The 70,765-nt window shown below is 44.6% G+C and overlaps 8 protein-coding genes across 8 annotated transcripts; all 8 read left to right on the top strand.

The window, feature by feature from the left end:
- The first annotated feature begins 213 nt into the window (after positions 1-213).
- On the top strand, positions 214-4,847 carry LOC114687123 (protocadherin gamma-B5-like). The gene is given in 3 exon segments (XM_028861823.2): positions 214-2,672; positions 2,675-3,271; positions 3,274-4,847. Coding segments are annotated over 3 exon segments (2,493 nt in total). The 5' UTR covers positions 214-1,828; the 3' UTR covers positions 4,326-4,847.
- A 2,228-nt stretch (positions 4,848-7,075) lies between these two features.
- Positions 7,076-11,520, top strand: LOC114687125 (protocadherin gamma-A9-like). The gene is given in 2 exon segments (XM_028861825.2): positions 7,076-10,033; positions 10,036-11,520. Coding segments are annotated over 2 exon segments (2,421 nt in total). The 5' UTR covers positions 7,076-8,031; the 3' UTR covers positions 10,455-11,520.
- A 48-nt stretch (positions 11,521-11,568) lies between these two features.
- On the top strand, positions 11,569-15,785 carry LOC114687133 (protocadherin gamma-B6-like). Its single transcript, XM_028861832.2, is given in 3 exon segments — positions 11,569-13,314; positions 13,317-14,099; positions 14,102-15,785. Coding segments are annotated over 3 exon segments (2,547 nt in total). The 5' UTR covers positions 11,569-13,154; the 3' UTR covers positions 15,706-15,785.
- A 1,844-nt stretch (positions 15,786-17,629) lies between these two features.
- Positions 17,630-22,009, top strand: LOC114687129 (protocadherin gamma-A10). The gene is given in 3 exon segments (XM_028861829.2): positions 17,630-19,870; positions 19,873-19,920; positions 19,923-22,009. Coding segments are annotated over 3 exon segments (2,466 nt in total). The 5' UTR covers positions 17,630-18,180; the 3' UTR covers positions 20,651-22,009.
- Positions 22,010-22,402: 393 nt separating this feature from the next.
- Positions 22,403-25,852, top strand: LOC114687131 (protocadherin gamma-B7). Its single transcript, XM_028861830.2, has one exon. The coding sequence runs from the start codon at positions 22,786-22,788 to the stop codon at positions 25,309-25,311; it is 2,526 nt and encodes an 841-aa protein (XP_028717663.1). The 5' UTR covers positions 22,403-22,785; the 3' UTR covers positions 25,312-25,852.
- A 272-nt stretch (positions 25,853-26,124) lies between these two features.
- On the top strand, positions 26,125-29,457 carry LOC114687126 (protocadherin gamma-A11-like). Its single transcript, XM_028861826.1, is given in 2 exon segments — positions 26,125-28,683; positions 28,686-29,457. Coding segments are annotated over 2 exon segments (2,469 nt in total). The 5' UTR covers positions 26,125-26,894; the 3' UTR covers positions 29,366-29,457.
- Positions 29,458-30,118: 661 nt separating this feature from the next.
- Positions 30,119-34,341, top strand: LOC114687127 (protocadherin gamma-B1-like). The gene has a single exon (XM_028861827.2). It carries the CDS (start codon positions 31,846-31,848, stop codon positions 34,270-34,272), a length of 2,427 nt encoding a protein of 808 aa, XP_028717660.1. The 5' UTR covers positions 30,119-31,845; the 3' UTR covers positions 34,273-34,341.
- A 1,642-nt stretch (positions 34,342-35,983) lies between these two features.
- On the top strand, positions 35,984-40,782 carry Pcdhga12 (protocadherin gamma subfamily A, 12). Its single transcript, XM_028861831.2, has one exon. The coding sequence runs from the start codon at positions 36,458-36,460 to the stop codon at positions 38,924-38,926; it is 2,469 nt and encodes an 822-aa protein (XP_028717664.1). The 5' UTR covers positions 35,984-36,457; the 3' UTR covers positions 38,927-40,782.
- The last annotated feature ends 29,983 nt before the right edge of the window (positions 40,783-70,765 follow it).

The raw sequence follows: 70,765 nt of genomic DNA on the forward strand, positions 1-70,765 counted from the left end.
CCCAGCAACCACATGGTGGCTCACAACCATCTGTAATGAGATCTGGTGCCCTCTTCTGGCCTGCAGGTATACATGCAGGCAGAACGCTGTATGCATAATAAATAAATAAATCTTTAAAAAAAAAAAAATAAAACTTTTTTAAAAAAATAAGGAAGGAAGGAGGGAGGGAGGGAGGGAGGAAGGAAGAAAAGAGAAAGAAAGAGAGAGAAAGAGAGGAAGAAAGAGAGGAAGGAAGGAAGGAAGAGAAACAGAAAGAAAGAAAAAGAAGCTTTTGTAAAATACTGAGGAATCCATTTCAGTAGACTTTCGTGAGCATTCATATCCATCTGAAATGGTAAGAGTTCAAGAATGACAAACAAATTCTAAGTAAGTTAACCAATTCCAGGGGGAAAAAAAATGACAGAATTATACACATTATCTGTATTCCTTCTTGTAGCATTTGAATAAAGCCAACTCCTAGTTTATCACCAGTCAAAAGTGGAAGACAAGGTAAGACTTTTGTGATTGTGGAGAAGGATATTTCCCAAGGTCTGGGCAGTGTTCCACCCCATGTTGCACATACACTGGAGTAGAAATTAACGTCCTCCTTTCTGTAACATCTGGGTGCACAATCATTTGAGAAGACAACTGTATCATTGGCACTTTGTCATTTTGTTAGGGGTTTGTTTGACTCTTGCCTAGTATGTGTGGGGCACTGGTTTGATTTCCATCACTTCCAAAACTAATTAATTGAGTATAAAGTTCAATCAAATGTCATTATATTCAGTAACTTTATGTAATGGGCTCACTATGAGCTCGATTTCTCCAGTTTCCAAACTCACTACATTATAATAGTGTAGTGCATGGGTAAAGAAATAATGTGTATTTGTACTGCAAATAGCTAAGCATTTCCCCAGTAATTTTTTTTACAATGAATTAATGTAATATAAAGAGTAAGACAGAAACTACACAATTTGGAAATAAGAAAAGCAGGGACTAGCAGGCTGTACTATGTTTGGGCTACATCACTGAGACAGTCTTCTCAAATGAGTATCTCCTAAAGAAGGACTAAAGAAAATGTTGTCATTACCAGGAAGAAAGGACATCTGAGGAACGGGACAGATCTGCCCAACCACAAAAAAATAATTTGCAACAATACTGATGTTTCCAAACATTATGAAACAGTATTGATTACTTAGAAATATGGAAGAATTATAGAAATAAATAAAAAAGGAATAAAAGCAGTTTCAATATAACATAGCCAAAAAAGAAATAAATTTGTGAAATTAATAGTCAATAGGCTCAGATGGTAAGACTAATGCCATATTAGTTATTAAATTCTCACTCAAAAGGATAACACTTTACTTTAGGTAAAAGCACAGTGAATGCACAAAGAATGGACCAATATATGTAGATTTGCATAAAAACAGTGTGGCATTTCCAACAATCTTGAAAGAATAAAAAGATATATGAAAGAGGTTTAAAATCTGTTGTTCAATATGTGAATATTAAAATATGACTTATTTAGTTAGGCACAATTGTTCTATTATTAGTTGGGGGTGAATCTCCAAATAGCAGAGGCTGCAGTTTCCTACTGTGGACTCTGGGCGCCGCTGTTGGCCAGATTGGAGAGCTTGGAGCTCCATGTCTTGCGCAGCCGCAGAGCGCTTTCCGAGTCGCCCTTTCTCCGCCTTATCCTTTACACCGCTTCTTCCAAGCAAAAGAAGAATCGTTTCGTGGACCAGAACTGACATCAAAGTCCATTTGGAGCCCGGAATATCCGCAGCACGGAGCTTCCTTGTAACCCGGCGTCTCCAGACTGGTGAGCAAGCAAAGGGAAACCAGAAGGATGCGGGAGGGCGCTGCCGAGAGGCGCCGGGTGCAGAGGCAGCCAATGCTCCTTCCCTTCCTGCTGTCTTTGTTCTGCCCCGCGCTCTCTGAGCAGATCCGCTACAAGATCCCCGAGGAAATGCCCACCGGCTCTGTAGTGGGGAACCTCGCCAAGGACCTGGGCTTCAGTGTCCAGGAGCTACCGACGCGAAAGCTGCGTATCAGTTCTGAGAAGCCTTACTTTAGTGTGAGCGCAACCAGCGGGGAGATGCTAGTGAGCAGCAGGCTGGACAGGGAGCAGATTTGCGGGAAGAAGCCTGTGTGCGTTCTGGAATTTGAGGCCGTTGCTGAACATCCATTGAACTTTTATGACGTGAGCGTGGAGCTTGAGGACATTAATGACCACATGCCAAAATTCACGCACACTTCCTCAGAGCTGCAAATAAGTGAGTCTGCACAACCAGGCACCCGATACCTACTAGAAGTAGCAGAAGATGCAGATATTGCTTTAAACTCGCTACAGAATTATAAACTCTCTCTTAGCCCTAGTTTCTCACTAGTGAATAAAGAAAAACAAGATGGTCGTAAATACCCGGAATTGGTGTTGGAGAAAACTTTAGACCGCGAGCAACAGAATTACTACCGATTAGTCCTGACTGCCTTAGACGGCGGGAATCCTCCCCTAAGTGGCACCACTGAACTTCGGATTCAAGTCACTGATGCCAACGATAATCCTCCGGTGTTCAACCAGGAAGTGTACAGAGTCCGCCTTCCGGAAAACGTGCCTCCAGGCACAACTGTGCTTCAGGTGACAGCTACGGACAAGGATGAGGGCGTGAATTCGGAGATTTCTTATTCCTTCTACAGGATGGGCAAGTGTTTAGTCTCAATTCAAAGAGTGGAGAAATTACAACACAGAGGACACTGGATTTTGAAGAAATCAGAGAATATTCTATAATAGTGGAAGCGCGGGATGGTGGAGGCCTGGTTGCACAATGTACAGTTGAAATTAATATACAAGATGAAAATGATAACATCCCAGAAGTAACAGTCCGCTCTCTACTCGAAACGATTCTAGAAAACGCAGCGCCAGGGACACTAATTGCTTTGATCAAAATACACGACGGAGATTCTGGGGAAAACGGGGAGGTTAATTGTCGACTAGATGGTGAAGTGCCCTTTAAAATAATCCCTTCTTCTAAAAACTCATATAAACTAGTAACAGATAAAACCTTAGACCGAGAGCTGACCCCAGAATACAACGTCACCATCACCGCCACTGACAGAGGCAAGCCACCCCTCTCCTCCAGCATAAAAGTCACCTTACACATTGGTGACGTCAATGACAACCCTCCGCTTTTCCACCAGGCCTCCTACTTGGTGTTTGTTGCCGAGAACAACCCACCTGGAGCCTCCATCGCTCAAGTCAGCGCCTCGGACCCCGATTTGGGGTCCAATGGTCACATTCCTACTCCATCATAGACAGCGACCTGGAGCCTAAATCGCTGTGGTCCTACGTGACCGTGAACGCGCAGAGCGGAGTGGTGTTCGCTCAGCGCGCCTTCGACCACGAGCAGCTGCGCTCCTTCCAGCTGACTCTGCAGGCGCGCGACCAGGGCTCGCCCGCGCTCAGCGCCAACGTGAGCATGCGCGTGCTGGTGGGCGACCGCAACGACAACGCGCCGCGCGTGCTGTACCCCGCGCTCGAGCCCGACGGTTCCGCGCTCTTCGACATGGTACCGCGCGCTGCCGAACCCGGATACCTGGTCACTAAGGTGGTGGCGGTGGACGCAGACTCGGGACACAACGCCTGGCTGTCATACCACGTGCTGCAGGCCAGCGATCCCGGGCTCTTCAGCCTGGGGCTGCGCACTGGCGAGGTGCGCACAGCGCGTGCCTTGGGCGACAAGGACGCCGCGCGGCAGCGCCTGTTGGTTGGTGTTCGCGATGGTGGACAGCCACCGCTCTCGGCCACTGCCACGCTGCTGCTAGTGTTCGCTGACAGCCTGCAGGAGGCCCTGCCAGACCTCAGTGACCACCCACTACCCCCTGACCCTCAAGCGGAGCTGCAGTTCTACTTGGTGGTGGCCTTGGCCTTGATTTCTGTGCTTTTCCTCCTGGCTGTGATTCTAGCCATTGCGCTTCGACTGCGACACTCCTCCAGCCCCTCTGTCTGGGGCTGCTTTCAGCCTGGACTTTGTTCTGAGTCTGGACCTGTGGTTCCCCCCAACTACAGCGACGGTACTTTGCCGTATTCCTATAATCTGTACGGTGCACATGGCGGAAAGACAGAGTATAATTTCCTAAAATGTAGTGAGCCATTGAGTTCAGGACAAGGCCTTCTTTGCCCGGAGTCATCTGGGGCCTTGTTTCCACTTTGTGAGTCCGGTGAGCCGACTTCCCACCCGGAACCTCTAACACCGGTGAGTTCCATTCAAACCTTTGCTTCCCCCTTCTTGAACTACACAACTGTCTATATTTACATAGCAAAACAGCACATTTTCCTGGTCTTGTGAATCCTCTTCAAAAAATTTAAAATGGCTCTATTTCCTTTCATCAGTGAAGTGAGGTGAATTATGCAATAAAATAAGTTCCAGAAAGAAATTCAAAAGGTTACAGATTTACAGTGTAGTGAAATATCCACATAGTACTGAGAGGGTGTGCTGTTGGCTTCACAACAAAATAAGTGGACACTTTGTTCAAAGTGATTGAAGTTTACCTGTTGGTTTTCACTTTTTTGAGACCGAGTCTTGCTAGGTAACTTTTAGGATGGCCCTGATTCATGACTCACAGTGTATCCAGGCCTGCCTGGAAGTTACTATACTGTGTGGCAGAGGCCAGCCTAGAACAGGAGATTCTCTTGCCTCAGTCTCCTGGAGGCTGGATTACAAGTCTGAGCCACCATTCTTTCTAATTTTATTATAAATAGACAAGCATTAAATTTAGAGTATATAATAATTTGCCAGGTGATGGCGGCACACGCCTTTAATCCCTGCATTCAGGAGGCAGAGACAGGTGGATCTGTTTGAGGCCAGCCTGGTCTACAAAGGGAGTCCTAGACAGCCAGGGCTCTGTTACAGAGAAACTCTGTCTCAAAAAACAAAAAAAACAACAAAAAAAAATACTTCATCTTTAAGCATGAAACTACTCATTGGTATCTCCCTTCACTGATTTCACTAATGGTTCACTTTCTTTGCGGTTATTCCTGTGGTTAGCTTCCTAGACTCACCTAACAGTCATGGCTTTATGAGTCCCCTACAAAGACACAAAAACTACTGTGTGTGTTTGTGGAATGAAAGGGAGTTGCTGAATTCTTCGGACTCATCTCACTGCGTTCTATGTGTTTGGGGGAACTGTGGCATCCTACAGAAAAGGAAAGATTGGGGCTGGGATGCAGTGGTAGAGCACTACTTACGGGATGCTCTAGGCCCTCAGTTTGATGCCCACAATAGAAGGGGAAGATGAGAGAAAGAAAAGAATTGAAGACGCTAACACTCCCATTTCTTTTGTTCTGGTTCTCTCATATATATATATAATTTTCATTTTATGTGCATGAGTGTTTTATCTACATGTACATTTGGACATCATTTGTATGCCTGGTACCCTTAGAGGCCAGAACATGGAAAGTATTGGATCCCTGAAACTGGAGTTCAGATTGATGTGAGCCACCATGTGGGTGCTGGGAATTGAACCTGGGTCCTCTGGGAGAGCAGCCAGTGCTCTTAACTGCTGAGCCATCTCTCTAGTCCCTTCCTCTGATTCTTTTTGTTTTGTTTTAGTTTGGTTTGGGGTTTTTGTTTTTTTGACACAGGGTTTCTCTGTGTAGTCTTGGCTGTTCTGGAACTCACTCTGTAGACCCGGCTGGCCTCTGCCCCCTGAGTGATGGGATTAAAGGTGTGCACCACCACCACCTGGCTGCCTTCCTCTGATTCTTGACATATAATCTTTGAGAAGGGAAGGGCAAGGGAAAAACACTGGATTCATCTTATAATTTGAAGCCACAAAGATTTTCCCACCATCCTTGTAGTGAGTTCTGAGTTATTGCTTCTTAAAACCAAAAGCTACTATTAGGTATGAATACAAAACTGCCATTTTTTCATACTTACTATGTCTTTGCTTGGTGTCCTCTGGCAGTCATAATTTCATAAATGACATCCTTAAAAACATAGCTCTTCTTCACATAACACCACTTACCATTTACTTCTTAGTAGTAAATATTCATTCTGTATTTTGTGTTCTTTTTCCTAAATTATTACTTAAGTTTAAATGGCCTTTAGAATAAGAAATGTATGACCACTTTAAAATTGAATAACTGGGCTGGAGAGATGGCTCAGAGGTTAAGAGCACTGACTGCTCTTTCAGAGGTCCTGAGTTCAATCCCCAGTAACCACATGGTGGCTCACAACCATCTGTAATGAGGTCTGGTGCCCTCTTCTTGCAGTCATACATGCTGTATACATAATAAATAAATCTTTTAAAAAATAAAATAAAATAAAATTGAATAACCTAGGCAACTTCTTTTCTACTGGGCCACTTCTCAGCCCTTGAAACTGTATGAGGATTGGGGATATAGCTCAGCTCAGTGGTAGAACACTTACCTAGCATGCTGAGGTTCTAGGTTCCATCCCCAGCAACACACACACACACACACACACACACACGATGAAGAATTGAAATTGAAACTTGCTTTTTTCCAAATGTTAATTTTTATTTTCCCAATACCTGTACATGCATCATGTATTCACATCAAAAGCTAAATCCTTTGTGAACTAGTGGAAAAGTTTAAATAGTTACATGAATGTGAAATTTAAAACCTCAATCCTGTCTGGCCCTAGTGACAGCACATCTTTTGTCCCAACACTTGGGAGGCAGAAACAGGCAGATTTCTGTGAGTTTGAGGCCAGCCTGGTCTACAGAGTGAGTTTCAGGACAACCAAGGGCTACACAGTGAGACCTAGTCTTTAAAAGCACACACACACACACACACACACACACACACACACACAAACATTTGTCTTGTTAAGATTTTAACATTAATATGTAAGGTAAGAAAAATGTATAAATATTGTCCAAGTAAATTATTCATATAACACGAAAGTTTTTTTAACTATTAATTTTATCATTAAAATGAATAAATATATGTCTTCAAAATGGATAATCCATCTGTACACTTATTCAGTGTAATTATGAGCCATGCTTGGTGGTGCATGCCTTCAATGCCAGCACACTGGAAGCAGAAACAGGAGGATCTCTGTGAATGTGAGGCCAATCTAGTCTATATATCGGTTCCAGGACAGCCAGGGCTACATAATGAGGTCCTGCCAGAAAAAAAATGGAGCCAATATAATTATGAAATGAACATGTGTATCATACAAGTATGAAGGAAATATGAATGTTGTATAACTTTCATATCAAAATTACCTCTAAAAGTTGTAAAGACATATGCAAAACAAAACACCATAAAAATAAAATTGTAACAATTTATAGAGTGTGTACAAACCAAAATTTTAAATGATTTAGGTTAATGTTAAACCAAAATGTTTGGGAAATTAATGCAGAAATATCATCCCACTTCATTTACAACTCAGACATCCACAATGGTCATTGTTTTTGAAGTATAAATGCAAGAAAATACTTAGAAAGTTTTAAATCACAATAAGAAGCGAATACTATTTTCTTTATCAATCATCGATAATCAAATATTTCATGGGGGCACACGAGTAGAGAACCAAGTACTCCGGAGGCTGGGGCAGGATTGCTTGATCCAGATCAGCCTAACGACTCCATTTCTGTAAGACACTTTCTCGAAAGAACAAAAGGAGGGAAGGAGGGAAGAAGGGGTGGAGAAAGAAAGAAACAAAGAAGAAAAACGAAGAAAGAAAGACGGGGAAGAGAAGAGGGCTTGAGAAAGGAGCAGAGAGAAGGAAGGAATGTAATGTTTCAGATGGTGTAGTAACGATTCAGGACTCTGAGCGCCGCTGTTCACCAACTGAAAGAAATACTCCGCGCTCCATCCGGATTTTCACGTCAGCGACTACACAAAGCCCTGCGTACCCTACAAACTGGCTCCCGGACTATAGCAACAATCAACCTTTTAACTTGGAGCGCTCTGACTTTCTCCTGAGGAATGAGTATCATCGGACAGTTGTAGGAAGAAAAGAAGGCCTAGGGAGTAAGTGGGCACAAAGGGAATTCTGAGAAAATTCCGTAGCAAAAGCAACAATGGCTGCCGGGACCAGACGCCCGCCCTGCGGAAGACTCGCCCTCCTGTGCGCGCTGCTGGGGATGCTGTGGGAGGCCAGCGCCAGGCAGATCCGCTATTCAGTGCCGGAAGAGACAGAAAAGGGCTATGTAGTGGGAAATATCTCTAAGGACCTGGGACTAGAGCCCCGTGAGCTCGCGGAGCCCGGAGTCCGCATCATCTCCAAAGGTAAGACCCAGCTTTTCTCTCTGAACCCGCGAAGCGGCAGCTTAGTCACCGCAGGCAGGATAGACCGGGAGGAGCTCTGCGCCCAGAGCGCGCCCTGTCTCCTAAGCTTTAAAGTCCTGGTTGAAGACAGAGTGAAACTTTATGGGGTGGAAGTAGAGGTGCTTGATATCAACGACAATGCGCCGAAATTTGAGGCCGAAAATTTGGTAGTAAAAATCAGCGAAATCGCTGCCCCTGGAGCACGGTATCCACTCCCAGAAGCTGTTGATCCAGATGTGGCCATGAACTCCCTCCAGAGTTACCAGCTCAGCCCCAACCAACACTTCTCTCTCCACCTGCAAACCGGAGATGATGGAACTATAAACCCAGAGCTGGTGCTGGAGCGCACCCTGGACCGAGAGGAAGAGCCCATTCACCACCTGGTCCTCACGGCCTCCGATGGCGGCGACCCTCGCCGCTCCAGCACAGCGCTCATCCAGGTCACAGTGTTGGATACAAACGACAATGCCCCTGTTTTCGACCAACCAGTTTACCGCGTGAAAGTCCTTGAGAACGTGGCCCCGGGCACCCTGCTGCTCACAGTGAGAGCTAGCGACCCGGATGAGGGTGCCAATGGAAAGGTGACGTATAAGTTCCGGAAAATTAATGACAAACAGTCCTTGTTATTCCATCTTCATGAAAACACCGGAGAAATGACAGTAGCGAAAACTCTGGACTATGAAGAATGTTCACTGTATGAAATGGAGATTCAGGCCGAAGATGGTGGGGGACTGAAAGGGCGGACCAAAGTAGTAATTATGGTAGAAGATGTAAACGACAATCGGCCGGAAGTGACCATTACATCTCTTTTTAGCCCGGTGAGGGAAGATGCGCCTCCAGGGACGGTAATCGTTCTTTTCAATGCACATGACCAAGACTCAGGGAAGAATGGTCAAGTTGTCTGTTCCATCCCGAAGAACCCTTCTTTTAAATTAGAAAACTCAGTAGATGATTACTATAGGTTGTCGACAGCCCAGACTCTTGATCGAGAAAAAGCTTCCGAGTACAACCTCACAGTGACCGCAACAGACAGAGGAAGCCCATCCATGTCCACAGAGATTCACATCACCCTGTATGTAGCTGACATCAATGACAATCCACCTGCCTTCTCTCAAACCTCCTACTCAGTCTACCTCCCTGAAAACAACCCCCGAGGCACCTCCATCTTCTCGGTTACCGCCCACGACCCGGATGACAATGAGAACGCTAAGATTACTTATGCTTTGGTGGAAAACACCATCCAGGGAGCACCACTCTCCTCCTACGTCTCCATTAACTCTGACACCGGTGTGCTCTATGCTCTGCAATCCTTTGACTATGAGCAGTTTCGAAATCTGCAAATGCAGGTGACGGCAAGTGACAGCGGCCGTCCACCACTCAGCAGCAATGTGTCCCTGACCGTGTTTCTATTGGATCAGAATGACAATGCTCCCAAGATCCTGTACCCCTCCCTCCCAACTGATGGCTCCACCGGGGTGGAGCTGGCTCCCCGCTCAGCAGAGGCCGGATATCTAGTGACCAAGGTAGTGGCGGTGGACAAAGACTCTGGACAGAATGCTTGGCTGTCCTACCGTCTGATCAAGGCCAGTGAGCCCGGACTTTTCACAGTGGGGCTCCGCTCAGGCGAAGTACGCACGGCTCGGACCCTGCTAGACAGAGATGCTCTCAAGCAAAGCCTCGTGGTAGCTGTTCAGGACCATGGTCAGCCCCCTCTTTCTGCAACCGTCACTCTGACAGTGGCTGTGGCAGACAGCATCCCGACATCCTGGCTGACTTGGGTGGTATCAACACTCCTGCGGACCCTGATTCTGATATCACGCTCTACCTGGTAGTAGCAGTGGCTGTGGTCTCCTGTGTCTTCCTAGTCTTTGTACTGGTGCTGCTGGCCCTTAGGCTAAGGCGCTGGCACGCTTCGCATCTGCTGCAGGCTACACCGGGTGGATTGACTGGGGTGCCACCATCACATATTGTGGGTGTGCAAGGGGTTCAAGCTTTCCTACAGACCTATTCTCAAGAGTTTTCCCTCACACCTGACTCTGGGAAGAGTCACCTGATCTTCCCGCAGCCCAACTATGCAGACACGCTCATCAGCCAGGAGAGCTGTGGGAGAAGTGAGCCCTTGTGCGGTTCAGTTGAGTCCAAGTTCCTATCGATGACACTCCTTTGGTTCCTGTGAGTTTGGGTTTTCCCTTTACTGTTTATGATAATTACCTCTCTGCTTTCATGTTGCCTACGTTGATAGTTAAGTATTTGTAACCACTCAAGTTTTCACTGAGTCTAGGCTTTCAGTTTATTGGTCAGACATCGCTGATATGATTTCACTTTCTTATCACGAAACTCTTGTCGATGGAGGCAGTTCTGATTATCCTGCATGGATGGGCTGTTTGGATAGAGCTGCTTGGTTGGTCACAGTGGCTCTCTACTATCTCTTCAGCTGGAGTTCTCTTCCTGACATTAACTGATCATTATTCCTAATGCCCCTCATTGCAGTTCCTGCTCCTAACACGGTTTCTAGTGCGACACTTTTGTAAGGGTGAACTAATAAGTGCCCCTTTCTCAGAGAAACAGCCAAAAACCCACAGTCTCTGCCCCCCCCTTTCTATTTCTACGACAGGAAAACACCTCGATGAACTGTTTCTATTTGTGCTTAAAGATCTTTTTTGAGGGTGAGTCAAGCTTCAGCTATCATTTCAAAACCCCAGCAAAGCCCTTTTTGCCTTTTCTTCTTTTAATGATGAAAATTATAGCATCCTTTATAGTAATAGCATCAAAGGCTTAGGTTTCCAAATGCTATAGCATCAAGTTATGAAAAACAGCTTGACACTCTTCTTTCAAGTGTATGCTTGTCTAAGAGAAGTTGCTAATATGGGGGATTAAAAATTTGTCAAATATAGGGGATTAAATTTTGGTTCCGGCTCGATCTCCAATCTCAGGGAGTAGCTAGGATGTGAGTGAGAAACTGGTCTCATGACATGCTGCAGGAGATTCTGAAAAGATTTTCCTGGATTTTAGCTATTAGGAAAAATAATGTATTACTTGGTTTTTAAACATAAGGCCAGCGTTCAAGTAACAGATGGCATGCAGGAGAACACTTGAACGTAACTCTGGAGCATTGCTCAGTGGTTGAGGAGTTGCCTATCCTGTGTGAGACACTCAGTTTAACCTGTGTATGCAAAGAAAGGGAAAGAAACAAAACTTTCAAATGTCTATTCTAAGCCTGGTGCATGCCTTTAATCCCAGCATTTGGGAGGCAGAGGCAGGCGGATTTCTGTGAGTTTAAGGCTAGCCTGGTCTACAGAGTGAGTTCCAGGACAGCCAGGTCTTCGTAGAGGCACTGTCTAAGTTCTTTTTCTTTTGTAAACTTGTGTTGCATAGATAGGTTGCTGACTGCTGGTGTTTCTATGGACATACAAGGATTTGTACATAATAAGGAGTTTAATTTATCTAGACACTGATATTATGATGTATAATGGATATCTAATATGATACATAGACACTTTAATTTCATCAAGCATTTTTTTTAATACTACAGGTGTGGTTCAGGGCTAGAGTTGTGCACAGCTCTGGGTTCAATCTGCATCACCTTAAAAACAAAATAAAAGAAACCACTCTCTTCTGTATGCTAATAGAAGGAAATAAGAGTTCTTTGAGAATCTTATTTTCTACTCATGCAGTATGGGAATATTTCAAATTTCTCTTCTGAGGAGTCATATTTATATTTAAATCCATGAGTATAAAATGCATGTTAATTTGGGGAAAACATAACATAGATACTCATGATGCATGTATCTATGACATGGTAAGTAGATAACAGTCTACACAAAACATCACTTATCTTTTCAGTGTTTATTAGCATGTATTAATCGTGATGTTCATACATGTGTGTGATGTGTTTCAATCACACTCACTCTCCCATTGTCACCCCTTACTTCCTCTTCCCTTTCCTCTTCACAACTAGGCCCGCTCCAATGTTCACGCCTTCTGTGTGTTTTTTATCGGGGTGGTTTTGTCTTGGTTTGGTTTCGTTGGCTTTATGATTCAGGGTCCGTTATTTCTCCCAGGCTAATCTTGAACTCTTCACCTTGTAGTTGGAGACACATGGTTTCACACCCACCTGTCCCTTAGCTAAAAAACCACAACACAGGTAACTGGATTGATGACTGAGAAGACTGTGGGAAATAGTCAATTCCAATGCTCTTAAACTATGTATGCAGATAACAGGTTGTAGAACATAAGTAGGCTGGAAAATGAAATAACTGGTAATTAATTTTGTCTCCTTTTAAAAAGGAAGTGTTAAAGTACACTACATATCTTCCAAGTTTATTCTGAATATCCAGAAAGTTCAATACACACTACACAAAATTGGGCCTTATGTTCATCACTGTTGAAGTTGGTTAGTCTGATCTGTACATGAAGATTCACAACATAATACATAACATTCTGTAGTGTGGTATACGTTTCAAATTATATATAATTGTCTTTAAAGAGGTTAAACATGTAAGTATCCACTGTAATCCCGTAGTAAGATTAAATTTCGCGGCTATTTCATAGCTGCATATTCAGAGCAATATATGCATTTTGGAAAAGGATTTCTAAACAAAATACATTGCAATTCCACTCGAAGCCTCTGGGCGCCGCTGTCGGCCAGTGCAGAGCAGGCTCCAACGCCCGGCATCCCTCAGTCTCTAGGCTGGAATTTCCTGAGCAGAAACGAATACACTCCAAAGGGAACTCTCGCTTACAGAGACTAAAAGACACAGATTCCCAGCCCCAAACTGGGGTCCAGCTGTAGGGGGCCAGATGCACCACCACCTCGGAAGACCGCGCTCTATCCTACTGTGAAGATCCGAAGACCTAGAGAGAACCCGAGCCAGCAATGGGAGGGAGCTGCGCGCAGAGGCAGCGCCCCGGCCGCCCGCAGGTACTGTTTACCCTGCTGCTGCTGCCTTTGTTCTGTCCCGCGCTGGGCCAGCCGGTCCGCTACTCCATCCCGGAGGAGCTGGACCGCGGCTCTGTGGTGGGGAACCTCGCCAAGGATTGGGGCTCAGTGTCCTGGAAGTCTCTGCAAGGAAGCTGCGGGTTAGCGCTGAGAAGCTGCACTTCAGTGTGGACGCGGAGAGCGGAGATTTACTGGTAAAGGACCGCATAGACCGCGAGCAGATATGCAAAGAGAGAAGAAAGTGTGAGTTGCAGTTGGAAGCTGTGGTGGAAAACCCTTTAAATATTTTTCATGTCGTTGTGGAGATTGAGGACATTAATGATCACGCTCCTCAATTCGAGAAGAAAGAGACGCGTTTAGAAATTCTAGAATCTGTGTCGGTTGGTACACGAATACACCTTCAGCCTGCCACTGACCCTGACATAAATTTGAACTCAATTAAAGACTACCAGATAAGCTCCAACCCTTATTTCTCATTAATGGTTAGAGTTAATCCTGATGGCGGCAAAACCCCGGAGCTATCTCTAGAGAAACTCCTAGACAGGGAAGAACAGAGGTCTCATCGCTTGATACTGACTGCCTTGGATGGAGGGGACCCGCCTCGCAGTGCTACCACTCAAATAGAAATATCTGTAAAGGACATCAATGACAATCCTCCAGTGTTCAGCAAAGAAGAATATAGGATCAGTGTTAGTGAAAATCTGCCCCCAGGGTCCTCCGTGTTGCAAGTGACAGCCACTGATGAGGATGAGGGCATCAATGCTGAGATAAGTTACCACATTCAGAGCACTGCCCAGAGCACAAGACACGTGTTCTCTCTAGATGAGAAAACAGGCGTGATTAAGAACAACCAGCCCTTGGATTTCGAAGAGGTAGAAAGATACACCTGGAAGTGGAAGCGAAGGATGGAGGTGGTCTCTCTACACAGTGTAAAATCATCATAGAAGTCCTAGACGAAAACGACAACAGCCCAGAAATAATCATCACCTCTCTTTCTGAAGGCATCTTGGAGAATTCTCCTCCGGGAGTGGTGGTGGCCCTCTTCAAAACGCGAGATCGGGATGTCGGAGGAAACGGAGAAGTGACGTGTGAGATAGGCAAAGACCTGCCTTTCAAGATCCATGCTTCTTCTAGCAACTACTACAAGTTGGTAACAGATGGAGCCATAGACCGAGAGCAGAACCCACAGTACAATGTCACCATCACGGCCACGGACAGGGGCAAGCCACCCCTTTCTTCCAGTACAACCATCACTCTGCACATCACCGACGTAAATGATAACGCCCCGGCTTTCCAGAAGTCTTCTTACATAGTCCACGTGGCGGAGAACAATCCACCTGGAGCCTCCATCGCTCAAGTCAGCGCCTCTGATCCCGATTTGGGATCCAATGGTCACGTCTCCTACTCCATCATAGACAGCGACCTGGAACCTAAATCGCTGTGGTCCTACGTGACCGTGAACGCGCAGAGCGGAGTGGTGTTCGCTCAGCGCGCCTTCGACCACGAGCAGCTGCGCTCCTTCCAGCTGACTCTGCAGGCGCGCGACCAGGGCTCGCCCGCGCTCAGCGCCAACGTGAGCATGCGCGTGCTGGTGGGCGACCGCAACGACAACGCGCCGCGCGTGCTGTACCCCGCGCTGGAACCCGACGGTTCCGCGCTCTTCGACATGGTACCGCGCGCTGCCGAACCCGGATACCTGGTCACTAAGGTGGTGGCTGTGGACGCAGACTCGGGACACAACGCCTGGCTGTCGTACCACGTGCTGCAGGCCAGCGATCCCGGGCTCTTCAGCGTGGGGCTGCGCACTGGCGAGGTGCGCACAGCGCGTGCCTTGGGTGACAAGGACGCCGCGCGGCAGCGTCTGTTGGTTGGTGTTCGCGATGGTGGACAGCCGCCCCTCTCGGCCACTGCCACGCTGCTGCTAGTGTTCGCTGACAGCCTGCAGGAGGCCCTGCCAGACCTCAGTGACCACCCACTACCCCCTGACCCTCAAGCGGAGCTGCAGTTCTACTTGGTGGTGGCCTTGGCCTTGATTTCTGTGCTTTTCCTCCTGGCTGTGATTCTGGCCATAGCGCTTCGACTGCGACACTCCTCCAGCCCCTCTGTCTGGGGCTGCTTTCAATCTGGTGTTTGCTCCAAGACTAGGCCAGGGGTTTCTCTCAACTATAGCGAGGGGACTCTGCCTTATTCCTACAATCTGTGCGTTGGGCATACGGGAAAGGCGGAGTTAAATTTCCTGAAATGCAGCGCACCTTTGCCTTCTGCTGAAGAAGTAGTTTGCGGTAGTTCTCCTGGGGCTTTAATTCCGCTTCACGTTGGGGATGATTTGACTACACATCCCGAGACTCTGACACCGGTAAGTTTCGTTTTATTCTTAAATAATCCTAGTTTCTCTTGTTTCATCCATAGTAACTTCGTTTTGGTATCCAGGTCCGTATTTGAAAAATCGGTAGCTAACTGCCACCGCGTCTTCTCAATGGTGAAATGATGACTTTTTGTTCATAAGTTGATCTATCCTTCAGTGAAAAAAAAAAAAAGTTGCCGGGCGGTGGTGGCGCACGCCTTTAATCCCAGCACTCGGGAAGCAGAGGCAGGTGGATCTCTGTGAGTTCGAGGCCAGCCTGGTCTACAAAGCGAGTTCCAGGAAAGGCGCAAAGCTACACAGAGAAACCCTGTCTCGAAAAACAAAAAGTTAACAAATTGGAGCTGTCTGTAAGGTTCCGGTTGGCAAACAAAAGCAGCAAAAGTCTTGGGGCTGGAGAGATGGCTCAAGGGTGAAGAGCTCTGTTGTTCTTGCAAGGAACAGGCATTCGGTTCCCAGCACCCACAGTGGCTCTCAACCATCCACCACTGTAGTTCCAGGGCAGAGGGAATCTGACACCATCTTCTGACTTCCTTGCGCTCCAGGCATGCACGTGGTGGGCGTTCATATGCGAGGGCCAAACACTCATATACATATAATAACCAAATAAATGAGTAGCCTATCCAAACTCACTACTTAAATGAATTTATGCATCTAATTTGTATGTTTTAATGTTTAAAGCGTGTGAACTATCTTAACGGTGCTCCTTTCCAGGAAAATATTCATTGTAAATCATTTCTGCTGCATTTGGATTTCTCCATTTATTTTTCACTTTTTTTTTTTTTACTCCACCCTTGAGGGGTGATTGGGATATCGGCTAACAGATCTTACAACTTCTGTTCAGTGGCAGATGCTTCTCTTGGGAGGACACTTGAAGTTTTGTTCACATTCTCAAGGTTTTGTGATCCCCAAAAGTTAGTATAACTGCCCGAGGGGGATTTTCTTCTCTACTTCAGTTCTTCCAGCTCTATTATTCTCCTCCTTTTACTTAGAACTGCTTTTGCACGTTTTCTCAATCTTTTCCTCTACATCGAAAGGAATGATTTCCGAGAACACTGTGAGATGCTTTTGCCTCTTTGCTTTCAATCTGTTTGTGATTTAAGATCTTTGAAAGTAAAAAGATAAAATTTACGGTTGGGTCTGGCCATTACCTACCTAGAATTCCAATGCTCAAGGGGTAAGACCTGCCTCTCAGAACTATAACAAAATGTCTGAAGAATGCCACACTGACTGAAACACTTTTAAACACCCTGTTTCCTCTGTAAAAGAAGTGAACCTGTGACTCCTTCTGGGTGTGGGTGGGCAGGCAAAACTCCAAATTTGTAGTCCACCTTCTTCACACTGCCAGGTAAGCTGCCTACGTGAAGACATTCTTAATATTGGTATTAATGCTCTGATACAATAAGATACTTGGTATAAGGCTGGAGAGATGGCTCAGTGGTTAAGAGCACTGGCTGCTCCCCCAGAGGTCCTGAGTTCAATTCCCAGCACCCACACAGTGGCTCACAACCATCTGTAATGAGATCTGGTGCCCTCTTCTGACATAAAGGTGTACATGCAGATAGAGAACTGATACATAAAATAAATAAATCTTTTGAAAAAAAGATACTTGGCATAAAAACTTATTCACAACTCTACCTCAGGGTTAGGGGTTTGGCTCAAGTGTAGAGTATTTGCCTCACATCCTTTGATTCCCTATACTGGAGAAAAATCACACACTGCATCTTTGGTTTTGTTTCTGGGGCCTGAAATGCTTGTAACATCTTTGTCTTCCCATTACAACACACTTTGGTAGGCAATCATACAATTTGGTTGCCTTTTTACTTTCTAATTATTTGATTAATTCATTTCTAAATAGCCTAATTAAATTTTCAATAACAATCCTATGTAAGAAAAAGTACATTTTTAAAAATCATTAAGTAATAATAAACTATCTTGTCAGCCTCTTACAGGATTATAAACTAAACAACATAATCAAATTAAAGAAAATAAAATCTTTCAAAGTGAATTTTATCAAAATAAGTCTTCATGTGAATGAATATAAAAGTTGTGAGACTTTTTTCAACACAAAAATAAACATAATTTATGTTTTAAGTAAGTATGTTCCTGTTGGAAATAAGTTGTAAATATTATCAATTTAACTTATACACTCCCCCAGTAACCTACGAGTTGAGAAGGGCTCGGATATAGTTCAGTGATGGAGAACTTGTCTAGCATGTATGAAGCCCTGATTTCAGTCTCACACCCTTTAAAAAGAATGAACAGAGAAATCAAAGATCAATATAAAATAAACAACTCAACAGATGCATTTGCTTAGATTCTGTAGTGGGTGCAGTAACTTCTTCAGACTCTGAGCGCCGCTATTCACCTACGAAGAGCAAAACGCCGCCAGAGCTCAGTCGGGATTCTCAGGGTCCAAAGGCTTAAAGCCTCTCAGTTCCCGCAAAACGGCTCCTGGGCTGCAACGAAAATCACCCAGGAATTTAAGGTGCTCCATCCGAGACTCCTGAGGCCACAGAAAGAAGAAAAGAACCGGGTAAAACACACAGCGCGCCCGGCTGATGGGAGAGAGCTTTGAGAAAATTCCGTGGTCAGGAGACAATGGCCGCACAAAGGAATCTCTTAGAGCGCACCAAACTGGTCCTCCTTTTCCTGTGGATGCCCTGGGAGTCCGCAGCTCGGCAGATCCGCTACTCCATTCCTGAAGAACTAGAAAAAGGCTCTTTTGTGGGCAACATCTCCAAGGACCTGGGGCTGGAGCCCCGCGAGCTGGCGGAGCGCGGGGTCCGCATCGTCTCCAGAGGTAGGTCGCAGCTTTTCTCTCTGAACCCGCGAGGCGGCAGCTTGGTCACTGCAGGCAGGATAGACCGGGAGGAGCTGTGCGCTCAGAGCGCGCCCTGTCTCCTCAGCTTTAACATCCTTGTGGAAGACAGGGTGAAACTTTTCGGGATAGAGATAGAGGTAACGGATGTCAATGACAATGCGCCAAAATTCCAAGCAGAAACTCTAGATGTAAAAATTAATGAAAATGTCGCATCAGGGATGCGTTTTCCTCTCCCGGAAGCTATTGATCCGGATGTGGGCGTGAACTCTCTGCAGAGCTACCAGCTCAGCCCCAATAAGCACTTCTCCCTAGGCGTTCAGAGTCGTGCTAACGGCGTCAAGTATCCAGAGCTCGTGCTGGAGCACGCCCTAGATCGTGAGGAAGAGGCCATTCACCACCTGGTCCTCGTGGCCTCTGACGGTGGTAACCCTCCCAGATCCGGCACGGTCCTCATCACTGTGACTGTCTTTGATACAAATGACAATGCTCCAATCTTCACCTCGCCTGAATACCGAGTGAATATTCCAGAGAACTTGCCTGTGGGCACGCCGCTGCTAAAAGTGACTGCCACCGACAAGGACGAAGGCGCCAATGGAGAAGTGACATACTCCTTCCGAAAATTACAGGACACACAACTGTTGAAATTCCAGCTGGACAAAAGTACTGGGGAGATAAAAATATCTGAAAATCTAGACTACGAAGAAATGAGTTTCTATGAAATAGAAATCCAAGCTGAAGATGGAGGGGCCTATCTTGCAACTGCCAAAGTGTTGGTTACAGTAGAAGACGTAAACGACAACACTCCGGAGGTGACCATCACCTCTCTCTTTAGTCCAGTGGCTGAAGACTCGCCTGTGGGAACTGTCATAGCCCTTTTGAACGTGCATGATTTAGACTCTGGGCAGAACGGAGAGGTAACCTGTTCCCTCTCAGGGAATCTGCCGTTTAAATTAGAAAAGTCCATTGACAGTTACTATAGACTAGTGACAGAAAGAGCCCTTGACAGGGAGCGGGTGTCCTCTTACAACATCACAGTAACAGCCGCGGATGGCGGGTTTCCGCCTTTGTCGACCAAAGCTCACTTCACTCTGCACGTGGCGGACATCAACGACAACCCACCCACCTTCTCTCAGGCCTCCTACTTTACCTATATCCCAGAGAACAACCCCAGGGGCGCCTCCATCTTCTCGGTGACCGCCCTGGATCCCGATAGCAAAGAGAACGCCCAGATCGTTTACTCTCTGGCTGAAGACACCATCGAGGGGGCACCGCTTTCTTCCTACATATCCATCAACTCAGACACTGGCATCCTGTATGCGCTCTGGTCCTTTGACTATGAGCAGTTTCGTGAACTGCGGGTGCAGGTGACTGCCAGTGACAGCGGGAAGCCTCCCCTCAGCAGTAACGCGTCATTGACCCTGTTTGTGCTGGATCAGAACGACAACTCCCCGGAAATCTTGTACCCGCTCCACCCACCGATGGCTCTACTGGTGTAGAGCTTGCTCCCCGATCAGCAGAGCTGGCTATCTGGTGACCAAGGTGGTGGCGGTGGACAGAGACTCGGGACAGAACGCCTGGCTGTCCTACCGCCTGATCAAGGCCAGCGAACCTGGGCTCTTCTCGGTGGGGCTGCACACGGGCGAGGTGCGCACCGCGCGGGCCCTGCTGGACAGAGATGCCCTCAAGCAGAGTCTGGTGGTGTCTGTGCAGGACCACGGCCAGCCCCCTCTCTCCGCCACGGTCACTTTGACTGTTGCAGTAGCCGACAGCATCCCTGATGTTCTGGCAGACTTGGGCAACCTGGAGCCACCGCAGGACTCTGAAGCCTCAAGCCTCACCCTCTACCTAGTCGTGGCCGTGGCAGCGGTCTCCTGTGTTTTTCTCGCCTTTGTCATTGTGCTGTTGGCTCTCAAACTTCGGCGCTGGCACAAGTCTCACGCGCTTCAGTCTTCGAGAGATGGATTGGGTGGCCTGCCTGCCTCTCAGTATGTGGGCGTGGACGGGGTGCGCGCTTTCTTGCAGACCTATTCGCACGAGGTTTCCCTAACTGCTGATTCGAGCAAGAGTCACCTGATCTTCCCGCAGCCCAACTACGCAGACACGCTCATCAGCCAGGAGAGCTGCGAGAAAAAAGATCCTTTGTCTCTGTTAGATGATTCGAAGTGCCCTGTAGAAGATGCCCCGCTGGTGCCAGTGAGTGCTGATTTTACCTTTTCTTTAAACAATTATGATCAGATCTACATTTAGGCTTGAATCCAGGTGGTGGAAATATTAGATCTCTTTTAAACCACCGTTCCGGTGACACTTGCCTCTCGCTAAAACATTAAAGAGTTGAATCTGGTGGTTAAGACTGTTTGGAAACTGTCATGAAAATCACCCAGATTGCCATAAGGTTGTTATGAATAGCCATGCAGAACCTTGTGTCGCTGAGCACAACATTGGCGGTTCCTAAAAGGGAACTAACTTCCTATAGAAGTGTCTGTTGGTTGCGCTGCAACCCTACTGGTTTAGACAGCTCTTTTGAAGGCAAGTGTGTCAAAATTAGGTAAACGTCAGAAACAAATGCATTAGCCCCACCAGATACACAAGCCACATCCAAGGCTGTTCACTGTAGTTCTTTGAGGACAACGTCAGTATGTTTTTGCAGTTATATTTCTCAAACAATACTTTATATACTCCTTAGAGATTTTAAGTTATTCGTTGATATTCAATCAACAATTCATAACTACGTGCTTAGAATCTTTATAAGCAAAATCATACCCATATGGCTTTCCTTTTGCATATAATTATGTAACCTCTTACTATATGAGAGATACAGGCTTTTAATTTGACTTTCCTTGCCCAATGAGGATTCTAAGAATTTATACGGTTGAATTGAGATTTTGGATTCTCTTTGTCTTTTTTTCCCCCTTCAAAATTAAACATGTCAGTAATTAAGGCTAACATGTAAATATGGATTGGGGGTGGGCAATGTCTGTGTTCCCAAGAACAGAAGCTAAACGTGTGATAAGGGTATTTCTCTTTAATGTAGAAGAAAACTCAGAGGTAACGCAAAAGCACTGGGACTGAACTTTCAGATAAACTAAGAGCCAAGAGCAAAGGAAGAAAAGGCAGTTCTTCGGGAGGGTCAGAATTTAAGCAAAGATGGGCATGAAACCCTTCTAAGTCAATGATTGGTGGAGGTACTGGTGAGCACATTTAGTTCAAGAAAACGGTGATGCATTTGGTTCGAACTTTGGATTTATTATTACTCTACAGAAATTACTAGAAAAAGGAGTGTTCTACCAAGTCTCACAATACATCTGAGACCCTGACATTTTTGTGTCAACACTTGGTTAACTGTAGATTCATGGAAGGTAAGTACACATTCTGGAGTTATAATACAATTTACTCATTGAAACTATTGCTCCACATCTTTCCCCCACAAGAGTAATAATTATTATGTATATATTTCAGTCCGTTATTTGAAAAAAAAAGCAAGCTTCAACAGCACTCTTTTGACGTTGTAAAGAGTCTATTAAAATTCTTAGGGATAGAGGGAAGGCTCAGTGGTTGGGAGCATTGATTGCTCTTCCAGAGGACCCGGGTTCAGCTCCTAGCACTCACATGGCAGCTCAGGCTGTCTGTGATTCCAGTTCCAGGGGACCCGACACCCATGGCAAAAACACCAATGCACATAAAATGAAAATAAATTTTAAAAATTCTTAGAGCAAGACTGACCAAACTGGATGACTGAATACAGCCAGGGTTGCAGTCTAAATATGGATGAAGGGGTTTTTACTTTTTAACTGACTAAAGCTAGAGTTGATGACAAAAGATAATTTTCCTCAAAAGGAGTGATAATAATTTCCTGTGGATGCATGATCTGGGTAACAGTGGGCCATGGGTTGGATCTGTGTACCTTCCTTTACTTTCTTTCATGCCTTTTTATTAGAACAAAACAGTCTTTCAATCTATACAAAATTACTATATTTTTTACAAATTAAATATAATATTTAACATTAAAAATTTCCACGATGGAAACAAAATCAATAAGAAACAAAATTCAAATATTTTAGCTTATCAACTTGCCTTAATATAAAATAAAAGATTCCTCAAAATATGAAACGCCAGACTGCAATTCCACTCAGAGCCTCTGGGCGCCGCTGTCGGCCAGTGCAGAGCAGGCTCCAACGCCCGGCATCCCTCAGTCTCTAGGCTGGAATTTCCTGCGCAGAAACGAATACACTCCAAAGGGAACTCTCGCTCACAGAGACTAAGACACAGATTCCCAGCCCCAAACTGGGGTCCGGCTGTACGGGGCCAGATGCACCTCCGCCTCGGAAGACCGCACTCTATCCTACTGTGAAGATCCGAAGACCTAGAGAGAACCCGAGCCAGCAATGGGAGGGAGCTGCGCACAGAGGCAGCGCCCCGGCCGCCCGCAGGTACTGTTTACCCTGCTGCTGCTGCCTTTGTTCTGTCCCGCGCTGGGCCAGCCGGTCCGCTACTCCATCCCGGAGGAGCTGGACCGCGGCTCTGTGGTGGGGAACCTCGCCAAGGACCTGGGGCTCAGTGTCCTGGAAGTCTCTGCAAGGAAGCTGCGGGTTAGCGCTGAGAAGCTGCACTTCAGTGTGGACGCGGAGAGCGGGGATTTACTGGTGAAGGACCGCATAGACCGCGAGCAGATATGCAAAGAGAGAAGAAAGTGTGAGTTACAGTTGGAAGCTGTGCTGGAAAACCCCTTGAATATTTTTCATGTCGTTGTGGAGATTGAGGATGTTAACGACCATGCTCCTCAATTCCCAAAAAATGAAATAAACTTAGAAATAATTGAATCCGTCAACCCAGGGATGAGAACAATTCTGGAGTCTGCGAAAGATCCTGATATTGGTGTGAATTCACTGAGCAAGTATCACCTAAGTCCTAACGAGTATTTCTCATTGTTGGTGAAAGACAATCCTGATGGTGGCAAATACCCAGAATTAGAACTGCAAAAGACGCTGGACCGAGAAGCCGAGAACACCCACCACCTGGTGCTGACAGCTGTAGACGGTGGGGACCCGCCCCGAAGTGGTACCGCTCAGCTCCGAATCCGAGTGGTAGATGCCAACGATAACCCCCCAGTGTTCAGCCAAGATGTGTACAGAGTCCGCCTTCGGGAAGATGTGCCTCCAGGGACGGCCGTCCTAAGGCTAAGCGCGACGGATCAGGATGAGGGCATCAATGCGGAGTTCACATACTCCTTCCTGGGTGTGGCTAACGAAGCTCAGCACGTGTTCTCTCTCGATTCCCTAACTGGAGACATCATAACTCACCAGCCCTTGGATTTTGAAGAAGTAGAAAAATACACGATTGATGTAGAGGTAAAGGACAGAGGATCTCTTTCTTCACAGTGTAAAGTAATTATAGAAGTTCTAGATGAGAACGACAACCACCCAGAAATAATCATCACTTCCCTCTCTGATCAGATATTGGAGGATTCCCCTTCTGGAACGGTTGTGGCCCTCTTCAAAGTAAGGGATCGAGACTCCGGGGAAAATGCACAAGTCACGTGCAGTTTAAGTGGAGACAGTCCATTTAAGATTCATTCTTCTTCCAATAATTACTACAAGCTAGTGACAGATAGCATCCTAGACCGGGAACAGACCCCGGGGTACAACATCACTATCATAGCCACAGATAGAGGCAAGCCACCCCTTTCCTCCAGCATAATCATAACTCTGCACGTTGCTGACGTCAACGACAACGCACCTGTCTTCCAACAGCCCGCCTATCTGGTAAACGTACCAGAAAACAACCAGCCCGGTACCTCCATAGCCCAAGTCAAAGCACGGGATCCAGATCTTGGACTAAATGGCCTCGTCTCCTACTCCATCATAGCCAGCGACCTAGAGCCAAAGGCACTATCCTCTTTCCTTTCCGTGAACCAGGACAGCGGAGTGGTGTTCGCTCAGCGTGCCTTCGACCACGAGCAGCTGCGCTCCTTCCAGCTGACTCTGCAGGCGCGCGACCAGGGCTCGCCCGCGCTCAGCGCCAACGTGAGCATGCGCGTGCTGGTGGGCGACCGCAACGACAACGCGCCGCGCGTGCTGTACCCCGCGCTCGAGCCCGACGGTTCCGCGCTCTTCGACATGGTACCGCGCGCCGCCGAACCCGGATACCTGGTCACTAAGGTGGTGGCTGTGGACGCAGACTCGGGACACAACGCCTGGCTGTCATACCACGTGCTGCAGGCCAGCGATCCCGGGCTCTTCAGCCTGGGGCTGCGCACTGGCGAGGTGCGCACAGCGCGTGCCTTGGGCGACAGGGACGCGGCGCGGCAGCGCCTTCTGGTCGCTGTGCGCGATGGTGGACAGCCACCGCTCTCGGCCACTGCCACATTGCTCCTAGTTTTCGCAGACAGCCTACAGGAAGCATTGCCGGACCTTGTCGATCACCCCACTCCTTCCGACTCCCAGAGTGAGCTTCAGTTTTACCTGGTGGTGGCCTTGGCCTTGATCTCAGTGCTTTTCCTCTTCGCGGTGATTTTGGCCATTGCTTTGCGCTTGCGACAGTCTTCCAGCTCTTCAACCACTGGATGCTTGGGGCCAGTTCTCGGCTCCAAGTCTCGACCTGTACTTCCACCGAACTACAGCGAAGGGACATTGCCCTATGCCTATAATTTGTGCGTGCCGGGAGATCAAGCTAAGTCAGATTTTAATTTTCTCACTTCTGTTGGTGATTATCCAGCCACACAAGATATTCTCAACAAAGATAGTTCCTCAGCACTGTTGACTAGCATTTTAACTCCTAGTGTTGAAGCAGACGAGAAGACCTTTAACCAGGTATTTCATATTATGCTTTTTAAATGCCGGTATGCCAATGTGCTCCAATATAGTTGTGCTATTTTAAGGATTTTGTTTTGGTTTTGTTTTGTTTTGTTTTGAGACAGAAGTTTCTCTCTGTAGTCCTGGAATTTGCTGTGTAGACCTGGCTGACCTAGAATTCACAGAGATTTGCCTGCCTCTGCTTCCCGAGTGCTGAGAATAAAGGGGCGAGCCACCTGGCCGGCTCTATTTTTGGAACTTAAAGTTCCTAAGAGAAATCCAGGCCAAACTCATGCTATCCCTGTGTTTGGAAGGGATGTGGGAATGTGGTTCAGTGACAAAATCCATGTGCCTAGTGTGAAACATTCCCAGTTCTATCCAGCACATACAACAAAAGGTTCGCAGTGGTTAAATACACTACTATCCAAACATCTTTAATTCTTTCTTTTTTTGAGGGTTGAAGGTATAGTATGCTCTAGGTCCTGGCTTTGATTACTGATTCTCTCCTCCCTGTCCTCTGGCCTCTAACATATACAAGTATATGAAACGCTCACTCGAGTGTTTCATTAAAAATGGCTTGCATTTATAAGTATGAAATACAGCCGGGCGGTGGTGGCGCACGCCTTTAATCCCAGCACTCGGGAGGCAGAGGCAGGCGGATCTCTGTGAGTTCGAGGCCAGCCTGGGCTACCAAGTGAGTTCCAGGAAAAGGCGCAAAGCTACACAGAGAAACCCTGTCTCAAAACAAACAAACAAACAAACAAAAAAGTATGAAATTGTTACATTTTATTATCTTTTAAATGATAACCATAATGCTATTCAAAGTTTGAGTGAAACATTCCGTCTTTATTTTGCTCGTTAAAAAACAAAATAATTCATTAAAAAAATCTTTGGTGGGGACTGAAGAGATGGCTTAGTGGTTAAGAGCATCGCTGCTCTTTGGGAGGACCCAAGTTCAGTTCCCAGCATCCACAACTGAAGGATCACTACTGCCTGTACCTCCAGTTCCACCTTTTTCTGGACTTCACATGAACCCACACTCACACGTGCACATACTCACAAAGACACATACACATAATTAAAACAATAAAAAAAAACACCCTTGGGGGAAAAAGTAGTAAGAATAATAGCCATGCATCCTACCTCAGGATTTTGTGGAACACACTGTTTTCACATCCACAAATGTCGTGTCTCTTCCGTCAGTAAAACCAGTTGGAATCACAACTAATCTGTGCGTTTTCAGTTCCAGTAGTATTTCAAAACTTTAAATTAAACATGTCCATTTAATATCTACCCTTTTCATAAGTGCGCCTGGTGAATTTTACATCACAGCACATAACTATTTTTGCGGTTTTCAGCTTTACAATTGTGTATGATTCACGGAAAAGGTGAGTGTGACAATTTCCTCTGCAACGGACATCCGATTTTTCTTAGTGTTGTAATAATAAGATTGGGCTCTAGGCGCCGCTGTTGACCAATCAGGGAATGGGAAGGCAAAGCTATTGAGTCCTTCTCCTGAACCTCTACCACACAAAGCCGAAAGGGATGGATACTCACGCATCCTAATTCTGGAAATAAAAATACCTCCGCTCGCTTTGGAATATATTTTGGATGCGGACGACCTGGAACGTCGTAGACACAAAAGCTAATTCAGAAAAAAATAAACCGGCGCAAGAACCCACGAACTGCACTCACTCGGAGCCATGGCGAATCAGCCTCAGAGCCTGGACCGCAGAGCGCTGGTCTCGCTGTGCATTTTCCTAGGGACCTTGCTGACGTTTGGGACCGGGCAGATCCGATACTCGGTGCCAGAAGAGACAGATAAAGGCTTCTTCGTGGGCAACATCTCCAAAGACCTGGGGCTGGAGCCCTGGGAGATCGCGGAACGCGGAGTCCGTATCGTCTCCAGAGGCGAAATGCAGCTTTTCGCTCTGAATCCGCGAGGTGGCAGCTTGGTCACCGCGGGTAGGATCGACCGCGAGGAGTTGTGTGATACCTTGTCCTCCTGCTTGCTAAATTTGGAGATTCTTGTGGAGGACACCCTGAAGATTTACGGAGTGGAGGTGGAAATAATGGACATTAATGATAACGCCCCCAGCTTCCAGGAAGAGGAGGTGGAGATCAAAGTCAGCGAGCATGCTAGTCCTGGATCGCGATTTCCTCTTCCTAGCGCTAGGGATCCAGATGCCGGGATGAACTCCCTCCAGAGCTACCAGCTCAGCCCCAGTAGTTACTTTTCCTTGCAGGTAAGAGGCGGAACTGATGGGGACAAGAATCCAGAGCTAGTGCTGGAGGAAGGCCTGGATCGGGAGAAAGAGGCTTCTCACCACCTCCTCCTCACAGCCTTAGATGGGGGAGATCCCATCCGCAAGGGCACGGTTCCCATTCGCGTGGTGGTCCTGGATGTAAATGACCACATCCCAAAGTTTACACAGTCTGTGTATAGAGTGAGTATTCCCGAAAACCTCAGCTCTGGAACTCGGGTGCTTGTGGTGAACGCCACAGACCCAGACGAGGGTATAAACGGAGAAGTGGCGTACTCATTCCGGAAAAAGAAAAGCAAAGCTTCTGAAATATTTCAGTTGAATTCTCAAACTGGAGAAGTTCTAGTCGGAAAGCCTCTGGATTTTGAAAAATACAGATTCTATGAGATGGAAATTCAAGGCCAAGATGGTGGAGGACTGTTGAGCACCACCACGCTGCAGATCACAGTTACAGATGTGAATGATAACACTCCAGAGATAACTGTCACCTCTTCCATTAACTCAGTGCCGGAAAACTCTCCTTCAGGTACAGTAATTGCTCTTTTAAACGTTCAGGATCAAGATTCTGGAGAAAATGGTCAAGTCACTTGCTTCATTCCTAATGGTCTTCCTTTTAAGTTAGAAAAGACGTATGGAAATTATTATAAACTGATAACAAATAGTGAGCTGGATCGGGAGCAAGTGGAGAGCTACAATATTACATTAACCGCCAAAGATCAAGGAAGTCCACCCTTGTCTACAGAAACTCACCTCCTGCTCAAAGTGGCAGATGCCAACGACAACCCTCCAGTTTTCACTCACCCCTCTTACTCTGCCTACATTCCTGAAAACAACCCCAGAGGCTCTTCCATCTTCTCGGTGACCGCGGTTGATAGAGATAGCAGAGAAAATGCCCAGGTCACTTACTCTCTGGCTGAGGACACCATCCAGGGGACACCTCTGTCCTCTTACGTTTCCATCAACTCAGACACCGGTGTGTTGTATGCCCTGCAGTCCTTCGACTACGAGCAGTTCCAAACTCTACAACTGGGAGTGACTGCTAGTGACAATGGCGACCCACCACTAAGCAGCAATATTTCGCTGACCTTGTACGTGCTGGACCAGAACGACAACACTCCAGAGATCCTGTACCCCTCTCTCCCCACTGATGGCTCCACTGGTGTGGAATTGGCGCCCCGCTCTGCAGAGCCCGGTTATTTAGTGACCAAGGTGGTGGCGGTGGACAGAGACTCGGGCAGAACGCCTGGCTGTCCTACCGTCTGCTCAAGGCCAGCGAGCCAGGGCTCTTCTCGGTGGGGCTGCACACAGGGGAGGTGCGCACTGCCCGCGCCATGATGGACAAAGATGCTCTCAAGCAGAGCCTCGTCGTCTCTGTACAGGATCACGGCCAGCCTCCCCTCTCCGCCACAGTCAGGCTCACCGTGGCGGTGGCTGACAGCATCCCGGACGTTCTGGAGGACTTGGTTAGTCTGGAGACTCCCACCAACCCGGATGAGTCAGGCCTCACCCTGTACCTAGTGGTAGCCGTCACGTCAGTCTCTTGCGTCTTCCTCATCTTCGTCATGGTTTTGCTGGCTCTCAGGCTTCGGCGCTGGCACTCCTCGCGTCTGCTCCAGGCTGCCAGCGGATTGGCTGGCATGCCTCCGTCGCATTTTGTAGGCGTGGACGGGGTGCGCGCTTTCCTCCAGACCTATTCCCACGAGGTTTCGCTCACAGCGGACTCGAGGAAGAGTCACCTGATCTTCCCGCAGCCCAACTACGCAGACACGCTCATCAGCCAGGAGAGCTGTGGGAAAAGCGAGCCTCTCCTGATAGCTGAAGACCCAGCTACCGTTTTAGGCAAATGTGACCCGACAGATAGTCAGGTGAGATATAGTTCTTTGCCTCCCAATTGTTGTTGTTTTGGCTAAGGCCTTGAAGGGTCTTTTGCTGAGCTGGTTATGAAAATTAGGCTTGGGTAGAAATAACTAGTCATACATATTTAGAAAACGTATTCGTTGGTTTGTGTTGTGTGTACCATCATCAGGTTAACATTTTTTTCAGAAGGGCTTTATCAAAGTCCATTTTTGGTGCTTGCATATTTTCTTTTGATTTTGAAAGGCTAGGTCGATTATCTTGACTTGCTTTGTAGTACGTTAACTTCAGTATTGTTATCTATCATGATTGGTGGCTATCGATGTAAAGGAATTGTGATTCAATTCGATGATTCACAAACAGATTTTATTTTAATTTCACAGTGTCTCTATAGTCTACCATGATTTGCTTCTAATGTTTAAATTTAACTCAACTCTGGAACATGCTCTCTGCAGCGTTTCCTCGTTTATCTATCTACACACTATTCGTAATGAGGTTTTCTTCTAAGGATGCATAGTTCTGTTTTGCTTTTTGGTGGTCGATGGTGTATTTGGATCCTGTTGACTATTTCAGTTTTGTATCGTTGCTTCATTCTATCAAAACAGACTTTGTTACAAGACTTGGCTGGGTGAGGGAATGCAGGACCATTTTCTTAGGCTCCCTGTCTATCGCTACTGTGAATTCACTAGATTGTATGAAAAAAACCAAACTGTTGAGTCAATGTCGTTTTCTTTTATTCTTTTACTGTAGTGTTAGATGCAGTGCTTTTTCTTTTTTCCTGTTTTTTTTTTTTTGTTCATTTTTATTTTTCCTTTCCTTTTTGAACGTTTGTGAGGTAACAAATCCACATATAGAAATTATTTTTATCCCTCAAACTTTCAAATTCAGATTTGTTTATATGATTTGTGATGATTAGAGATAAGAGTGGGTATTTGGGGTGTATAAGTGATTGATTTAGGGGCTGTGATATAGTTCAGTGGTCAATAATGTGCTTAGCATGTGCAAGATCCTTGGCCACAGCCCTAGGATGGCGGGGGAGCTGACTTTGCTCATATTCATTTCTTCTTTTCTCCTCCTCCTCCTTCTCCTTTCTTCTTCTTTTTCTTTGTCTTCTTCCATCTAGGAGCTTGAGTTCCTTTTTTCTTTCCTTAAATTCATTTTGCACTACATCTAAGCATATTCAATTGCTGTAATCAGAAAGAAAAGAACCTCGCTATTGAAGCCTCAATATTTATCCAATAATATGCATGTTATCTGAAGCAAAAGCAAATGAGGAAAAGAGACTTATCAAGATTTGATCACAAGAATCACTTCCATAATCAAACTCCACATTCCTATGTCATGTCTGGAGATTTGATTCAGTTACTTGCACATTAGTATTTCCTTTCAAGTTTGTGTTTTTCACTTAGGAATTTGATTAATGTAATTCATTGTAAATTTGGTGATTGGACACAATTCTTCAACTGTTGGGAAAGGAGTTCTTCTTAAGAGGTGCCTAAATTTGTCTTGAAGGCAAGAAAAATATTTGAGTGTTTTGAGTAGTATTTATGCTTATGGAATTCCAAACTCAAAAGGGAAAAAAAATTGAAGGCACTACACTTGAACTAGAATTAGATTATTCAAAATGCTGCAAGGCATTTGATTGGTAAGGAGAGTTTGCTTTGTGTTTTTAAGCACAGTCTAAACTAGTTGGGAGCTGTGAACTGAGCTCTTGAAGAAGAAAAAGAAAAGGTTGGCTCTGAAAGTTGCATGTCACTGGAAGTTCAGTTAGGATGCAACATATAGTTAATTTAAATAAGATAAAGAGAAAATGCGCTCACATCTCATGCCATCAAATTCTTAAGGGTAAATGCACATTTAACAATCCTTGTGATGCATCTATATTATAACTAGAAATAATTTAGGGCATTGGCCATTTTTATTTCAAATGTGCCCTAAATGGTTTTGAATGCCCCTTCTCTGGCAATTATGCATGTGTCTGATTGAAGATGATACGTGGTGTCATTTCTCCACTTTCAAGTTTTCCCATACCACTTGGTGGGGCTATTTTTCCACGTGGTTTTGAGGAAAGACTTGACTGGTTCTTCTACTTAGTGTTTCCTCTGATAGGAAAAGACAAGCCTTTTAATCTGACATTACTGGGTTAATAACTATGCTACAGATCCCATCTCTGGGGGGCTTTGTTCAATAGCAACACTGGAAAACAGACAAATTCTAAACTCATAAACTCCTTTGTTAGTTGTATCCCAACATAGCTGTCTTCCTAATCCCATTGAGTCTGCAAAGGCTTCTGGTTGCAATTCTATAAGTGGACTCTGGGCGCCGCTGTTGTCCAATACGCTGTAAGCGCTGACTTCCAGGCTCTACCAGTTGAAATTGTGAACGATCACCGAAGGCTTAAAGAGTGGGGGGACTTGAATTTTCTGCTTAGCAAATCATATTAGAGACTACGGTATCCTCAAACTTGGAGTGAGCGTTTGGGTTTTCTTCGTGGTGGAAGTAGTTCGTGAAGCCTCTTCCCTTCACCCGGAAGGCTATGAGAAGGATGGAGCGCAGCGTGAACCTGGGGAACAGGACCCGGTGGAGGCAAGTACTCTTTCCGTTCTTGCTGCCTTTGTTCTGCACGGGGCTTTCGGAGCAAGTCCGGTATTCTATTCCGGAAGAAATGGCCATGGGCTCGGTTGTGGGAAACCTCGCTGAGGACCTGGGACTGCCTGTTCGGGATTTACTGACTCGGAATCTCAGAGTTATCTCAGAGAAACCGTATTTCACTGTGAACCCTGAGAACGGGAACATAGTTGTGAGCGACAGGATAGATCGCGAGTTACTATGCTTCCAAAGCCCTCTGTGTGTCCTGCCCTTAGAGATTGTGGCAGAAAATCCCCTAAACGTCTTTCACGTCAGCGTGGTGATAGAAGATATAAATGATAATCCGCCCCATTTCCTCCAAAACAGTATTGTTTTACAAATCAATGAACTTGCGATTCCAGGCACTAGGTTTGGCCTGGAATCTGCCATAGATGAAGATGTAGGACCGCACTCTCTCCAGAGTTACCAGCTCAGTTTGAACGAGCATTTCTCTCTGGCAGTGAAGGACAAGGCTGACGGCAAGGACGCCCCAGAATTAGTGTTAGAGAGGCCTCTAGACAGGGAAAGGCAGAGCTACCAGCTCTTGATCCTGACAGCAGTGGATGGGGGAGAACCAGTACTAACCGGCACTACTCAGATTAAAATCGAGGTCACTGATGCCAATGATAACCCCCCAGTGTTCAGCCAAAATATGTACAAAGTCAGTCTTAGAGAGAACGTGCCCTCAGGCACCTCTGTGCTAAAGGTGATGGCCACTGACCAGGATGAGGGTGTCAATGCAGAGGTCACATACTCCTTCAAATCACTAGGAGACGATATTAGAAATAACTTCATCCTAGATCATCAAAGTGGAGAAATTAAATCTGAAGGCCCTATAGACTTTGAAACCAAGAAGACTTATACCATGAGCGTAGAGGCCAAGGATGGTGGAGGCATGGCCACAGAATGTAAAGTTGTAATAGAAATTCTCGATGAAAACGACAATGCCCCAGAAGTGGTTTTTACTTCGGTGTCCAATTCTATAGCCGAGGATGCAGAACCTGGGACAGTAGTGGCTCTGTTCAAAACATACGATAAAGATTCTGAAGAAAATGGAAGAGTGACGTGCTTCATAAAAGAAACGGTTCCTTTTAGAATTGAATCTTCTGCCAGTAATTATTATAAGCTTGTAACAGATGGAGTCCTGGACCGGGAGCAGACTCCAGAGTACAACGTCACCATCATCGCCACTGATGAAGGCAAGCCACCCCTCTCCTCCAGCACAAGCGTCACCCTGCACGTTGGGGACATCAACGACAATGCTCCAGTTTTCCATCAGGCCTCCTACTTGATTCAAGTGGCTGAAAATAACCCGCCTGGTGCTTCCATTGCTCAAGTCAGCGCCTCGGACCCAGATTTGGGGACCAATGGCCATGTTTCTTATTCCATCATAGCCAGCGACCTGGAACCTAAATCGCTGTGGTCCTACGTGTCCGTGAACCAGGACAGCGGAGTGGTGTTCGCTCAGCGCGCCTTCGACCACGAGCAGCTGCGCTCCTTCCAGCTGACTCTGCAGGCGCGCGACCAGGGCTCGCCCGCGCTCAGCGCCAACGTGAGCATGCGCGTGCTGGTGGGCGACCGCAACGACAACGCGCCGCGCGTGCTGTACCCCGCGCTCGAGCCCGACGGTTCCGCGCTCTTCGACATGGTGCCACGCGCTGCCGAACCCGGATACCTGGTCACTAAGGTGGTGGCTGTGGACGCAGACTCGGGACACAACGCCTGGCTGTCGTACCACGTGCTGCAGGCCAGCGATCCCGGGCTCTTCAGCCTGGGGCTGCGCACTGGCGAGGTGCGCACAGCGCGTGCCTTGGGCGACAGGGACGCAGCGCGGCAGCGCCTTCTGGTAGCTGTGCGGGATGGTGGACAGCCACCGCTCTCGGCTACAGCCACGCTGCACCTGATCTTTGCTGACAGCCTGCAGGAAGTCCTGCCAGACCTCAGCGATGACCCTCTGCCCTCTGATCCCCAGAGTGAGCTGCAGTTTTACTTGGTCTTGGCCTTGGCCTTGGTCTCAGTACTCTTCCTTTTCGTTGTGATTCTAGCCATCGTCCTTCGCCTGCGACAGTCCCACAGTCCTGCAGTCTCGGGCTGCTTTCAGTCTGGCGTCTGCTGTAAGACTAGACCAGGGGTTTCTCTCAACTACAGTGAGAGGACTCTGCCTTATTCCTACGATCTCTATGTTGCCTCCAATTGTCAAAACACGTCTCGTTTTCTTACCTTAATGCCAGAAATGGTCCCTCCGCAAGGTCTTTCTATGGACGCTTCTGTGGAAGTGAGTGTCACTGAGGAGAATAACAAGATACTCTCTGATTCTATCGCTCTACTCACGTGAGTTTCAATGAGCCTTTCATTCGCAAATTGTTTAATTTTCAAATTCTTGTGGAATGAATTTTTTTTTTGAGGTAGGGTCCAGTTGTCCAGTTGTGTAGACCAGGCTGGCCTTGAACACACAAGGATCCTTCTTCTTCTGCCTCCCAAGCGCTGCAATTAAAGGTGTGGGCCACCACATTCGGCTTTGAAATGGAATCTTAGAACACATTATACCCACAATCGCCTGTTTCATTTGCACATTCTCAGTTCTTTCCTGTCTTTTCTCTATGGGCCGGTAACTGTACCATTAGGCTTCAGGATTTCGAAATATTTTATCCATATACATCAAAACTCAAACCGTAGAAGTATTATGATGCACTGCCATTCAAGTAATTTTAAACGGGTGTGTGTGTGTGTGTGTGCGCCATGTGGAGCTCAGAGGATAACTTTTGGGAGTCAGTTCTCTATTTCTACCATGTTGGTCCCAGGAATTTAACTCAGCTTCAATTAGATTTGGCAGCAAGAATGTTTACCTGCTGAGCCATCTCTTGCTGGTCCTACTCAAATACTTTAATTTAAACTATACTTTGGTTTTTCTATAGTTGTTTCTTGGGAGAGCGATATCTTGAGCTTATAAGGCTTTCTTTATTAATATAAATTGAGAAATGGTATGTACAAAAAGGTTCTATTATGATGTGATAATAATTTGGCAACAGTATTCAGATATATTAGGAGTTTTTTGTTTTTGATTTTTTTTGGGGGGCAGTGGTTTTTCAAGACAGGGTTTCTCTGTGTAGTTTTGGTGCCTGTCCTGGATCTCACTCTGTAGACCAGGCTGGCCTCGAACTCACAGAGATTCGCCTGTCTCTGCTCCAGAGTGCTGGGATTAAAGGCATGCACCACCACTGCCCGGCCTATTCAGAGTTCTTTTAATCTCACTTTTATGTCTACTCTTTTCTCACAAGTACCTGTAAGTTTCCTTCCAGTTTTATTCTATGGTGACAGAGGCTGGAGGCTAGCTCAGTTAAAGTTTATACTTAAGCATGGAGTCAGCCAATGTCTACTGTCTCGCAGCCATCACCAAAAGTGCTTGTTCTCAGATACAGTTTCTAGACACATGAAATACGTGTAGGCAGTCATCTCCTAGAATCTTTTCTACATCTTCTGCTTCTAAATGTATGGCCAATAATTCCCAGTTATTGAAATTAGGTTGGCTACCCAAGAAAAGGTAATTTTATGGTATCCTTCAAATTCCTAACTTTCTTTTACTAAGTCTTGTTGTTGTTTTTGTTTGTTTGTTTGTTTGTTTTTTCGAGATAGGGTTTCTCTGTGTAGCTTTGTGCCTTTCCTGGAACTCGCTTTGTAGACCAGGCTGGCCTCGAACTCATAGAGATCCGCCTGCCTCTGCCTCCCGAGTACTGGGATTAAAGGCATGCGCCACCACCGCCCAGCTTTTACTAAGTCTTAATCGACATCAAACGTCGTTTTGCAATGCATGCATCTGTAGAATTGTGTAACACTATCTCCACTTCCAGGTAATGCAAGTTGGGATCCTTCCACTTACTCTAAAAGTGTTAGTACATCTTTGTCACATGACTAGCTGTCACATATGAATCTGACAATGTGCGCTATAACACTTCTCAGTTTGGTTTCCATATTATCGAGACATTCTGTTTTGTTTTGTTTTTGTTTTTGTTTTGTTTTGTTTTCAGTATTAAATTCCAACTTGTTACAATAGTTCTTCCCTTTAGGAAATTTCTAGAAATCTACTGAAATTTTGTCTTACTGGGAAAAATAGGAAAATGCAAACGGCTACTGAAAATAATGTCAAGGAAGTGGGTTTGTAGGTAAAATATTAGAGAACTGAAATGCTGAGTCCTTCTGTTTCCATCTCCACTTGAAGAACAGTAGGTGGAGCTATTTAAGGTACACAACCAAAAAAATCCTCTCCCAGAGTTCAACACTGTGCAGTAATTGGTTCAGACTCTGAGTGCCGCTGTTCACCAACCTGGGAGGAAAAGACCGCGAAGCCCTGCTAGCTGGCTTTGTGTGCTTGCCTAAAGCACAATGCAGATAGATTGAGACAAAACACCTCTCGAGGAAACTGGCCTGAGGAGCTGGTTCCACCTCCTGACTGTCGGGTTCCAGGGCCTGAAAAGCGGAGTCTGGTTTAAGTGGCCAAAGGCAGGACTGGAAATACTCCTCAAATGACAATGATCCCTGCGGAATGGCGCCAGGACTGCAAAGTGCTGGTCTTGCTGGGAATCCTCCTCGGGATCCTGTGGGAGGCTGGATCCACCCAGATACGCTATTCAGTTCCGGAGGAACTGGAGAAAGGATCTAGGGTAGGCAACATCTCCAAGGACCTGGGGCTGGAGCCCCGCGAGCTGGCGGAGCGCGGGGTCCGCATCGTCTCCAGAGGTAGGTCTCAACTTTTCGCTCTGAACCCGCGGAGCGGCAGCTTGGTCACCGCGGGCAGGATAGACCGGGAGGAGCTGTGTATGGGGACCATCAAGTGTCAATTAAATCTAGAGATTCTGATGGAAGATATAGGGAAAATATACGGAGTGGAAGTAGAAGTGAGGGACATTAACGACAATGCTCCCTACTTCCGTGAAAGTGAATTGGAGATAAAAATGAGTGAAAACGCCGCCGCTGGGATGCGGTTCCCTCTTCCCCACGCTTGGGATCCAGATATCGGGAAGAACTCTCTTCAGAGCTACCAGCTCAGCCCCAATGCTCACTTCTCGCTGGAGGTGCAGAACGGAGCTGATGGTAACAAGTACCCGGAATTGGTGCTGGAGCGCGCGCTGGACCGCGAGGAAAAGGCCGAGCATCTCCTGGTTCTCACCGCTTCCGACGCGGGGGACCCGGTCCGCACTGGCACGGCGCGCATCCGAGTGACAGTCCTAGACGCGAACGACAACGCACCAGCGTTTGCTCGGTCCGAGTACCGCGTGAGTGTTCTGGAGAACGTGGCTGTGGGCTCTCAGCTGCTGCTAGTCAATGCCACCGACCCGGACGAAGGAGCCAATGCGGAAGTGATGTATTCCTTCCGGTATGTGGACGACAAGGCAGCTAAAGTTTTCAAGCTAGACAGTAATTTGGGGACAATATCAACGACAGGGGAGCTGAACCACGAAGAATCGGGTTTCTACGAGATGGAAGTGCAAGCAACCGATAACGCGGGATACTCTGCACGGGCCAAAGTCCTGGTCACAGTATTGGACGTGAACGACAATGCCCCTGAAGTAGCCATCACGTCCCTCACCAGCTCCGTTCCGGAAAACTCTCCCCGAGGGACATTAATAGCCCTTTTAAATGTAAATGACCAAGACTCCGGGGAAAATGGACAGGTAATCTGTTCCATCCAAGAGAACCTGCCCTTTAAATTAGAGAAATCCTACGGAAACTACTATAGTTTAGTCACAGACACCGTCCTAGACCGAGAACAGGTTCCTAGCTACAACATCACAGTGACGGCCACTGACAGGGGAAGTCCGCCCCTGTCAACCGAAACTCACCTCTCCCTGAACGTAGCAGACACTAACGACAACCCGCCCGTTTTCCCTCAGGCCTCCTACTGGGCCTACATCCCGGAGAACAATCCCAGAGGGGCCTCCATCGCGTCCGTGACCGCCCACGACCCCGACAGTGACAAGAATGCCCAAGTCACTTACTCCCTAGCTGAGGACAGCCACCAGGGCGTGCCCCTCTCCTCTTACGTCTCCATCAACTCGGACACTGGTGTCCTGTACGCACTGCACTCCTTTGACTATGAGCAGTTCCGAGACCTACGCCTGCAAGTGCTGGCGCGGGACAGCGGGGACCCCCCGCTCAGCAGCAACGTGTCACTGAACCTGTTCGTGCTGGATCAGAATGACAATGCCCCCGAAATCTTGTACCCCGCTCTCCCTACGGACGGTTCTACCGGGGTGGAGCTAGCGCCCCGCTCAGCAGAGCCTGGCTATCTGGTGACCAAGGTGGTGGCGGTGGACAGAGACTCAGGACAGAACGCCTGGCTGTCCTACCGTCTGATCAAGGCCAGCGAGCCAGGGCTCTTCTTGGTGGGGCTGCACACCGGCGAGGTAAGCACGGCCCGGGCCCTGCTGGACAGAGATGCCCTCAAGCAGAGCCTCGTAGTGGCTGTGCAGGACCACGGCCAGCCTCCTCTCTCCGCCACTGTCACGCTCACGGTGGCGATCGCCGACAGCATCCCCGACGTCCTGGCGGATCTGGACAATCTAGAGTCTCCTTCTACCTCCGAAAGCTCAGGGCTCACTCTCTATCTGGTGGTGGCGGTGGCGGCGGTCTCCAGCGTCTTCCTGGTCTTTGTTCTGGTGCTGCTGGGGCTCAGGCTGCGGCGCTGGCACTCACTGCGCCTGCTCGGGGCTGCGGGACCCGGATTGGCTGACGTTCCAGCCTCTCACTTTGTGGGTGTAGACGGAGTGCAAGCTTTCCTGCAGACCTATTCACACGAGGTCTCGCTCACTGCGGGCTCCCGAAAGAGTCACTTGATCTTTCCGCAGCCCAACTATGCAGACACGCTCATCAGCCAGGAGAGCTGCGAGAAAAGCGAGCCTCTTTTGCTTTCGGGTGATTCAGTATTTTCTAAAGATAATCATGCATTAATTCAGGTGAGTCCATTCCGCGCTTGGAGCGAACTATCTTCCTAGTTCATGGTATTTGGAATTGATAAAGCAGCCACTACCAACAACTTAATCACCTTGTTTGGTTTAAACGATACATAAACGTGATATTGTCACGTTTGCATGATATAGAAACAATTTCTACTTTATATTATCTGTACCCTATAATTTGGTAGCTTAGTTCACCAACGATAATGTCTTTCCACTTTTAATTCCTTTTCTTTTTGTCCATGAAGCAGCTTTGTGTCAATTATCTCATGCCGGTTTATCTGTAAAGACTACAGAAGTTGTGGGTATAACTCCGAACTCATAGGTAGAGCACTTGCCTAGCATGTGTGGAGAAGAGGCCCTGGGTTCAATCCCCAGGGAAGGCCGAGGGAACACTAATTCTACTGGAGTGAAGAAATGGACTTTGATGGAAAGTACAGTTGTTGTTGTTGTTGTTTAGCCTCCCTTTCTGGGGATTGAACCAAGATCTGAGCTAAACACTTTACCCCTGGGCTACATCCCCAGCCCAAATAGGGTGGCCTTTAATTGCATTTGAGTCTGCTAGTAAATTCATATACTGCATTTAAAGTCTTTTAAATAATGTTATTTCTGGTCACTAGGGATATATACATATATTTCTTGTAAAAGTTACTTGTACATGTGTGTCTGTGTCTGTGTGAGTGTATGGACACACACAGAAGCTGGATGTTCTCTATCACTTTCTGCATACACATTTGAGGCTTGCAAGGGCTTTCCCGGAACCCAGGGCTCACGTTTTCTTGCTAGGCTGGAAGCCAGCAATCCTCAGAAGTCCTCCTGTCTCTAACCTCCATGGAGAGGGTTATAGTCCTTTGTGGGACCCCCAGACTCCCAGTTCTCATGATTGCTCAGCAGGCGCTGTAAACGCCTATGCTTCTCTCCAGCTCTGCCCTTATACTTTCCTGGTGTAGCTTCAGGCTTTTAAATTGTTTGACTTCAAGTATGGTAAATTTTATTTCTTACACACTAGACATTTTTCTCAAACATACGATTTATGTGTTATGACGAGGAATAACTGTAATGGTATTTCATCTGTTACACATTTCAGGAGTACAATATGTATATAATGATAAAGTTAAATATCTCTCCCATCATTTTTACCTGCACCAATGACATGTAAAATACCCAGAATTCACCGATGTAACAGGAGCATGAGTTATTTTTGCCTTTACACAGTGAAGAATTTCTTGAGGAAATACCTTTACAATTTAAATGTTTTGAACATATTTTTGTTCTGAAGAAACTTTTCTTTCTTTCTTTCTTTTTTTCCTTTATGAGACAGGGTTTCTCTGTTTAACAGTCCTAGCTGGAACTCTCACTTTGTAGATCTCACTTTGAACTCACAGAGATCCCCCTGCCTCTGCCTCCTGAGTGCTGGAGTTAAAGGCTTGTGCCACCACTGCCCTGCCTGAAGAAACGTTTCAGTAGTATATTCTTCCTAAATTTCCCCTTTCACAAACAGAAATTTTTCTGGAAAGTGTAGGTCTTAAGTATTAATTTAGAACTTGTTTTTTTTTTATTTATGTGTTGCCTGTCTATTAAAAACAGAATCATTGGAATCCAAATTTATAAAAGAGATCAGTGATACTTAGAGAAGGAAGGGTAGGCCAATGGTCCCCAAATAAAACAAAATTCAAATGTCACCTTATGTGTCTTCACAACCAAGACCAAAAAAACATAGATAGATAGATAGATAGATAGATAGATAGATAGATAGATAGATTATGTGGTTCTACTTGTGTGATTTTTTTAATGATGTATTTGAGTCCGTATAAAGCATTAAATTTAACCAGGCAGTGGTGGCGCATTCCTTTAATCTCAGCACTTGGGAGGCAGAGCCAAGCGGATTTCTGTGAGTTCAAGGCCAGCCTGGGCTACAGAGCAAGATCCAGGACAGGCTCCAAAGCTACACAGAGAAACCCTGTCTCACTCCCCCCAAAAAAACCCCAAAAACAACAACAACAAAAAACAACCAAACCAAAAAAAAAAAAAAAAAAAAAAACGTTAAATTTAGCTAGGGCAGGATGATAGCAAATTCAAGGTCAGTCTTAGTGAGACCCCCCATCTCAAAATAAAATGTCAAAAGAGGATTTAGCTCAGTGGAAAATCACTTGCCTCCCTTGTGCAAGGCCCTCGCCAGCTGGCTTCAATCCCTAGTACTGCAATAATAAATAAATAAACAGATAGATAAATAAATAAATAAATAAATAACATGTGATTTGTGTTTACATTAAGCTGTAAATAGAATGTACTAAGTATGGCGCTCTGTAATTAATACCAAGGAAAACAAGGCAGTGATCCTTCTTTTGTGGAAACTCAACATAGATCACATGTGGTGGGCAACTCTAAATCAAAGGTGTAATGGGAAATCAAATTTTTAAAATTTGTTTTATTGGGTTTTTTTTTTTAAGATTTATTTTTGCCAGGCAGTGATGGCACATGCTTTTAATCCTGGCACTTGGGAGGCAGAGGCAGGCAGATCTCAATGAGTTCGAGGCCAGCCTGGTCTACAGAGTGAGATCCAGGACAGCTGGGATTGTTGCACAGAGAAACCCTGTCCTGCAAACCAAAAAATAAATTGTTTTTAGGATTTATTTTTTTTTTTGTGTGTGTGTGTGATATATATTTTTTATTTTACAATACCATTCAGTTCTACATATCAGCCATGGGTTCCCCTATTCTCCCCCCTTCCACGCCCTCCCCATACCCCAGCCCACCCTCCATTCCCACCTCCTCCAGGACAAGTCCTCCCCGAGGACTGTGATCAACTTGGTAGACTCAGTCCAGGGAGGTCCAGTCCCTTCCTCCCAGACTAAGCCAAGTGTCCCTGCATAAGTCCCAGGTTTCAAACAGCCAATTCATGCAATGAGCACAGGACTTGGTCCCACTGCCTAGATGCCTCCCAAACTGATCAAGCCAATCAACTGTCTCACCTATTCAGAGGGCCTGATCCAGCTGGGAGCCCCTCAGCCTTTGGTTCATAGTTCATGTGTTTCCATTCATTTGGCTATTTTTTTTCAATAATTGAGTAAAACTGAAATTTATTATATGCCACAGCCGTCCTAGGGACCTCCATGCTATATATATATAGCCTTTATGGTTCTATGGGTTGTGGTCTGATTGTTCATTTTATATCTAGAATCCACCAATGAGTGAGTACATACCATAACTGTCTTTCTGGTTTGGGTTACCTCACTCAGGATGATTTTTTCTAGTTCCATCCATTTGCCTGCAAATTTCATGCTTTCATTGTTTTTCTCTGCTGAGTAGTACTCCATTGTGTATATGTACCACATTTTTTTCATCCATTCTTCCGTTGATGGGCATCTAGGTTGTTTCCAGGTTCTGGCTATTACAAATAGTGCTGCTATGAACATAGCTGAGCATGTATCTTTATGGTATGTATCAGCATTCTTTGGTATATGCCAAGAGTGGGATGGCTGGGTCTTGAGGTAGTTCGATTCCTAATTTTCTGAGAAACCACCATACTGATTTCCACAGTGGTTGTACAAGTTTACATTCCCACCAACAGTGGAGGAGTGTTCCCTTGCTCCACATCCTCTCCAACATTGGTTGTCATTGGTGTTTTTGATCTTAGCCATTCTAACAGGTGTAAGGTGGTATCTCAGAGTCGTTTTGATTTGCATTTCTCTGATGATTAAGGATGTTGAGCGTTTCTTTAAATGTCTTTCAGCCATTTGTAGTTCTTGTTTTGTGAATTCTCTGTTTAGCTCTTTAGCCCATTTTTTAATTGGACTGTTCAGTGCTTTGATGTCTAGTTTCTTGAGTTCTTTATATATTGTGGAGATCAATCCTCTGTCAGATGTGGGGTTGGTGAAGATCTTTTCCCAATCTGTTGGCTGTCTTTTTGTCTTATTGACTGTGTCTTTTGCCCTGCAAAAGCTTCTCAGTTTTGAGAGGTCCCATTTATTAATGGTTGTGCTCAGGGTCTGTGCTGTCGGTGTTTTATTTAGGAAATGGTCTCCGGTGCCAATGCGTTCAAGAGTGCTTCCTATTTTCTTTTCTATTAAGTTTAGTGTAACTGGATTTATGTTTAGGTCTTTGATCCACTTGGACTTGAGTTTTGTGCATGGTGACAGATATGGATCTATTTGTAATCTTTTACATATTGACATCCAGTTATGCCAGCACCATTTGTTGAAGATACTTTCTTTGTTCCATTGTATAGTTTTGGCTCCTTTGTCAAAAACCAGGTGTTCATATGTGCATGGATTAATGTCAGGGTCTTCAATTCGATTCCATTGGTTCGTATGTCGGTTTTTATACCAGTACCAAGCTGTTTTTATTACTATAGCTCTATAGTAGAGTTTGAGGTCCGGGATGGTGATGCCTCCAAGGGTTGCTTTATCGTATAGGATTCTTTTAGCTATCCTGGGTCTTTTGTTTTTCCATATAAAGTTGAGTATTTTTCTTTCCAAGTCTGTGAAGAATTGTGTTGGGATTTTGATGGGGATTGCATTGAATCTGTAGATTGCTTTTGGTAAGATTGCCATTTTTACTATGTTAATCCTACCTATCCATGAGCATGGGAGATCCTTCCATTTTCTGATATCTTCTTCAATTTCTTTCTTTAGAGATTTAAAGTTCTTATCCTGGCACTTGGGAGGCAGAGGCAGGCAGATCTCAATGAGTTCGAGGCCAGCCTGGTCTACAGAGTGAGATCCAGGACAGCTGGGACTGTTGCACAGAGAAACCCTGTCTTGCAAACCAAAAAATAAATTGTTTTTAGGATTTATTTTTTTTTATGTGTATTGGTGTCTCGACTGCATGTGTGTCTGTGGAGGGTGTCAGATCCTCCAGAATTGACTGGAGTTACAGACAGGTGTGAGCTGCCATGTGGGTACTGGGAAATGAACCCGAATTCTCTGGAAAAACAGCCAGTGCTCTTAATCACTGAGCCATCTCTCCAGCTCCAAAAATTGTTTTAAAACTTTAGTTAACATGATCTAATGATGTTGCTGTTTATTGACTTGGTTTTAGGGAAAAATTATTGGGTGTTATATCATAAGTAGTAATAACTCTTAGACGTATCTCAAAAATCAGTGATAACTGTGCTCCCAGTTAAATAGCTCTGAGACAGGAGGCTGGAGAGATGACTCTTGCAGAGGACTCATGTTTGGCTCTGAGCACCTCCACAGTGGTTCACATCTGTAACTCAAGTTCCAGAGGATCAAATGCTTTCTGCCTTCTTCTGACCTCCGTGGACACCAGGCACTCATGTAGTAACACTAATACGCATCACATAAATCTTTAAAAAGTGCTTGAAGTCTCCATGATACCAAGTATCCTCAGACGTACCATAGGATACAGTAGAGGTTCCATGTGTGGTGGTGGTGGTGGTGGTGGTGGTGGTGGTGGTGGTGGTGGTGGTACGGATTGAACTCAGAGCTTTGCACAAATGCGCTTCCACTGAGATATTTCTTGAACTTTTTTTTTTTCCCCACACTGTTTGCTTTGAGACCTGGTCTTGATAAATCACCTGATCTGGCCTTGAATTTGTGACCTTTCTGCCTCTGCCTTCTGAGTAGCTGGGATTACAATGCCACCAGGGCCACCAATGGTACTTTTCAACCAGATAACTTCCAAACTGGGTTGGCTTTGACATGTTATTTAATCTTTGGGGCTTCGGCAAAATAGGGATAATAAGATCTGATTTGAAATATTGTGATAAGAATTTGTAACAATATATAAACCATCTGGCTCATCATCTCTCATTAATTAATAATAGCTGTTTATTTTGTGGTTGACTAAAAAGAAACATGCTTTCAATGACAGCATACTTAGAATGCTTTGGGAAAAAGTAATAATGAGCTATCCCTCTCCAGATGGCATAAATAATATAAATAATAACCTGTGCTTGGGAACAGAACTCTTTTTGAAATTTTTGTGAAGCTAATTTAAAGTTTTTAGTTGGTGTGATGGCACATGCCTGTAATCCCACCCATTGGGAGGTGAAAGCAAGATTACCACAAGATCAAGGTCATCCTCTGCTATGTGAGAATGTGCCTCAAAAAAAAAAAAAAATCTGTTGTGCCTAAGCATACTCCTGATTGAGAAACTTTATTTTAGGCCATAAAATGAGGGGGGAAATTGTATGAGACAATTTTGCGAATGTTGGCCTTTGTCTGTCTGAATAGTACAATCTAAACAAGGAGCCTATGGCATGTGTGGTTGGTTGGTTGGTTGGTTGGTTGGTTGGTTGGTTGGTTGATAGATTGGTTAATTGGTTGGTTGGTTGGTTGGTTGGTTGATTGGTTGGTTTGGTCGGTTGGTTGGTTGATTTTGAGACAGAGTATCACTGTGTAAGCCTGGTTCAGTCTCTGTGAGTGCCTCTGAGCCCAGGTTAGGTTCATTCTGTGAGTTTTCTTGTGATGTCCTTGGTCCCTGTAGCTCCTACCATCCTTCCTCCCTCTTCAGCAGGATTCCCAGAGCTCAACCTAATGTTTGACTGTGGGTATCTGCATGTTTCCACCAGTTTCTGGATGAAGCCTCTCTGATGACTGTTGGGCTAGGCACCAATCTCTGAGTATAGAATAATATGGTTAGGCATCATTACCATTGAGTTGTTTTTCCCCCTCCAGTCATGTTTGGTTCTATCCTAGGTCTCTGGACCATCCAGCCTCCAGGCAGTGTCAGGGGTGGGCTCACTCTTGTGACATGGATTTCAGGATGGACCAGTCATTGGCTGGCCAGTCCCACAATCTTTGCGCCACTCTTACCCCAGCACGTCCCTAGGTGGGACAGACTGTAGGTCAAAGGTTATGTGGCTGGGTTGGTACTCCAGTCCCTCCACTTAAAGTCTTGCCTGGTCACAGGAGATGGCCAGTTCAGGATATGTATCCTCTTTTTGCTAGGAGTCTTAGCTGGATCATCCTTGTAGAATCCTGGGAGCTTCCCTTGCACCAAGTTTCTACCTGACCCCGAACTAACTCCCTTCCAGTCAGCCCTTTCAGTACTCTCCCCCCACCACACTCTCTCACCTGATCACTCATGTTCCCATCCCCACCCACCCTCAGTCCACTCATGAAATATCTTCTGTTTCCCCTTCCCAGGGAAATCAGAGTATCTCCCTTGCGCCTTCCTTGTTACCTACCCTCTTTGGGTCTGTGGATTGTAGCATGATTATCCTTTACTTTACCGCTAATATAAGTGAGTACATACCATGTTTGTCTTTCTGGGTCTGGGTTACCTCACTCAGGATGATATTTTTTCTAGTTCCATCCATTTGACTTCGAATTTCATGTTGTCTTGTTTTTAACAACCGAGTAATACTGCATTGTGTATCTGTACCACGTTTTCTTTATCCATTCTTCAGTTGACAGACATCTGGGTTGTTTCCAGATTCTGACTATTAGGAATAAAGCTACTATGAACATAGTTGAGCAAGCATCCTTGTGGTATGATTGAGCATCCTTTGGGTATATGCCCAAAAGTGGTATAGCTGGGTCTTGAGGTAGATCGATTCCCAATTTTATATTGATAGTAAATGATGGCCTATGCCAAAGGTAACTGGAAGTGTATAAAAGCTTTTTCTGAATACCATCTGGGAAAGGATATGGTTCAAGAAAAGGTGAAGACATTGTCACTGTACAGACCATTGAATCAAAAAAATTATTAAATTATTAAAGGGAGTTGATACCAATTGTGATTTTTCTCAGAGAAGTCATACAAAACTCTACTACTGCTTAATACCAGTGAGACAAATATAATGTCATAGTTCATCAAGTCTCTGAAGCATTATGCAATAGTTTCTACATCTAACCATTCAATGAAATGAGTTGAGTGATTAAAAGGTGATATTTTGGGAAAGAATCATGGTGCAAAATCCATAAGAAAGACAGCTTTCTGGCCTACCTTACAAAATGAAAATAGTTATCAAATTTCCAAAATAAATGCCTCAGTCCATAAAATGTCCATATTGAAGCACCTTAGAAGCTTCCTTCATATTTTCAGCTTAATATTCAGCTAACGGTTTATCCTGAAACTATGTTAGATTTAAAAGTAGTCTTGGGAAAATGTCAAAGTAGAAAAAAGGAAGGAAGGAAGGAAGGAAGGAAGGAAGGAAAAGAAAAGAAGGAAGAAAAAGAAAGAAGAGTCTTGTCTAGTTTCAGGGTGAAAACATAGCTCAGTGGTAGAGATCTTGTTCACTGTGCAAGAGGCCCCAGGTTTACCCCCTAATGCAGTGGAAAGAAACCACCCAACATCAAGAAGATATAAAGGAGGCCATGGCTTGTCTTCATGTGCCTACGTCACCAGTGTCACACATGACAGAGATACTTAAACACACTAGCAAGGTTGTTCTACCACTTTTCAGCTGACAAAGTCAGCAAAAATTAAATCAAAACAAACAAAAAAGCCCCACTCTTCTTTTACTTTGTCCTCAACTCCCAAGAATCTTGTATTTTGATTTCTTCTGCTGCTGTGGTAGAGTGAGACCAGAGTTTCACTCCTGACTAACACGGAAACAGGAAAACAAGCTGGGCTCTTACTGTTCCTGCTTGATAGCTTTCTAATCAGACTGAGTAAGAAGATCCAGAAGCTGGTCTAAAAACTGACCAGAAACTTTCCCTTCTCTGTAGACCTCTTGGAGGATCTTAAAAGAGCACACGGATGCACTGGCAGCGAGCTCTGCCTCTTTGGGGCTGGAGACTGTAATTCAGAGACAGTCAGGAAAGGGTCTTGTCTGGATTGAAGCCATGGGGATTCTAACTGTGCGAGAGATGTGGATAGAACTGAACTGCTGTGCTAGATGCAACTATGGTTTTTGTCACCAATGGTCCTCCCAGCAGATGTTGTGGAATATCACTTTAACTATGTAAAGATGTGTTACGTTTGTTTATGCTGCATCTGTTTAACGATGTAAAGATGTTAAAGGTGCCTGCCTAAAGCACCTGATTGGTCTAATAGAAAGCTGAACAGCCAATAGCCAGGCAATAGAGGGATAGGTGGGGCTGGCAGGCAGAGAGAATAAATAGGAGAAGAGAGAAGACAGAGCAAGGGAGAAAGAGAGGGAGACACCCGAGCCAGCCAGCCAGGCAGCCGTCAGCCTGCCAGATATGAAGAAAACAGTGAAAGAAAGGTAAAAAGCCCTGAGGCAAAACACAGATGAAAAGAAACAAGTTAATTTAAGTTTAAAAAAGCTAGCTAGAAACAAGCCTAAACTAAGGCTGAGCATTCATAACTAATAATAAGTCTCTGTGTTATGAACTGGGAGCTGGCAGTCCGAGAGCACCTGCTACAAGTAGATCTGCTCTTCAATCCCTATGGAACTGACAAGGTTTCATGGTGGAACACTTTGTCAGGGTTCTAGGTCTCAGTGTCTAAAGCATATATACTTGGAAAATTTGGATTGTAGGTGGAAGTTTCTGCCCCACCAGCAACTCCCAAATACCTGGCAGCTGCTTCCCAGATTACCACACAGAGGCTTACATTAATTATAAATGCTCAGCCGGTAGCTCAGGCTTATTACTAACTAGCTCTTACATAAATTAATCCATAATTTTTATCTATGTTTAGCCACATGGCTGGATTTCTTTTCTCAGTACTACATTCTCATCATGCTTCCTCTGTATCTGGCTGGTGACTCCTGACTCTACCCTTCTCCTTCCCACCACTCTTAGTTTGGTCACCCTGCCTATGCTTCCTGCCTGGCTACTGGACAATCAGTGTTTTATTAAACCAATTCAAGTGACAAATTTTTACAGTGTACAAGAGGATTATTCCACAGCATGGGTCCATACCAAAAAAGTATATTTCACTCTGTGAAGAAAGTTGAGGCTTAAGCCGGGCGGTGGTGGCGCACGCCTTTAATCCCAGCACTCGGGAGCAGAGCAGCAGATTCTGTGAGTTGAGCCTGGCTAAAGTGAGCTCCAGGAAAGGTGCAAAGCTAACAGAGAAACCTGTCGAAAAAAAAAAAAAAAAAAAAAAAAAAAAAAGAAAGTTGAGGCTTATTGTCAATTATATGGTAGCTCAGGAGAAAATATGTCCCTATGACAGAAACTCAAGTTTATTTTTTAAAATACAGGCCTGCTGACCTTCTGCTGGCCAACTGAGATTCAGTCTGTAGCTGCCAACAAGGGCAAGATGTGCAGAATATGTGGCTTTCTCACAAGGAGTTGCCAACAGGTCCCTGTTAATTACTCTGTTGATGGTGGAGAGATGCTCTCCTTAACCATCTTTGTACCATACTCTGTCTTGGCTACCATTCTTGGTAAGCATTGCCATATCTGAGTGACCACTAAGCAAAACTGCGTTCCAGTTCCATCTTAATTTCTATCTGGTCGTTGCCTCGGTTTGCATTTCTGTTTCACTCTCCTTGGCCACACACTTTGTACTTTCTGAAGTATTGAGGACGCTTTCTACTCCCCTTTTAGGCCCCAGGTTTTAGCTTCATGGTGACTATCGGTCCAAAATGCCACAGTCCTACCAGCTGTGGGCTGTTCCTACGAGCTCAGGGACAAGTGAAATTCCGTCTTGGAAGCTCTGCTTCTCAGGACTCGATCGAAATCTCACTGAAGGACCCTGGAGATAGGGGGTGACTTATGCTGATTGCTGGGAGCCAAAATCCATCCTTCTGGGCATGAGCTTCTCCACGAAGATTAAGTTCAGTGACAAGCAGATTTTCTCACAGCATGAACGCTTTCCAGTGATCTCAGGGAAGAACAATTCTGACAAGACCTTTGCAACATCTTATAGTGAGAAACCTTGACCCGTGAGCACGGGAGGTCACGGTCAGGCGTGGTAAGAACAGACGGTCTGTAGTATTCAGTATTTGTAATAAAATATTACATATTTTACACTCTACATTTAGCAACTTTACCTTGATATTCAGATTGTATTGATACAAAGATCAGGGCCAATCTTGATCAGGGCAAATCAGGAAAGATACTCATTCATACCTCAAAACCACTTTATCACGATACATGGCCTTTTGTATCTGAGAAATCTCTCAGTGCACAAAGACAGCCTGGGGCTGGAGAGGTGATGCTCAGTGGTTAAGAGCAGATATTGCTCTTGCAGGCGATGGGAGTTCATTTCCCTGCATTCATATCTGTTGACTCACAACTCCAGCTCCAGGGGATCTGACTCCCTCTTTTGGCCTCCAAGGGCACCTGCAAATACCCACATAAACTAATGCATATAATTAAAAAGAACATAAAAATGGACAATCTGGCTGATAAAGTTCGCCAACCGTAAATTTAAGAATAAGCCTCATGGAAGTCAGTAGACCTAAACCTTAAACATTAGCACTCCCTCGGCAAGGGTCTCCTAACAAGTGTTCCAGATTGCTTTTCACACCGAGTTGTTTTTCAAACTGGATTATCAACATCACTACAAGGGTGGCCGCTTTATGCGCCCGGTGCATGCCCATTCCATCATCCTCTGATAGGAAGATCTTCTCTCCCTGTTACCTGTTTGAGGCTTGGGAATTGAAATAATTCAAATGCTTTAAGAAGTTTGAGCCAACCCTTGCTGTTGGGTATAGTCTGTTCCTCGAAATCAGGTGGTTGTACAAATGGATCCTGGTATGAGCTTGGTATTTCACTGAACTAGTACTTCAGAGACTTAAAAAACTATAGACTTAACACTTGCAAATAACGTTCCATTATATAAGCCTTTTACTACCAGTAAGTAGTAAAAATGTAAACATGTAACCTGGACTACAATGGAAAGGGAGGGGAAGGAAGTAGTTACTAAACTAGGTGAAGTACATAAAATGCAAGCTCTGTTTTTGTTTTGTTTTGTTGAGTTTTGAGACAGGGTCTCTCTACATATCCCTGCCTGTCCTGGAACTCACTATGTAGACCAATGGGCCTGAACTCATGCCTCTGCTTCTTGAGTGCTGAGATAAAAGGCATGTATACTTATTTCCAGTTCCATCCATGTTGCCACAAATGACAATATTTCATCCTTTTGTGGTTGAGTAGCATTCCATTGTGTATATGTACCATATTTTCTTTACCCGTCAAGTGATAAATATTTATACTGTGCCCCTTTCTTTACTAAGAAAAGGTTTTCATTAAACTGTCTAAATATGTGATTTTCTGTTACCATAGTTAGTATTGTGTCTTTTAAATTTATATTATTTTTTCTTGTTTTTACTTTACAGGAAACTGCCAGTTTTTTTGTTGTAGATGTTTAAGACCGAGTCTCACTGTGTAGCCCAGACTGCCCTTGAATTTGCTATATAGCCCAACCAAGCTGGCTTTGAACTCAGGAACTCAGGATCTTCCTGCCTCCTCCTCCAAAGTTCAGGAATTACAGGCATGTACCATCATGCCTGGCTAGTGATGTGCACATTTTATATGATTTCAAAAGCAAGTTGTGCAGGGTACTATAGCCTTATGCTATACTACATAAGCCTGAACTATCTGTTTCAATTCCCTACAGTGTGTAGGTTGGAAGAGCCCACACAGAAACAGTAAACATTGGTGTCTGCCCAAGTCTAGCAGTGGATAGTTTATTAACTGATTTATGTTATAAATGTTTATTGACTCCCTAATAATAAATATTTATTGACTAGCAAAATGCAATGATGCAAGATGGTGGATGGCATGATGCCTGCCTGAGAGAGTGCCATCCCTTTGCATGGACTTTACAGTGTGATAAATGCCATCAAGTAGAAATACGAAAGCGGCAATCCTATAATGAAGCCAGACCTATTCTCTCAAGGCCAGGGAAGGATTCAGGAATGATTTAGAGTGAGGTCTGAGGTATTCGTAGGATTTATTGAGGCAACAGGGTATGCCAGGCTTACTTTTGGGCCACCAACCAGCTCCCAAATCACGACACAGCGACTTACTAGTTATGAAAGCTCGGCCTTAGCTTAGGCTCATTTCTCGCTAGCTTTCAAACTTGACCTGTTTCTCTTCATCTGTTCTGCCTCGGGGCTTTTTACCCTTCTTTCCTTCTGTGTATCTTCCTCTCACTGCTTCTCATGTCCGGCTGGCGGCTGCCTGGCTTCTGGCCCCGGTGTGTTCCTCCCTTTGTCCCTCCTTCTCTTCTCCTTCTTCTTTTCTCCTCCTCTCTTGGGCCTAGACCTCTCCTCTTACTCATTCTCTCTGCCTGCCAGCCCCGCCTATCCCTCTCCTGCCTAGCTACTGGCCATTCAACTTTTTATTAGACCAATCAGGTGCCTTAGGCAGGCAAGGCGAAACAAATACAACACATCTTTACACCGTTAAACAAATGCAGCGTTAAAAAATGCAGCACACCTTTACATCATTAAAATAATATTCCACAATAACAAGGACGGTGAAAAAGAGGCTGCCAAGCAGTGAGATGAGCCTGGGGCAGGTGTGTGACTCATACCCATGAGGAGAGACAGGGATACTGGAAATGGAACCCGAGGTGGGACCGACCAAATGGACAGAGCGTTGTGCGTCTTACTGGAGATCCTGGATTTTAAGTTCTTTTGTATTTAGTTGTTTAAAGGTTCTAAATAAGACAATGACAAAATATGATTCAAAATGTAAAGATTACTCTGGTTCTGGTTCTTGTGTGGAGATGTGATCTCTGAGTAGGTAAACACTGGGAGGCTATGTAGGGAACTATGGCAGTGTTACTAGGAAGAAATAGTGCTGGAGGGCCGAGGAGATGGCCCAGGGGTAAAAGCCCTAGACAAAGACCAGTGTGATTACCCAAGTTCAAACTCACAAGGGCAGACTCGGCAGTGTGCATCTGTAACCCCAGCACTCCTACAGTGAGATTGCACACAGAGAGAGGAAGATGCCTGGAAGACTGAGGGTCGGTTAGCCTGGAGTATTCAGTGAAGAAGCAGAAACAAAGGGGGCACCTGCCTCAACAAGATGGAGGGTGAGAACAGATTCCCCAAAGTCCTCCTCTGATCTCTACCCATACAATATAACACATACATGCCTACATACACGCACAGGCACACATGCACACACTACACACACACATGTGCACACATACATACATGCTTACACATACATACATACATGCACACCCTACACATGAAGTGATGCTGGCTCACATGAAAAGGGAAAAGCAGCAGATATAAAAATAAATGAGTGGCTGGGCATAGTGGTACACACCTTTAATCCCAGCATTCAGGAGGCAGAGACAGGTCTATCCCTGAGTTCAAGGCCAGCCTGGTCTACAGAGCAAGTTCCAGGACAGCCAGGGCTACACAGCTATCTCAGGGGGCGAGAGGTGGATTGGGAACATATTTAGAAAGTAGATTCAGTAAAACAGTGTTGGAATAAGTAGTTATGAATTCTACAAGGGCAGATTTATTTTATTACTGTATTCTTCAGTGTCTGGAAATATTGTTGGCTGGCTAGTGGTAGAACCTCAAGAAAATATTTTTGGCTCAGGCCGTGGTGGTGCACATCTTTAATCCCAGCACTTGGGAGGCAGAGGCAGGTGGATCTCTGTGCATTCGAGGCCAGTGTGGTTTACAGAGTGAGCTCCAGGACAGCCAGGGCTGTTACATAGAGAAACCATGCCCCCCGACACCCAAAAAATATTGACTCAATAAAGACAATGAGTGAAAGGGGACTGAGTGATTTTTGGGTGCCCTAGCCACTGTGCTATTGCTGTGAGGAGACATCATGACTAAAATAGCTTATAAGAGAAAGCATTTAATTAGGGGCTTGCTTACAGTTTCAGAGGGTCAGTCCGTGATTGTCATGGCAGGGATCATAGCGGCAGGAAGGCATGGTGCTGGAGAAGTAGCTGAGAGCTACATACATCCTGATCTGCCAGAGGCAGCAGGCAGAAAGAGACACTGATCCTGGTGTGGGCTTTTGAAACCTCAAAGCCCACCCTGCAATGTCCCAACTCCTTCAACAAGGCCACACCGCCCAGTTCTCCCTAACAGTTCCACTAACTGCGACCAAGCAGTCAACATATGAGCCTGTGGGGGCCTTTCTCATTCAAACTCCTTGTCAGGTTTTCAAAGTAAACAATTAGATGGATAAAGGTACCATATGGTTGTATGTAGGACTAGAGAATGGATTTAAAAGCGATCAAGTATGTCCAGGTTGGATTCTGAAAAACAGCAAGTGCAGATATCAAGTATGGGATTGGACATTTGGTCACCATTTCATTAATTAATACTTGATTTCCTCTACTGTGGTCATCTGTTCAGGTGGGTGGGTCCTCACAAGACTGAGCAATATGAGCTTTCTGGCAGCCCCGCGCTGGTATGTTTTGGGGATTCCTGGCTAACCTACCTCAGATTTATTTTTCTTCTTGATCTATAAGACCATGAGAGGTACCTGGTACATCTCTGCACTCAACTGTGTCTGATTCATAATGTCCACTTTTCAGACTAGTCCTGGTGTCCAAGTGTTTTCTGCCCTTGGTATTCTGCTTAGAATATGGCTTACTTGACTAATATAATTCTCAGTTAAATAAAAACAATGGATGAAAGGATCTTACTATGTAGTCCATGCTGGCCTTAAACTTGTCATCCTCCTGCCTTCAGTTTCTGGGTGCTGAGATTATGGAGGGCAAACCATGACCAGACTTTTGAGGTTTTTGTTTTGTTTTGTTTTTTTACTGTTTTTTTCCCCACATGACTGCATGTTCTCTATTAGTTTTCTATTAGGTGCTGAACTCAAATCCATGGTTCTGCATGCATCAAGAAAATACTACTGAACTACAGCTCTTCATGGAAGTTTCTAGTGTTTTTAATCATCTGTTAAATATTGCAAGTGGTAAAATTTAGGAGGAATGCATAGGCTAAAGGACGCTTATCAATCACACAAAAAAATCATTGAACTTTAATGTTAAACATGCATAGAGTCCTCAGCATTTTAGAGCTGACATCAATAATATTAATAATATAAGGCCAAGCATGGCGGTGCACGCCTTTAATCCCAGCACTCAGGAGGCAGAGGCAGGAGGATCTCTGTGAGTTCGAGGTCAGCCTGGTCTACATAGTGAATTCTAGGACAGCCAGGGCTATGTAGAGAAACCCTGTCTCGAAAAATAATTAATGATGTAACTTTCCTTCCCCAGAAAGATAGAAATGTTCCATATCTTGATTGACAAGAGAATGAGTGCATTTTTAAAAACCCATTGAACCTAATATTCTTGCATTTTGATTATATATAATTTACAGGTCAATTTTTAAAACAAATTTATGAAAATAAAACATCATATTTTACTTCCAAGCCTCAGAGTCCCCTCAAGAGAGCATTATTGTTAATATCTAGTTATGTATATTTAGAAACATGTTCTATGTGTACAAGTGTGTATATATGGTTTTTGTTTAAATAGAGATCATTTTATAGTATATATTGTATACTCTCCTACAGCTTGATGTATTTACTTACGAATGCTAGGAATAAAACCCTGGACCTGCACATAAGCTAGTGCTTTTTCATGAGCAGTATACCCTGTCCCTATCTTTAGTAATTAAGTAAAATATACATTTTTTTTTTTTGTGTGTGTGTGTGTGTGCTACAGTACGGATATGGAGGTCAGAGGACATCTTTTAGGAGTCAGTTCTTTCCTTCCACTATGTGGGTTCTAGGGATCAAATTCAAGTGATCAGCCTGGGTGGCAAGCCCCTTTATCTACTGAGCCATTTTGCTGGCCCATATAATTTCACTTTTTTTTTGTTTAGGAGACAGGGTCCCATATGCCATAGACTGGCCTCAAACCCTAAGCGTAACTAAGGCTGGCCTTCAACTCCTCATCCAACTGTCTCTACCTCCCAAGATTATGGATGTGTACCCCCATGTCCAGCTGGTAATTTTTCTAATTTCATTATTTGACGGGAAGCGTATCTATTGATCCTCCCTCCACCAGATAAACCACATGTGGGTGACCCGTGCTTGTAATTTCAGCACTCAGAGAGTGGAGACAGGATGATCAAAAATTCTAGCCCATCCTGGGCTACACAGAGATTTCAAGGCCAGCCTGGGCTAAATGAAGCCCTGTCTCACTCAAAACAAAAAAATAAAACAAAAACAAATGGAAAGGGGGGAAAACTGAATGAGTTAAAATGAATCAGAGCAGAATGGTGAATCGTGTCTATGGAGAGCTTCCTCCCTCCCTCTTTTACTTCCTCCTGTCTCTGACAGGCACACATTCCATTCATGCATTTAGTATCCTTCCAGCATCTCCTTATGTGAAAGTCTGTATGCTATGCATACACACAATGTGCATGTGTATGTGTGTGTTGCTGAGGATTAAACCCAAGCCTCAAGCATGCTAAGGAAGTCCTATTCTCTCTCTCTCTCTCTCTCTCTCTCTCTCTCTCTCTCTCTCTCTCTCTCTCTCTCTCTCTCTCTCTCATGCAGCCCAGGCTGGCATGACTTTGAACTTCTGATCCTCCAGCCTCCACCTCCCAAGTCATGAGATTACAAGCCTGGGCCACCCATGTGCTTTATGTGGTGCTGGGACCACACCCAGGCCTTTGTGTGTGCTAGGTGTGACGATTAATTTTAATTGTCAAGTTGACAAATTCTGGAATCTGAAGAATCTTCATTAGGAACTGCCTGGATCAGGTTGGCCTGTGGGCACATCTGTGGGAATTATATTTATTATGTTAATTTAGGTGATAAGAACCCACCCTCTGGGGTTGGTGCCATTCCCTAGGCCAGTGGTTCTCAATCTCAATCTTCCTAATGCTGTGACCTTGTAATACAGTTCTTCATCTTGTGGTGACTCCCCTAACTATAAAATTATTTTCACTGCTACTTCATAACTGTAAGTTTGCTACTGTTGTGAATAGTAATGTAAATATCTGATATTCAGGATATCTGATATGTGACCCCTGAGAAAGGGTCATTCAACTTCCCATTGAGTCACAACCCACAGGCTGAGAACCACTGCCCTGGATAAAGGCTCCTGAACTGTGTTAAGAGTGGAGAAAGTGAGTTGATCAAAAGATGCATGCATTACTTCATCCCTCTCTACCCTGGGTGAAAGGTGACCAGTAATCTCAAATTCCTCCTGCTGTGAATTCCCCTCTATGATGGACTAGAACTTGGAACTGTGGGCTAGCATAGCCCCCCCCCTCCAAACTGCACTGTCAGGATATTCTATCACAGCAACAGAGGCAAAACTAGAAACCAGGCAAGCACTCTACCAGCTGAGATGTATACGAAGTCCATCATCTTAGAAATAGGTTTTGATTTGCAGTTGATTGGCCTTACATATGGAGAACCTCACAGATACAGAGGGCCAACTATTTATACAGGGGGTATAAGGATAGATATGTGTTTTATGTATGTGTGTATATGTACATTCTTTTTTGGTTTTGAGACAGAGTTTCTCTGTGTAGCCCTAGCTGACCTGGAAGTCACTCTGTAGACCAGGCTGTCCTCGAACTCACAGAGATCCGCCTTGCCTCTGCCTAGCAAATGCTGGGTTTAAAGGCATGCACCACCACTGCCCAGCTGTATACATCATTTTATGAGCCTTTTGAGACTAGGTTGTAGATATTGTTCTTTTCTATTCCTAAGTATTTTGTTATGTATTTCCTAAGAACAAAGACATTCTTTTAAATAATCACATTTCAGTGATAAATGTCAGTAAATGACATTGATACAATATGATTGCCTTGTCTACAATCTACATTGAAATTTTACCATTATTTACTTACTTATTCGTTTTTACTTTTAAAGATTTACTTTATTTTATGTGTTTTCCATGCATATGTGTGTGTGTGTGTGTGCTGTGTGCATTCGTGGTCCCCGAGGAGGTCAGACAAAGGTATTAGATCCCCTGGAACTGAAGTCACAGACAGTTGTGAGTGGCCATATGGTTGCTGGGAAATGAATTGGATCCTCTGCGAGAGCAACACCTGCTTTAACTGCTGAGCCATTTCTGTAGCCCAATATTTATTATTTTCAGTATGTGTGTGGCATATTTGTATATGCGGGGGAAGGGGGAGTGTGTTCCTCAGTCACTTTCCACGTTATTTTTTAAGAGTCTCTCACTGGACCTGGATGGAGCTCACCAGTTTTAACAAGACTGGCTGTCCAGCAAGCCTCCAGGATTGCGATCTCTGCCACAAAGGGTAGGTTATAAACCTCATGGATGATGGGGGTCCAGATGTTCGGAAAATAGTTTACCTGGGGTGGGATGGACGGCTCAGCAGGTAAAAGCATTTGAGGCACGAGCCTGATGAACTAAATTTGAACCTCAGCACTCACATTCAAATCCAGATGTGGGGACCACAGCTGTAAACCCAGCAGTCTATAAGTGAGATGGGAGGCACACAGGAAAATCGCCTGGAAGCTCCCGGGCCAACTAGCCTGGAGTATGCTGTACAATGGTAGAAACAACGAGAGACCCTGGCTCATTGTGGAAGGGAGAGTTCTCTTCTGACTCGAATACACACACTCAACACACAAACAAACACAAAATTAAAACTGCAAAAATTACATTTAAAAGAAAGTGCTTTATCCACTAAGCCCCTTACCGTGATTTTTATGCTGTTTTTTTTTTTTTTAAGTTTGAGCCCAGGATTATATGTTATATTTAGTCATTGTGTGTCTTTAGTCCACTTTAATCTGAAACAGTTAGTTCCTAAGCTTCTTTTGGTATATAAAATCAAGATTCTAAAGACTGTAAGCCTTTTGTTTTACAAGATGCCTTTGTGTTTGTCGAGTGCTTTCTTGAGGTTATATTTAAATTAGGCTTTGGGGGAAGTGGTATATTAGTTATCCATTGCTGCCGCATAATGTGTAAACGGGGCATCTTAAAACATTTACTGTGGCATTAGCTCTGTGGGCCAGGGACCTGGGTTTGCTTTGTAGGTGCCTCTGCCTCAAACTGTAACAGGGCTGCGATCAAGACATCACTTTGGACAATTTCCTCGCATAGTTACCAACAAACTTCAGTTCCTTTCAGGTTGTAGGAAGGAGGCCCCAAATTCCTTGCTGCCTCTTAGCTGGTGTTCTGCCTTAGTTTCTTGTTATGTGAACTGTCTGTAAAGCAGCTCCGTTGTGGCAGCTAGCTTCCATCAGAACAAGTAAAGGAGGGAGCCAGAGGAGGACAGTGTGATGGATGCCACAGTCTTTACGTAAGCCCCAATTTGAAAGCGGCATGTGTTACTTTAACTACGTTCAGATCGTTAAAACAAAGTCACTTGGTCCAGCCCACACTCGGGAGAGGCGATTTTCATCCACTTAGAGTCTTTTTCTGCATTTTAGTTGTTATATTGTAAGAAGGAACTTCTCTTTTGTTTATTCGTGTTGGTTCAGCGAGGTGTATTCCATTTCTGCTGTTTTTTATTTTGATCTCGTTTTGCCCGTAAGAACCTCTTCAAGCTGGTCCCTGTGTCCCTTTGTCATGCTGGCAGCATTTATCTTGAGTCACTTCTTATTTTCAGATATAAGAAGATACTCCAGGCCCATCTTGTGCTTTGCCTGTTCCAACCCTGAGAAAGACTGTTTTACTTGTATCTGAGCATTCCTGCCTCTTTTTGGTAGGGAATAGTACTTAAGACCTAAGATCTGGTGCTGTACGCTCACTCGTGGTGGTCTGCCGCTGTTTCTAGGCTTCCTCGGTAGACGGAGCTAGAAAACACACCCAAACAGGACCACATGGCCACCTGTCCCCTGCACACTCTTAAGATCACAGCATCACACTGACGGCCGCCATTCCGGTTCTTCTTGCCCCTCCCCCTTTCCTCCAGACTTTCTTTCCCACAGTGAGAGCATGATTGCCAACATCATGAATGTAATCTCTCTTTGCTCAATCCTAGTAGATATGGAAAGGAGTTTCTGAATTGCCACACCCATGCCACTGAGAAAAATCGTCATCTAAGATTCAAGTCTGCTTCTAATTCTAAGTTCTGTGCTAAAAGATTGCTTGTAGTATTGTTCTACAGTTCATTTGAAGCAAAGTTAAGTGTATCTGTTTAGTTTATATGCAGTTTTAGAGTTTTTCCACATTCTCATTGATTTGTTTTTGTGGCTGTTCATGTTGTTACAGCTGCTGTTTGAGTTTTTTGGTTTGGGGGATTTTTAAAAAAAAATTTTTAACCTTTCGTTTTTATTCTATGTGAATGAATGTTCTACATGTGTGTCTGTACATCATGTATGTGTTGGATCCCCTGGGGCTGGAGTTGCAGACAGTTGTGAGCTGCCATGTGGGTGCTGGGACTTGAACCCAGGTCCTCTAGAAGAGCATCCAGTTCTCTTAACCCCTGAGCCATCTCTCCAGCCCCCTTGCTTCTGTTAAACAAGGTCTCTCGTAGCCTAGACTATCCTCAGACTTGGCTCATAATCAATATGACCTTGAACTTCTGATCCTCCTGCCTCCGCCTGAGTGCTGGGATCACAGATGTGTGCCGCCACACTGGGCATTATGTGGTGTGGAGACAGAAAGCAGGGCTTCCTGTACACTAGACAAGCGCTCTGCCGACTGGACCACACCCCCAGCCTGGATTTGTATTTTTGAATATGTAGAATGTTAATGTAGTTAAAGTCAAAGCATGATGATAAGAATACAGATACAGGAGAGATGGCTCAGTAGTTAAGACACTGGCTGCTCCTCCAGAGGACAGGAGTTCAATTCCCAGCAACCACATTGTGCTCACAATGGTCCCAGGGCATCCATTCAGGCAAACACTTAAAATAAAAATAAATCTTAACAAAAATAGAGTACACTTCTTCCTTATTCCTTCTATCTCATATGTACCGCATACTGTAGATGACTCCATTCATTTCTGATTTACCTCCCTATATTTATCTTTAAAAAAAAAAAAACATGTGTTTACATTTTTGCTTCCTCTCATTGTATAAGGTCAACAGTCCTGGCTTTGAAGTAACTAAAAAAATACTTACTACAGTTGAAATGACACCAACCCCTAAACATAGTTCAGTGATATATTAGCCCCAAGAAAGTGTATACAGCTCTGACTTTGCTGATGACCCTTCGCTGCACACCACTTTGTAGATAACAGATGAGTTAAGAGACAGTGACCAGTTACATGGTTTCTTCCCATGTCTGTCAGTGATTGGTCACTGTGCATGCTAATTAATTCATGCACGGGCAGCAGAGCCTCTAACTGTGGTGCCTCTTTGTCTCCTGGTGATGTGGTATTAAATTTTGGGGGGAATTTTATTTATTTTTATTTGTATGAGTGTGTGTGTGCACCACATGCACGCTGTGCCCATAGTAGCCAGAAAAGGTGTTGGATCCCCCGGGGACTGGAGCTACCTGCTGTGTGGGTGCTGGAAACCAAAACTTTATCCTCTGGAAAGGCACTGAGCCATCTCTCCAGCCCCAGGAGCCCCACCTAGCATTTCTACAGTACTATTAAAAGGAGTTAGTCAATAAAGAAAAGCAGTGATGCTGTCCGTGAAACTGGAGCTGAACGTGATGGAGTTACAGAGGAAGGAGCTGGCTGTGGGAATGCTGCCATGCTGGCTTTGAGTATCTCTAGATACAGCGTTGGTAGGAATACTGTAGTGGCACCTGGTGCTGGCATTTCTGTTTGTTATGCAGAGGACACATGGATAAAGCAAGTGACCAGTCATGGATAGATTTTAAAATCTCAGGGTGGAGAGATGGCTCTGTGGTTAAGAGCTTGCTAGGCAAGTATGAGGACCTGAGTTCAGGTCCCCGCCCCTGTGTAACTGGCGCTGTCACTCAAATGGTGGTCATTCCAGTGCTGGGGATGAGATCATGCAGGAGCATCACGGGGACTTGCCAGCCACCAGCGTAACCCTAGGTTCAGTGAGAAAGCCTACCTCAAGGGAGTAAGACAGAGAGGTATAGAACAAGACAGCTGGCGTTCTCTAGCTCCCAAGAGTATGTGCACACACACACACACACACACACACACACACACACACACACACACACACGGCCAAAACTTAGTAAGGCTGAATATATAAACATGAATGGGGGAGGCAGCTGGGACAGGAAGGATGGAGCTACTCCCAGGGAAGTCCTACCAGCACAAACCTTCACTTTAAAGGGGCCTCTCAGAGAAAGCTCACAGCATGGGAAGCTAAATGGATAAATGTTGGAAGTTAATCCAAATGCAGAAAAAATATGACAGTTTACCTTAGAAAAGAGTCTCCTTCCATATTATAAATAGCCTTTTAATTTTCAATGGTCTTAATGTTAAAATATTGCACCATATTAAATAAATATTCACTTTACTGTTTTTTTTTATTTCCATATCAATTTATAACCAACAATAAGAGTTTTCAGTGTTTTAGCAAAAATGTTACAAGGTTACAGAACAATCATACACTTACCATTGATTATTAAGATTAATTTCCACAGTTTCAGCTCACACACATGTATTTAAAGTCCTGTGGTGTTGTGTAAAGTGAGGACAGCCAGGATGGACTGTTGTGTACTTTGCCTTTAAGATTCACTGGTTTTATTGAAGTATAACATATGTACATTAAAAGTTACCTCTTAAAATTGTGCAGTTCACCGAACTGTGTAATTTTATACATCTGTGTAACCACTGTCACAGTAAACACATCGTCTGTTTCTGTGACCTTCAGACGTCCCCTTCCAGCCCTTGTAATCGATTCCCCTCATCCCCAGCTCCAGGCAATGACTGACAGGCCACTATAAATCAGCTCTGCCTCTTTCGGAATTTCCTCTAAATGGGATCTCATAGCACGTGCTTCTTTTGTGTGCACTGTCCTTTGCTCGGTGATTTTGAAATTCATCTGTGGTGTTGTATTTATCAGCAGTTTGCTTCTTTACATTTACTGTTCAGTATTGCATCATGTGGGAACCCAGCATGTCATTCCACTGCTAATAACATCTGAGCTCTTCCAACCTCGGTGCTTTGTGCCTTAAAGTGGTATTAACACCTATATGCAGATATGTGTGTGTGTGTGTGTGTGTGTGTGTGTGTGTGTGTGTGTGTGTGTGTTCTCTCAAATAAGTCACAAAAGCAGGGTGTAAGCTGAGTATAGCGGCACATGCCAGTAATCCGAGAACTTGGGAGGTGAAGGCGGGAGAATCGGGGGTTGAAACTTATTCTCAATTACATAGCAAGTTCGAGGCCAGTCTGTGCTACACGAACCTCTCTCAAAAATAATAGCAATTGGGGCTGGAGAGACGGCTCAGCGGTTAAGAGCACTCACTGTCCTTCCAGAGGTCCTGAGTTCAATTCCCGCAACCACATGGTATCTCACAACCATCTATCATGGGATCTGATGCCCTCTTCTGTCTGACACACTCTTCTGTCATGCAGGCATACATGCAAATAGAACACTCATATACATAAAATACATAAATAAATCTTCAAAAAGCAATGGCAACAATGGCAAAAGCAGGATTGCCTACTGACATGAGAGAAGCACGCACTTAACTTTATAAGAAACTGTAAAACTATTTTCAAAACTGTAGAATCACTTACATTCTTAGTGAAAACGTACAAAGAATTCTGCTTCCTGCCATCACCAGCATGTCCCCGTTGCCAAACTCTTACATTTTACTCATTCTAGTAAATATACAGCGTTCTCTGTTACGTTTTCAGTTAGTGTTTCCTTGTTCTTTTTTAAACTTTATTTATTTATTTTACATGCATTGGCATTTTGCCTGCATGTATGTCTGTGTAAAGGTGTTGGATCCTTGAGTTACAGACAGTTGTGAGCTGTCATGTGGGTGCTGGGAATTGAACCTGGGTCCTCTGGAAGAGCAGTCAGTGCTCTTAACCTTTGATCCATCTCTCCAGCACCTAGTGTTTCCTTATTGACTAAAGATACTAAGTGCATTTCCCTGTTATATTTTCTTGAGCTTACAACTCAAAATTTTCACTTCCCTTAAACTTAGTTGATTGTCTTCTTAAAATTGAATTGTGAATGTTTTTTTTTCTTGTTTGTTTGCTTGGTTTTTTTTTGTTTGTGTGTTTGTTTGTTTTGTTTTGTTTTGTTTGTTTGTTTGTTTGTTTGTTTGTTTTTTGAGACAGGATTTCTATGTTTAACAATCCTGGCTGTCCTGGAACTAGCTCTGTAGACCAAGCTGGTATTGTTCGAATCTTAGACAGTCTTTTAATAAAAACCTGGAGCCAGATATTGGGGTGAAATCTGAAAGATCAGAGAAGCAGAACAAGCCACAGCCAACCTCACCTTGCCACCTCCTCAGCGGATTCTCTTTTCTTAGACTAAAAGCCTCTGAGTTCTCACTCAAAAGGGCCTCAGCTGAACTGCTTTAGTTCCTGTTTCCTCACGCCTTATATACCTTTCTCTGCCCAGATATCACTTCTTGGGATTAAAGGCTTGTGTGCTTCCCAGTACTGGGATTAAAGCCACCACTGCCTGACTCTGTTTCTAGCATAGCCTTGAACTCACAGAGATCCAGTCAGATCTCTGCCTCCCGAGTGATAGGATTAAGGGTGTGTGCCACCACTGTCGGGCCTCTATGTCTAATCTAGTGGCTGGCTCTGTCCTCTGGTTCTCTGCCAAACTTTATTGGGGTACACAATATATCACCACAGGCTGGCCTTGAACTCACCTCCTCCAGCCTGCCTCTGCCTCCCAAGTGCTTGGATTAAAGGTTCAATCACCACCCAGCGAATTGTGAATCTTTTAAAAAACGTATTCCATGTGTGACTTCATTTGCTCATGTGGGTTTTATGGGTGTCTTCTCTGTCTGGTTTTGTGGTATAATGGAAATGGGGGTGTTCTGTTTTCGGGAGTATAGAAAAAGTAAGGCGGCGGCGGAAAGAAATACCAAAGTGAAAAGTTAGGCGTCAGCGAGTGTCTCTCTCTCTAACTAGGTTTCTTTCTCTCTCTCTTAATTTCTTTCTATAAAATTTAAGGGAAAAGTATATAGTAGAATACAGGAATATAGTGTAGAAAAAGCTTAGGATAAGATAAGCAACAAGACAGAGGAGCTATATCCTTGGTTTTCCAACTATGGGACTGTGAATGCAAACTCCTGGGGAAGAATCAGAGTCATGAAAAAGAAAAACGGGCCAGAAAAAGATTCCTGTGGAAGCTTTGGGCCAGTGGATAAGGATCCAGGCCCTTGCGAAGCTATCCTGTGTTTCTATCTGTTTCTCTTCCCTCTATCCTTCTATCTAAATATTTCTCCCTCCTCCCTCCTCAAGAGTGCCCTGGGGAAAAAATAGGAGTGGGCCTCCCACAGACAAATGGGTAGGCTCCCCAAACTTCTCCCAGACGGAGACTTGTATTTTCACTCCATTAGTAGTACTCAGAAGAGAAGCTGTGGTTTTGATACAGCCCCAACCTACTCAAACATTCATTTATGAATAAAATAAGAACTGGGAATCAAACCCGGGGCCTCATTCACAACAGAAAAGAGTCTAACCCCTGAGCTACACTCCCAGCCCCCTTGGTTTGGATTTCTCATGTCCTATTTAAGAAGTCTATGCACACTGAAAATACAATTTTCATCTATATCCTCTTCTAGGAGTTTTGCAGTTTTACTGTTTATAATATGGTATCTGATCAGTTTTGAGTTGATGTTTGTGTTAGGTATGGACTAAGAATAAAAGTTGGTTTTTCTGAAGGAAAAAAAACACATAAAAAGGAGAACATGACTTTTGGAGACTGTGAGGGGACAGGAGTCAAGTATGAGGAGTCAGAGCGGGGAGTGGGGTGAATGTGATAAAAGCACATTATATGCGTATATAAAATTCTAAAAAAATTAATAAAATATGCATTTTAAAGGAGAAATATAATTAATATTTTTAAAACTGCATGTCTTAGTTTACTTCTTCTTGTTGTGATAAAACACTTACCAAAACCAACTTGGGGAGAAAGACTTCATTTCCACTTATATGTTACAGTTCATCGTTGAGGGAAGCCAAGGCAGGAACTGGAGTAGAAGCCATAGAGGGGTGTGGCTAACTGGCTTGCTCTTCATGCCTTGTTCAGCTTGCTCTTTATAAACCCGGAACCTGCCTAAGGGTAGCACCACCCATAGTGAGTTAGTGCTCCCACATCAACCATTAATAAAGAAAATGCCCCCATAGACTTACCTGTATACTAACCTAATGGGGGGCATGTCCTTAATTAAAGTTTCCTCCTCCCAGGTGACTATAGGTTTGTGATAAGTTAACAAAAATTGACCAGCGTACCTTGGACCTGGACTCTTAATAAAATAAAGAATTATTCTAGTAGCAATTTTGGTAGATGTGGTGCTTTGAGTGAGAATGGCCCTTATAGGCTGTTTGGTCCCTGCTTAGTGGAACTGTTTGGGAAGGATTAGGAGGTGTGGCCTTATTGGAATAGGTGTGTCACTGGGAGTGGGTTTTGAGGTTTCAAAACCCCATACCAAGCCAGGTCTCTCTCAGTCGCTGTGTCTCTCTGTGTCTCTGTGTCTCTCTGTGTCTCTGTGTCTCTGTCTGTGTCTGTCTCTCTCTCTCTCTCTCTGTCTCTCTCTCTCTCTCTCTCTCTCTCTCTCTGCCTGTGGATGAGGATGTAAAGCTCTCAGGTACTGCTCCAGTGCCATGCCTGTCTGCTTCCTGCTGTGATGAAAATGGACTATTCTCTAATCTATATACAAGCCCCCAATTAAATGCTTTCTTTTATAAGCGCTGCCTTGGTCATGGTGCCTCTTCACATGAATAGAACTATGACAAAGACAGTAGGTGTCTGTGTCGGTTTGAAAGAAAATGGCCTCCAAAGAGAGTGCATTTTTAAGAGGTATGGCCTTGTGGAGTAGGTGTGGCCTATTGGAGGAAGTGTGTCACTGTGGAGGCAGACTTTGAAGTCTCATATATGCTTAAGATACCTAGCCCAGTGAGGCAGACTACTTCCTTTTGTTTGCAAGATGTAGGACTCTCGGCTATTTCTCCAGCACCATGTCTGCCTACACGTCACCAAGTCCCACCATAGGGACTAAACCTCTGAGCTGTAAGCGAGCCACCCCAATTAGATGTTCTCCTTTATAAGAGTAGAGTTCCTGTGGTCATGGTGTCTCTTCACAGCAATAGAAACTGTCTTCCAGCTAAGATGGTTTCTTAGGATTTCTAAACACCCAAACACGTTCTCTGCAAACAGACATTTTATTTAATCCTTTTTCCATTACCCTTTTTTTTTTCTTTTCCAATTGTGTTAGCTACAATTGTGTTACAAATTTCAGGACAGAATTAGGTAGAAATGGTGTGGATGGGCTTCCTTCCTTCGTTTCTGATCTTTCCTAAGAGAAAACTTTTGGTTTTTATCCATAGACACCTTTCAGCTGATTGGAGATGTTTCACTATTTGGTTTGTTGAGGGTCTTTTGTAATGAACAAATGAATATTAACTTTTGGCAAATGCTTTTCTACATCCGTTAAATGTTCATATCACTTTTTTATTTGCTTTGTGGATGTGATAGATTGCACACTGGGTGGGCATTGGACCCTCCTGTAAATACAGCTTCACAAAATGGACAGGAGATGCTCAGAGTAAACCATTCAGCAAGACCATGTTCATTATCCGTGAAGTTGGGGTTCAGCTGAGAGATCCTGCCTCAAAGAATAAGATGAAAGAGCAACTAGCCAGGCAATGGTGGCACACACCTTTAATACCAGTACTTGGGAGGCAGAGGCAGGCAGATCTCTGTGAGTTCAAGGCCAGCCTGGTCTACAGAGCGAGATCCAGGACAGGCACCAAAGCTACACAGAGAAACCCTGTCTCGAAAAAAAAAAAAAAAAAAAAAACTGAAAAGATGAAATGTAATTGGAAGGTTTCTCCGGTCCTGCCTGGCCTCCTGTGGACCCAAAGCCACTTATGAAATAGTCATTTAGAGACTTAATATTATTTATAACTACTCAGCCATTAGCTCAGGTTTATTATTGATTAGCTCTTACATTTAAATTAATCCATAATTTTTATCTATATTTAGCCATGTGGCTTGGTACCTCTTCTCAGTTCTACTTTGTCATCTTGCTTCCTCTGTGTCTGGCTGGCGACTCCTGACTCAGCCCTTCCTCTTCCCAGCATTCTCCTAGTCTGCTCACCCCACCTATATTTCCTGCCTGGCTACTGGCCAATCAGCATTTTATTAAACCAGTGTACAAGAACATTATCCCATAGCATTGAAAGAGCAACTAAGGACAATTTCCTTATCACCCCTGGGCCTATACATAAACACATACACACACACACTCACGCATACATGCACACACACACACACACACACACACACACACACACCATGCATAAACATATGGACATCAAAAAACATGAAAAAATAAAAATATATATAATTGAAATTCTTTGATGGGGGCTGGAGAGCTGGTTCAGTGGTTAAGAGCACTTGTTGCTCTTGCAGAACCCACATGTTGGCTCACATCCACCTGTAACTCCAGTCCCCGGGAATCGAGTGCCCTTCTCTGGCCTCTGTAGGCACCAGGAAAGCATACATGTGGGTAAACATTCATACACATAAAATAAAAATAAAATTTTATTTAATTTGAAAATTTTACAAAACATTTATCTGACAAAGAACTCATCTCTAGCATATCCAAACACCTCTAAAAATTCAAAAGTTATAATAATTTCTAAAATTCAGCTAGCAATGGAGGGGGTGGATATGATAAAAGTGCATTTTGTGTGCATAGAAAGTCATTATAAAACTGTTTACTTTGTCTTTCCAATAAAAAAGCAAAACCAAATTAGAAAATGGCCAAAAGTCAAGCTTCTCTGAAGAAAATGCAAGGATGACAAACCATACACTCTGTCACTACCCTAGTGTAGATATGCAAATGAAAGCCACAGTGAGAACTCACAGGGCTGTTGAAAACCCGGTGGACAGTTTCAATTGCTGATGAGAATGTGGAGAAACTTGGTCTGTCTAATACTGCTGGTGGGAGCCAAAATGGTACAGCTCTCTGGAAAAGTCTGGTGATTTCTAAAAAACTATAAGTGTGTGTGTGTGTGTGTGTGTGTGTGTGTGTGTGTGTGTGTGTGTGTAAATAGCTTTTCATTTGAATGAAGTCCGATTCATGACATGTTTCCCTTCTGAATCTATTTCTCTATAAAGCATGCTTTTGGTGAAAACTGCTCAAATGTCTCAGGTCCTAAAGATTTTTCTTTTAGATTTCCTTCTAAAAGTTTCATCATCTTAATGACTTGCTAAATTTCTTTGCCATCTGTTGTAATGACCCTTTTCATCTCTAATTTTAATAATTTGAGTGATCTCTCTTTCTTTTGGTTAGTTTGGCTAAGGGTTTGTTTATCTTGTTTATCTTTTCAAAGAACCGACTCTTTGTTTTATTGATTCTTTGTGTTCTGTCCATTTCATTTTCGTTATTTTTGCCCTGATTATAATTAATTCATTCTGTCCAGCAGTTTGGGGTTTGGGTTGTTCTTGTTGTTCCAAGGCCCTAAAGTGTCTCATTAAATTACTTATTTGAGAGTTCTCTGATATTTGTTTAAAGATTGATTTTTTTTTAAAATTCTAGTTTAAATTATGTGTAGGTATGTGTGCTTCTGCGTGTGGGTCTATGTACTGCAAAGGTCTGGTTCTTCAGATGCCCTGCAGCAGGAGTTAAAGGTGGTTGTGAGCTGCCTGACATGGGGGCTGGGAACCAAACTCAGGTCCCCCGATAGAGCAGCAGTTGCTCTTAACTGCTGAGCCATCTGTCCAGCCCCTCTTGGATTTTTTAGTGCAGGCACTTGGAGCTATAACCTTCCTTCTTAGGACTCCTTTCATTATATTCCGTAGGGTTTGATGTGTGTGTTGTGTTCCCTTTTCATTCAGTTCTAGGATTTTGTTTGTTTGCTTGTTTGTTTGAGACAGTGTCTAACTTAGCCCAGGCTGAATCTGGGAACTTTTTCTTGCTTGGGTTTCTTCAGTGGCTCATCTGTCATCCAGTAGTGTTGTTTGATCTCTGAGTTTGTGATGTCCTATTGTTCCTCTTGGTGCGGATTTTGGAGGGTAGGTTTTTAAATTTTTATCTTTATTATTAATATGTTTGTGTGTGTGCTGCATGTGCACGTATGTTTACAGATGCCCGCAGATGCCAGAACAGAAAGTTGGATCCCCTAAAGCTTGGTAGCACCCAATGTGGGTGCTGAGAATCGAATTCAGGTCCTCTGCAAGAGTAACAAATGCTCTTAATTGCTGAGTCATCATTCCAGTCCCTTGATTTCTAGTTTTATCCATTGTGGTCAGATGGAATACAAGAATGTATTTCAGTTTCTCTGTATTTGTTAAAACCTGCTTTATAGCCTATAAATGATGCATTTTAGAGAAAATTCCATGGGCACTTGAGAAGAAGGTGTATTATGCAGTGTTTGTGCAGAACATTCTGTGGATGGCTGTTAGGTCCATTTGATCTGATGTCATCTGTGGTGGTTTGAATAGGTATGGCCCCCATAGACTCACGTGTTTGAACGCTTGGCCCATAGGGAGTGGTACTATTAGGAGGCCTGGTCCTGTTAGAGTAGGTGTGGCCCTGTTGGAGGAAGGGTGTCACTATGGGGGTGGACTTTGAGGTCTTATAAGCTGAAATCTGGCCAACACAGTTTCCTTCCACTGCCTGCGGATCCAGGTGTAGAACTCTCAGCTCCTTTCCAGCACCACGTCTGCCTGCGTGCTACCATGTCCCGCCATGATGATAAGGAACTAAACCTCTGAAACTGTGAGCCACCTCAATTAAATGTTTTCCTGTATAAGCGTTGCCGTGGTCATGGTGTCTCTTCACAGCCGTGGAATCCCTGACGGAGACATCATCTAACTCAGATGCTCCTCTGTCTTTGTCAGGGTGACCTGTCCGCTGGTGAGAGTTGAGTATTGAAGTCACGCACTACTGTGTTGGGGTTAAGCTGTGACTTTGTTTAGTGGTACTTGTTTTATGAAATTGGGTGTATTTGTATTCAGCGTGTATGTCTAAAGATGTAATGTACTCTTTTTTAATAATTTATTTAAGTTTATGTTATGTGCA

This window comes from Peromyscus leucopus, chromosome 19, assembly GCF_004664715.2.
Source record: "Peromyscus leucopus breed LL Stock chromosome 19, UCI_PerLeu_2.1, whole genome shotgun sequence".
Lineage (NCBI taxonomy): Eukaryota > Metazoa > Chordata > Mammalia > Rodentia > Cricetidae > Peromyscus > Peromyscus leucopus.

Coding starts and splice junctions, on each gene's coding strand:
- LOC114687131 (XM_028861830.2), top strand. CDS start 22,786: ATGGGAGGGAGCTGCGCACAGAGGCAGCGCCCCGGCCGCCCGCAGGTA.
- LOC114687127 (XM_028861827.2), top strand. CDS start 31,846: ATGAGAAGGATGGAGCGCAGCGTGAACCTGGGGAACAGGACCCGGTGG.
- Pcdhga12 (XM_028861831.2), top strand. CDS start 36,458: ATGACAATGATCCCTGCGGAATGGCGCCAGGACTGCAAAGTGCTGGTC.